This window comes from Nicotiana tomentosiformis, chromosome 8, assembly GCF_000390325.3.
Source record: "Nicotiana tomentosiformis chromosome 8, ASM39032v3, whole genome shotgun sequence".
In the NCBI taxonomy this organism is placed as follows: domain Eukaryota; kingdom Viridiplantae; phylum Streptophyta; class Magnoliopsida; order Solanales; family Solanaceae; genus Nicotiana; species Nicotiana tomentosiformis.
In genome coordinates this window covers 49,464,382-49,536,470 of record NC_090819.1, presented here as the reverse complement: position 1 = coordinate 49,536,470, position 72,089 = coordinate 49,464,382, and the positions used below count along the sequence as shown (strand labels likewise).

The 72,089-nt window shown below is 39.8% G+C and overlaps 5 protein-coding genes across 6 annotated transcripts in view; 3 read left to right on the top strand and 2 right to left on the bottom strand.

Moving 5' to 3' along the window:
• Positions 1-10,529: 10,529 nt before the first annotated feature.
• On the top strand, positions 10,530-11,069 carry LOC138897446 (uncharacterized). The gene has a single exon (XM_070183417.1). The coding sequence runs from the start codon at positions 10,530-10,532 to the stop codon at positions 11,067-11,069; it is 540 nt and encodes a 179-aa protein (XP_070039518.1).
• A 7,254-nt stretch (positions 11,070-18,323) lies between these two features.
• On the top strand, positions 18,324-20,348 carry LOC104101783 (GDP-fucose transporter 1). Of its 2 annotated transcripts, none has more exons than XM_070182335.1 (2): positions 18,324-18,500; positions 18,900-20,348. In XM_070182335.1, the coding sequence occupies exon 2, from the start codon at positions 19,037-19,039 to the stop codon at positions 20,084-20,086; it is 1,050 nt and encodes a 349-aa protein (XP_070038436.1). In that variant the 5' UTR covers positions 18,324-18,500; positions 18,900-19,036; the 3' UTR covers positions 20,087-20,348. The 2 variants fall into 2 exon arrangements, with proteins under 2 accessions (XP_070038436.1, XP_070038435.1); XM_070182334.1 differs by having other exon boundaries at positions 18,324-18,969; positions 19,005-20,348.
• Positions 20,349-26,476: 6,128 nt separating this feature from the next.
• On the top strand, positions 26,477-28,002 carry LOC104101784 (uncharacterized). Its single transcript, XM_009609300.4, has one exon. It carries the CDS (start codon positions 26,674-26,676, stop codon positions 27,859-27,861), a length of 1,188 nt encoding a protein of 395 aa, XP_009607595.1. The 5' UTR covers positions 26,477-26,673; the 3' UTR covers positions 27,862-28,002.
• A 13,819-nt stretch (positions 28,003-41,821) lies between these two features.
• LOC117278105 (uncharacterized) lies at positions 41,822-42,866 on the bottom strand. The gene is made up of 2 exons (XM_070183416.1): positions 42,686-42,866; positions 41,822-42,456 (listed from the first exon to the last, which is right to left on the bottom strand). The coding sequence occupies exons 1-2, from the start codon at positions 42,864-42,866 to the stop codon at positions 41,822-41,824; spliced, it is 816 nt and encodes a 271-aa protein (XP_070039517.1).
• A 27,670-nt stretch (positions 42,867-70,536) lies between these two features.
• The window catches only part of LOC138897445 (uncharacterized), a 5,021-nt gene continuing 3,468 nt past the window's right edge, over positions 70,537-72,089 (bottom strand). Inside the window, exon 2 of the mRNA XM_070183415.1 lies at positions 70,537-71,282. Within this exon, the coding sequence (XP_070039516.1) occupies positions 70,537-71,282 (746 nt within the window). The remainder of the gene's footprint in view (positions 71,283-72,089) is intronic.

Here is a 72,089-nt window from a genome sequence, read left to right as displayed (position 1 = left end):
CATTACCAGGGGTAGAGGCCGAGGGCGAGGCAGAGGTAGAGCTCAGCCTAGAGCATATGTAGCAGCACCTATTACATAGCCTCAGATCGAGTAGGAGGAGGAGGTCCCTGTTCAAACCATGCCAGTTGGACCAGCTCAAGTCCCGGAGGGGTATATTGCTACCCCTATACTTCAGGACACTCTAGTCCGCTTAGTGGGCCTTATGGAGAGCATGGCCCAGACCGGTGCATTTCCTGTAGCACCAGTTATCTCTCAGGCTAGGGGAGGAGCCTAGACTCCTTCTACTCACACACCAGAGCATATGGCTCACGTATATCAAACTCTGGCAGTTTCAGCAATAGAAGTCGTTTAGTTTATCATTGCTACACAGCCCAGGGAGGGACCTTCCATGTCGTCTGAGGGGATGAAGAGGTTGGATAAGTTCACCAAGCTATTTCCTATTTGATTTGGTGGTACACCTTTTGAGGACCCACGGGATTTCATAGACCGTTGCCACGAGGTACTATGCAACATGGGTATAGTGGAGTCCAATGGAGTCGACTTCGTGCTATTTGAGATGCATGGCTCCGCCAAGAGATGGTGGTAGGAGTATGTTCGGGGCAGACCAGCAGGTTCACCCACACTCACTTGGGATCAGTTCTCACAGCTATTCTTGGAGAAGTTCATCTCTTTTACCCTGAGAGAGGACTACCACAGCCAGTTTGAGTGCCTTCAGCAGGGTAGCATGACTGTTACCCAATATGAGACCAGATTTGTAGATCTATCACGCCATGAAGTTATTTTGATCCCTACTTGGAGAGAGAGGGTGCAGAGATTTATTGATGGCCTTAATTATAGTATCCGGCTCCAGATGGCCAGAGAGACTCATGATGATATTTCTTTTAATCGGGTTGTAGAGATCGCCAGGCAGATCGAGAGGATTTGTGGTCAGGGTAGAGAGGCGGCATCTGAGAAGAGGCCTCGTCATTTTAGTGGTTTTAGTGGTGCCTCGTCTGGAGGGAGGGGTTCATTTGGTAGAGGCCATCCCAACATGCTGATTTAATCAGCGCTTCAGGCATCTCACGGTGCTTCGAGTATTCATGGTTCTTTATGGGTCTAATCCTGAGCAGCTAGCCTACAACGCACCTCCAGCTCCAGTTAGTGCACCTCTAATTTAGAGTTATCAGGATGGTTATTCAGGTCGACAGGGTCAGTTCCATGGTCAGCAGTCACAACAGTCGAGGACTTGTTACACTTGTAGAGATTCGAGGCACGTCGCAAGGTTTTACCCTAGATCATAGAGTAGCATGCCACATCAGGGTACTCGTACCATTATTCCGAAATCGGTTACTCTACCACTCACTCAGCCAGCTAGAGGTAGGAGTCAGGCAGCCTGAAGTGGTGGTCAGGCCATTAGAGGTGGAGGCCAGCTAAGGAGAGGTCGTCCGAGAGGTGGAGGTCAGAGTGGTAGGGCTCAACCCCATTTTTATGCTTTTCCATTGAGACCCTAGGCAGAATCATCTGATGCGGTCATCATAGGTATTTTTCCAGTTTACCATAGAGATACATCAGTTATATTTGATTCTGGCTCTACTTATTCCTATGTGTCATCCTATTTTGCCTCATATCTCAATGTGTCTCGTGATTTTTTGAGTGCTCATGTTTATGTGTCTACGCATGTGGGAGATTCTATTATGGTAGACCGTGTCTATCATTCGTGTGTAGTCTATATTGGGAGTTATGAGACTAGGATAGATCTTCTTTTACTCAGCATGGTGGACTTTGATGTTATCTTGGGCATGGACTAGTTGTTAACATACCATGATATCTTGGATTGTCATTCCAAGACTGTGAAATTAGCTATGCCAGGTTTTCCTGAATTGGAGTGGAGAGACACTCCTGGTCATTCACTAGTAGGGTTATTTATTATGTGAAGGCTCGGTGTATGGTCAAGAATGTGTGTTTGGCATATTTGGCCTATATTCGTGATCCTAGTGGAGAAGTTCCTTCCATGTATTCGGTATCAGTTGTGCATAAGTTTCCAAAGATGTTTCTTATATAATTGTCTGGGATGCCACCCGACAAAGATATCGACTTCTGCATTGACTTGGCTCCGGACACTCAGCCCATTTCTACACCACCATACTCTATGGCCTCAGTTGGGTTGAAAGAATTGAAGAAGAAATTGCAAGATTTGCTTGACAAGGGATTCATTAGACCTAGAGTCTCACCTTGGGGTGCACCAGTGTTATTTGCGAAGAAGAATGAAGGAACGATGAGGATGTGTATAGATTATCGGAAGTTGAACAATGTCACTTTCAAGAAAAGGTATCTGTTACCGAGGATTGATGACTTATTTGATCAGCTTCAAGGTGCCAAGGTGTTTTCCAAGATTGACTTGAGATCTGACTACCATCGGTTGAAGATTAGGGCATCGGATGTCCTTAAGACAGCTTTTCCGTACGGTTACTATGTGTTTTTGGTGATTCATTTGGCTTACTAATGCCCCAACAACCTTCATGTATTTGATGAACAGGGTGTTAAAGCCCTATCTAGCTTCCTTTGTGATTGTCTTCATTGATGATATTTTGGTTTACTCCTACAGTAGAGAGGAGCATGAGCAGCATCTCCGGGTCGTACTTCAGACTTTGAGGGATCGTTAATTATATGTGTAGCACCCCAGAAAATTTTGAAGTACTTAAGCGCTATTAAGAAAGTTGATGTGTTAGGGGTGGCAGGCTTGGGCATTTCCAAAGGCCCACACAGCAAACCGGTACATAGATTGTTACTCTCGCCATGAAGGCCTGGAGGAAGGATAAGGGGGATGCTTATGATGTATGCAAAAAGGGTAAATATCAGGTTAGTGGGGCGAGTCAGGTTAGCGGACCCCATCCTCGTTGTGTGAAGTATATGAGATGTCATTCGGGGCTATGTCACTATGGTACTAATGTATGATTTGGATGTAGAGTGGAGGGGCATCAATTAAGGTACTGCCATGTCAATCTAAAATCGCCAATTAAGTCACTCCTTGATACATCATTATGAACACTGCATAATTTTCCTTGTTGTATATGCACATCTGCATTGAAGAGCCTGCATAAATATGGTCTTAATGAAATGTTGAATCACAAAACATTGCATGTACTTACTCTTTGAACGAGACACCTAATTCATGAAGCCACTTTATCACAAATTCTCTTATTTACAACCTCTTGAGGAATTGAGTTCTGTAATGATTTCCTTGAATTGAGTTATAACCCTAGGATAATATTTCCCACTTGCTTCCCTAAATTCTCAACAAGGGACAATACCTGATGAAATTTTTTCAGAACCTTTTGATTTAAATGTCTAACATCTGCTCACGTGTGCTTATGCATGCACCGTCCAAAATGTTTACCTATGTGGTATCAAATCCAATGTAAAGCAGCCTAGTGTTGAGATCCTTCTTGAGCCACTCTTTCTCTCTCCGATGTATGTGACTCCTATGGTTTGAACAATCACTTTACTTTTTTGTGAATATTATCATGAGACCTTTTCACGGTCTAGTAACATGAGAGCATATCTCAGCACCTATCATATATGTACATGTCAACTGAAAGGGGTCACTTGTCCGCATAATGTCCACTTAGATCATTCCGCAGTAAGTAACTCACTTTGTTGCTAATATTGTAGTTGCCCATGAAGTGGCCTGGTATTGCAGCTCGAGAGTCATTATGGAAAAACATGTCTAGCTCATAGCAAAGTATTTATTCTCTCTAACCAATACATGATTTCATCCCAACATTAATATGTCCTAGCTATATGGTTTCACTTGTGTGTGGTTGAAAGTTAAACAGACTTACCGTGACTTTTCCCTCCCCCACCTCAGGTGGATGTTTAACTTCTAGCACATACCATGAGCATATTGATTGGAAAGACAAGTTTGTTGTATCTCTAGTCCTCTCATATAGGATCAACTATTGTGAAGGGTTAAGCCGTTAGAATGATAATAATCTCATAAGTGTTCAACTTATTTTTCATCCTTATGGACTTGTGGCATGGATTCCTTGTGCGAGTTACCGTTAAGAGCATAATGCAATTTCATGTATTTAGAAACCCATATCACATTCAGTGTGCTTGAATATTCTCATTTCGTGTTAAACTGATTTTCCCTACATTCCAAGAGGCGACTGGTGTCATGTACTTGGCTATTTCTCTTTGAGCCTACTATTGCCAAACAAGGCACATATGGAATGAAACAATTGTTGCTGTCCTTTTCATGACTCATTTCTTTTAGATCTCAGAATCATGTACATGGTCCCTACATTATCAATGCCTACTAGGCAACTCTATGCCTCATTTGTCGAATCAATGATGTCATCACAATGATTAACCATGTCATCACTATTGGTAGTAACCTCGTGTCTCTTAGGATATAACCTCCTGAAACGCCCTTCTCAACACATTGATGGACTGTTGAAAAATGAATTCTAGCCCAATATCGAACCTCGTTGTTCCTATTTATAGCAACCTATGGGGGTTGAAGGTTCAAACATGTCAAAGAAGAAGCATCATTCCGTGATCAAATATATTGGGTAGGAAGTTTTATAGACATATTCAAGCTAGCACATCTTAGAGTAATTGTTGGAGGTCGCCAAAGGTTTAGTTTGGGTGTTCGGCGTAGGGATTTAGAGTTGAAGAAAGTGAACAGGTTATTCTCATGATTTTCTCTATGAATATATTGGGTGAATTGTTAAGGAAGGTAAAGTATGTATAGTCACATTAGGCCTTATGAAATCTTGAAGGAAATATGCCAAACTATGAGTATGATGTTTCCCCATCACTGTCCTCCATGTATTCGATGTTTCATGTGTCTATGTCTAAGAAGGTAGTTGGAAATCCTTTGTCTATCGTTCCGGTGGAAGCTAGCGAAGGTGAAGTTAATGGATAATCGACTTATGAGGGGTACCTATTTGTCATCCTTGTTAGATAAGTTTGGGAGTTGAGATTGCCTCCGTTAATGTGTTATGGCAAATTCTGTGAGTCAAAAAGGTCACCTTGAAGGCTGAAAGTGTTGTGGAAAGAAAATATTTTTGCTTGGTTGTATAGCAAGTGGTTGTAATTTGAAAGGTACTTTCTATGTGTTATGATTTAAATATGTGCAGCTTATGTCCAGATATCACTCTTGATAATATAATTCATGTAATGATGAGATTAGTATTGTTGATATACATTCTGATGCTTTGTCGAGTTGTGGATGTGTTGATAGGTTGATTTTGGTGATTCTCTGACAGGTGGATAGGCCCAGTTACAGGGGAAACTCTGTCAAAATTTTTAAGAATTTATAAAGATAGCCAAATTTTAAGGGCAATAAGTAAGTTGAAATTTTGGAAAGGAAGTATGAGACCGATGTAGTCATAAGTGCCTATGTATAATGGTTGGAGGTAAAAGGATGTTAACTCTATTCTTAGAGGTGACTTGTAAAACATTCGAGGACGAATGTTCTTAAGTGGGGGAGAATGTAGCACCCCGGAAAATTTCGAAGTACTTAAGCGCTATTAAGAAAGTTGATGTGCGCTAATTATATTATTTTGTGTGCAGACGAGAACTATTAATAGAATAGATATCAATTGGATATGATAATAAGTGTATGAGGAATATTAAAAGTGATGTGGTGTCTAAGGAGAGCCCTAAGTCTAAGTCAAGTTGGAAATTACATGATAGACTAAAGTTCCAAATGAGTACGCACAAGACCAAACTTTGGATGAGCATATCTACATATATATAAGGATTTATATGATGGAAAACCTATTAAATGAAAGATCTTCGAGTCTAGTTTCTAACGCTTTAAACCGTTTGTCATTTGGACACTCCTACAAGACGTTATGACCAAATTCCCAAAGGTTGGAAGAATGTGATTCTGCGGTCAATTCTGCGACCGCAGAATCATTCTGCGAACCCCAAAAATAGTCTGCGGACAGCAGAATGATCGCAGACCTAACCAATGCAGCCCAGTTCTGAGCATCAGTTTTATGGTCCATTGTGCGGACCGCATACCTGTTATGCGGTCCATTCTGAGACCGCAGACCTGAGTTCGGAGGGTCTATTTTCCTATTTTTATAACCCGACCCCATTTTGATAAATAGCCTTTGGGGCTCATTTTGAAGGCAAAAATATGATATTTTTAGAGAGAAGTGAGAGTGTTCTATAGAGAGGAAGAAGCCCAGGTTCTTTGTTCATCAAGATCTTGTCCAAGCTTTGAAATCCAACAAGGAAATCTCACAAGATCTTCACTCAAAATATGATATTTTTAGAGAGAAGTGAGAGTGTTCTATAGAGAGGAAGAAGCCCAAGTTCTTTGTTCATCAAGATCTTGTCCAAGCTTTGAAATCCAACAAGGAAATCTCACAAGATCTTCACTCAAAAGGTAAGATTCTAACCCTAGTCTTCAATTTCGAATTTGGGATAAAAATGGGTGATTAGGAGTATGATTCTTGGGTGTGAGAGTATTATGTATACATGCATGTACCAATAAGGTTTGTGGGAAGATTTTTGAACTCAAATAGGTAAAGATTGGGTTGTGGAGTAAAGGAAATCTTGTAGAAGAACCTTGTGGTCAAATTGCACACCTAGTGTTTGATAAAATGCTCAAATGAGCTGAAAGCATGAATATCTTCCTAATTTGTTTAATATTTTGTTATGTCTCAAAATAGATTGGGATTGCTAGGATTTTCGGAACGTTGTAGTAACTTAAGGAAAGCTCAAGCAAGGTATGTTGGCTAAAATACTCTTTTAGAAATGAATTCCATGATGTTCCCGTAAGTTTCCAGTATGGTTGGCTCAAGTTCCTAATTCCTATGTTCCGAGTTATTCCTTATAAACTTGACTATTCCAAATGAGCCTTATGTCGAAAGATATATGTTCAAAATATGGGTTGTGTATTAAAATGTTATGGCTTTGAGTCGTGTTCCAAATAAAAGCTAGTATGCCAAATTGTGTGAGAAAAACTCGATATGCTTATGACTCTAAATTGCTCATATGTGTTTTGAACCTAAAGTCTTTATTTGAAATGCCTTTTGTTGATAATATATAAAGATGCTTGAAAGTGTAAGAAGAGAGTTGGTGATATAAAGTGTGGCCATCGTGCCAAGAATGAAAGTTATACTTGTGGCTAATGGTGCCAATGAAATGAAATGACGTGAAAAGGTAAATAAATGAGTCTTGATTCAACTGTTCCAAATTGACTTCGAAAATAGATTTGCCTAAAAGCTTATGTACTCAAGCTGTGCCCAAATGTGGTTGTTTCAATTAATGCTATGCTTTGTAAGCATTTCCAACGTGTTTTGAACTCCTATAGATTCATGAGTTGAAATTGTGTATTGCCCTTTTTGGAGAAAAGTATTTCAAGAATAAATGATGTGCTACTAGTTTATGATTTTAACTTGTGCTTTGATTGCCAAACATTTTACTCCATTTCTTGGAAGAAATCCATTGTGTTTAAAGTCCTCATTACTAATGAATTTAAAGTTGTGATTTTCGAAATATTTTATATGTTGATATTTATGATGATGATCCATGAAAGGAAAGAAATAAAAGTGTGAAATATGATATACGGCCACCATGCCATGAATAATAAATCATATGCATGGCCAAGAGAGCCAATGAAATAATGATGTTGTAAGTAGCTGAAAGTACCAATGAAGCTATATATGGTATGAAAGGTTATGAGGTAAATTGCAATTTGTACTTCTGTTTCCTTAGTATGCAAATCACAAATATTTTTGGGAGTATCGATAGTCACCGAGGAAGGGTAGGTTGAAATAACCTAACCCTGAAACTACACATGCCGGTGTAGGAGTGAATTGTGATCATTCCCCTTATTTGGGATAAGATTGATGTGATAGAATTATTCCCCTTATTTGGAATGAGATTAATGTGATAAAATTATTCCCCTTAATTGGGATGAGATGATTGATAGAAAAGGATGATGTCGATCCACACAACATTATGGTGAGATGGCTTAACCGATCGGGTCGTATCGGACGCCATGTTGCACACATGGTGGTGATTGTGCTGGAAATTGTAATTGAAATTGTGATTGTGGTTGATGTCTCAGATAAGATGGCCTAGCCGATTGGGTCATGATCGAACTCCGTACTAAAAGTACGGTGGTATTGGTATTGTGAACGATGGTATTGGAACAGTGGTATATCGGTGTTAAAGATCTCCCAACCAAAAATAATATTATCATCATATTTTGATTATCACTTCACAGTGTTATCTTCATAATTTGGAAATTATTATGTTTTAACATGGCATTTGAATATCATTGATTGTTGATTGTTGTTTCCATGGTTTTCCCTTTCTTACATTAACATTCTATTTTGAAAGAGGACAGTTAGCTTTAGATACTAGTACTATTCCATATGTTCTAACGTCCATTTTGTCTGGAGCGCTGCATCTTTAATGGATGCAAGTGGTTCATCAGCGGGTAGCTTTGGTCCTCGTTAGCAATCACTCTCTATTCAGCAGGTTTTGGTGAGCCCTACTCTATTCTGGGCCTGATGTCATTCGAGTTGTACATTGTGTTTTGAGGTATAGCCAGGGCTCGGCACTTCCATACTACTCTTCTGTTGTACTTAAAGGCTTCGTAGACATGTTGTGGGTGATGTTTGATGTGGGGGATTGAACTAGAAATATTGGTATTTGGCAAACATATTTTTCATTATATCTATAAACTTGTAATATTTTGGAAATTATGAATAAAGCTACTAATGGAAATGAAATGGGAGTTGCTAATAAAATATTTTCAGTGTTTGATTAATGGAGTGCATCTCCTCTTTATTCATGAGTTTGGGTAGAAGAAAATCTAACAGGCTTGCTCGGTCGAGTTCACTCGATTGAGCGCCAGTTGCGCGTCCCGAGTTTGGGGCGTGACAATATACCAAGTTTTCAAAGTGTGAGTTTTGGTTGGACTCGGTTGCCTTCTTGGGCCATGTTGTATCTTTCAAGGGCATTAAGGCGGATCCTAAGAAGATTGAGGCAGTTTAGAACTGGACTAGACCTACTTCAGCTACAGAGAGAGCTTCTTGGGTTTGGTAGGTTATTATCGCTGATTCGCGGAGGGGTTTTCATCTATCTCAGCCCCATTGACTAAGTTGACCTAGAAGAGTGCTCTTTTCAGATGGTCCGACGAGTGTGAGGCGAGCTTTTAGAAGCTTAAGACTGCATTGACAACAACCCTAGTGTTGGTGTTGCCTACAAGTTTGGGATCTTATACCGTGTATTGTGATGCATCGCGTATTGGCTTGGTATGGTGTTGATGCAGGACAGTTGGGTGATTGCCTACGCGTCTCGGCAGTTGAAGGTTCATGAGAAGAATTACCTTGTGCATGATTTAGAGTTGGCAGCCATTATCCACGCATTGAAGATTTGGAGGAACTATCTATACAGCGTTCCATGTGAGATCTATATCGACCATCGGAGTCTCCAGCACTTATATAAGCAGGAAGACCTTAGTTTGCGGCAGCGAAGATGGTTAGAGTTTCTTGAAGACTACGATATCACCATATTATATCATCCGGGAAAGCCAATTTAGTGGTTGATGCATTGAGTAGGAAGGCTTAGAGCATGGGCAACTTGGAATATTTACCGGCAACGGGCAGGCCACTAGCTATGGATGTTCGGGATTTGGCTAATCGATTTGTGAGATTGGATTTTTCGGAGCCAAGTCGGGTTCATGCTTGGGTTGTGCCATAGTCATCATTTTTGGAGCATATCAAGGCTCGCCAGTTTGATGATCCTCACTTTTTGGTGTTGAAGGACACGGTGCAGCAGGGTGGTGCTAAGGAGGTTGTGATTAGTGATGATGGTGTTATGCGGCTTCAGGGCCGGATTTGTATTTCAAATGTTGATGGGTTGAGAGATTTGATCCTTGAGGAGGCTCACAGTTCGCGCTATTCCATTCACTAGATGTCACAAAGATGTACCGTAACTTGAAACAACACTATTGGTGGCGGAGAATAAAGAAATGTATTGTTGCTTATGTCTCTCGGTGTTTGAATTGTTAACAGGTGAAGTATGAGCATCAAAAATCGAGTGGGTTGATTCATAGATTGTAGATACCGGAGTGGAAGTGGGAGCACATTACTATAGATTTTGTGGTAGGCTTACCACAGACCTTGAGGAGATATGATAGAGTCTAGGTTATTGTGGATCGGTTGACTATGTCCGCACACTTCATTCCGATGATGACTTCCTATTCATCAGAGCGGTTGGATTAGATTTACATCCGGAAGATTATCCGCCTGCACGGCGTGCCCATTTCTATCATTTATGACTGAGGCACTCAGTTCATATTTCATTGGTGAAGAGTCGTGCAGCGTGAGTTGGGCACGTAAGTCGAGCTAAGTACTGCATTTCATCATTATACGGATGGACAACCTGATCACACTATTTAGATGTTGGAGGACATGTTACATGCCCGTGTTATTGATTTCAGAGGTTCATGGGATCAGTTTCTACCGCTCGTAGAGTTTGCCTACAACAATAGTTACTAGTCGAGTATTCAGATGGCTTCGTGCGAGGCCTTATATGGGAGGCGATGTCGTTTGCCGATTGGTTGGTTTGAGCCCGGAGAGGTTGGATTGTTGGGCACTGATTTGGTCCGTGATGCCTTGGAAAAGGTTAAGGTGATTCAGGAGCGACTTCATACAGCTCAGTCAAGGAAGAATAGTTATGCGAACCGAAAAGTTCGAGATGTGTCCTTCATGGTGGGTAATAATGTGCTTCCTAGAGTGTCGCCTATGAAGGGCGTGATGCGGTTTGGCATGAAGGGCAAGTTGAGCCCGAGGTTTATTGGCCTATTTAAGATCTTGGAGAGAGTTGGGGAGGTTGCTTATAGGCTTGCATTGCCTCCTAGCCTAGCAAGGGTACATAAGGTATTTAATGTTTTCATGGTTCAGAAGTACCTTGAGGACAAATCACATGTTTTGGACTTTAGCATGGTGCAGCTTGATGAAAATCTGACATATGAGGAAGAGCCGGTGGCTATTCTAGATCGGCAGGTTCGAAAGTTGAGATCCAAGAGTTTTCCTTGTGTAAAAATATAGTTGAGAGGTCAGGCAATCGAGGCGGCTACGTGGGATTCCGAGTTCAATATGTAGAGTAAATACCCCTACCTTTTTACTAGTCTAGGTACTTTTCTATGCTCATTTGAGAACGAACTTTCTTTTAGAGGTGGAGAATGTACCCGATAGGTCATTTTGAGTACTAACCTTTAATTATGTGTTCTGAGACCTCCCATAGCTTCATTTGATATTTCTTGATTTATGTACATGGTCTGTGTCACGTTTCATAAAGCATTTATGTAAATATTTGAAGAAAATATAATTTTTAAATTAAAATGAGGCTAGAGTTGACCACGGTCAATATTTTGGGTAAACGACCTCGGATCGATGTATTGATAATTCTGATAGGTTTGTATGATGTTTTTGGACTTGTACGAACATTTGTTTAGGATCCGGGGTGACCCGAACGCGTTTCGGCACATTATGTGTGAAATTGTGAAAAATTGAATTAAGTTGAAATATTTTGAGTTTTGATGATCGATTCTTATTATTTGATGTTATTTTGATGATTTAAGGTAGAGAGCAAGTTCGTAGCATGTTATTATACTAGTGTGCATGTTTGGTTTGGAGCCCGAGGGGCTCGGGTGAGTATCAAATGAGTTTAGGATGGTTTGCAACTGTTGGTGCTCAACAGTTGCTGGTGCACTACTGCAGATCTCGCATTTGCGAAACACTTGAGCGCATTTGTGATGGGGGCCTTTCGTATTTGCAAACAAAATGTTGCATTTGCGACTTCAGAAGTCCCGATGTACTGATCGTATTTGCGATCAGTGTGTCACATTTGCGGGCATCGTATTTGCAAACAAGTGTTCGCAAATGCAACACCTGCAGCTAGGTAAAAGAGGGGGGAAATGGGACTTAGCTCATTTTACACCATTTTTCAACCCCAAATACTCTAGAGGCGATTTTTGAAAAACTTTTTCTTCTCAAATTCATTAGTAAGCAACTCTGACTCATTTTCTATCAATTCCCCATTACTTTTCATGAATGTTTTTAACATCAAATCCATGAATTCCATGGTAGAAACTAGGTATTTTGGGTTGAATTTAGGGATTTTGTAAAACTGAGATTTAGACCTCAAATTGAGGTCGGATTTCGAAACAAATTACATAACCGGGCTCGGGGGTGAATGGGTAATCGGGTATTGGTGTGAATCTCAGATTTCGACCAAGCAAGCATGTGGTTGACTTTTGTTGACTTTTTCAAAAATTATCAAAAATAAAACTTTTTTCATTCGTGGGTAGTTTTTAAAGCTTATTTTGAATTATTTGATCGATGGTGAGTTTCGGTAGCGGCAGTGTTTAGATTTTTCCTTTTCTCTTTTGTTATTTTCCTTTGTACTTTTGTACTTTTGTACTTATGCCGTTTGGCATGTTGATAAATAAAGAAGGCTTTTGCTTAAGTATTGCGCAAAGTTTATTCATTTTGCGTCGAATTAGATAAGGCTTCGGGTGTATTTTCGTCCGATAGCTTTTGGATTCCGGGCAGAAACTCTTCCGGAACCAACCCTTTACTATGAGGGTTTCATAAGAGAGGTCCCTCTTATGTTTACGGTGCTCTTGAAGAAGACGTCTCTTGTTCATTCTGGCATAAGCATTTGAAGTTTTCTATTAACTTTCAAATGATAAAATTAACTCATCGTTTGGACAAGAAACGAGATAAAAATAAAAGGACTTTATTTTGTTCCTTCCATCTTTAAAAGTACATAAGCATTCTATTGCAAAAGAAAAGAAATTGCCAATACATGTGGGTGACTTGTAAAACTTGTTTCTATGGGGTTGGCCATGCAGTTCTCGATTTCGATGAGGCATCATTGTTCTCGGGTCTCGTAGTCTCGATTTTTGTGGCATCTTTGCTGCCGTATCCAATATTATTTTCCCCCAAGTGTTCGAATGCTAAGTATGCATATTGGAACACTGAAGGTGTTGCTTTGTTGGTTAAAAAACATGTGAACGGTTGAATAGCCTTTGGTTCGATGGTAAGCTTTACTTCCCATTAGGAACTTGTTGTCGAGCCAAGGACTATTTAACCATCCCGTAGTGGTCTATCATTTCAATGCCTTATCATTTGAAGGTCTTAACTTTGCCGATGATGCTTCCTTCGTAGTATGCTTTCCGTTGCTGCCTCGTTAAAAACCTTGCCAGAAAAATCTGATTAGGACAAAAATTGTCGAAGGGAAAAAGAGTGCAGCACATACTTTCAGTATAGACAGGATCTATCAGCAATAATACCGTTTGAGCTGAGTCATGTTCTAATTGTTGGGCAATTTGACTCCATTTTGATTCTCCAGCTCGTATGAGCCCTTACCAGTGACAACTAAAACCCGGTAGGGGCCTTCCCATGTTGGACCCAGGTTCCCAGCGTTGATCTCCTGAGTGTTTTGAGTCACTTTCCTCAAAACTAAGTCTCCTACTTTAAAGTACCGAAGATTGGCCCTCCGATTATAGTATCTTTCCATCCTTTGCTTCTGAGCCACCATCCTCACGTGTTCCAAGTCCCTGCGTTCATCGACCAATTGCAGCTTCACCAGCATGCCTCATTATTTGCTTCTTCATATGTTCGGGAGAACCGTAAAGTTGGTTCTCCTACTTCCACCGGGATCAGAGCTTCTACGTCGTATACGAGGAAGAAAGGTGTCTCTCCCGTGCTTGATTTTTCCGTTGTCTAGTATGCCCATAACACGCCTGGTAACTCTTCAGCCCACTTGCCTTTAGCGCTTCTAGCCTCTTTTTGAGGTTTTGGATAATCACATTATTGGTCGACTCCGCATGCCCATTGGCACTCGGATGGTATGGTGAGGATGTAATCCTTTTGATTTTCAGGTCTTCAAGAATTTTGTGACTTTGGAGCCTATGAACTGTGGTCCGTTATCACAGGCAATCTCCTTCGGTATTCCGAATCGGCAAATTATGTATTACCATAGGTAGTCGATCACTTCGTGCTCACCGATCTTTTGGTAAGGAACTGCTTTAACCTATTTAGTGAAGCAATCGATTAAAATTAAAAGGAATCTTACCTTTTCGGGATCCAGTGGCAGCGACCCAACTATATCCATACCCCATATCACGAATGTCCATGGGGATAGTACCGAATGCAAGAGTTTCGCAGATTGGTGCACCAAATGAGCATGGCGCTGACATTTGTCGCATTTCTGAATGAATGCCTTTGCATCTTGTTCCATCCGGGGCTAGTAGTATCCTGCCCTAACCAGCTTTAGCACCAACAAATCTGCACCGGAATGGTTCCCGCAAATTCCTTCATGGACTTCTCTCATCACATAGTCCGCCTCCGAGGCTCCTAAACATCGGGCCAACGGGCCTTGGAATGATCTCCTATATAATTGTCCACCCAAGAGGCTGTAGCGAGCCGCTTTGGTGCGTAGTGCCCGGGACGCCTTCGAGTCTTCGGTAGCTTGCCATGCTAAAGATAATCGATGAACTCATTCCTCCAGTCCTAGACTAGGTTGGTTGTATTTACTTCATAATAGCCGTCCACATCCAGTACCGAATGCATAAGTTGAACGACAGTATCAGAGTCAGATCCTTTTATTTCCGTGGACGACCCCATATTGGCCAATGCATCTGATTCTACGTTCTCTTCTCTCGGGATGTGCGTGATTGACCACTCCCTGAATCGTGCAAGCAAAGTTTGAACTTTAATCACGTACTGTTGCATGCATTCTTTCTTCGCGTCGAAAATCCCACACACTTGGTTTACTACCAGTTGGGAATCGTATTTGATTTCTATGATCTTGGAGCCAAGTCCCCGGGCCAGTTCGAGTCCTGCAACGAAAGCCTCACACTCGGCTTCATTAATAGTTAACGGAACAACTTTTATGGCATGCCTTAAGGTTTCCCCCAAAGGCGTGATGAGGACCACCCCGAGCCTAGACCCTTTCACATTGGAAGCTCCATCCTGAAAAAGGTCCAAACTTCTGATGTCGTTTCTGAAACCAACACTGCTTCTTTAGCAGCCATGGGCAATATCCCGGGACTGAAATCAGCCACAAAGTCGGCCAAAACTTGTGATTTGATCACAGTCCTAGGCTTATATTCAATATCAAACTCACTAATTTCGATTGCCCATTTGGCCAGCCGGCCTGTCAACTCAGGCTTGTGAAGAACATTCTGCTTGGGGAAAGTCGTCACAACGGCTATCAGGTGGTATTGAAAATAAGGCCTAAGCTTTTGAGAGGCGACTATGAGAGCTAAGGCCAGTTTTTCGAGGTGTGGATAATGAGTCTCCGCTCCTAACAAACTTTTGCTAACATAATAGACAGAAAATTGCGTACCTTCATCCTCCGAACTAGAACGACACTTACTGCTACCTCTGAGACCGCTAAGTATATTAGTAATTGTTCACCTTCCTCCGGTTTTGATAATAGCTGGGGGCTTAATATATAACGTTTCAGGTCTTTCAAGGCCTGCTGACATTTTGCAGTCCATTCAAAATTGTTATTCTTCTTCAAAAAAGAGAAGAAGTGATGACATTTTTCCGAGGATTGAGAGATGAACCTGCTTAATGTGGCCAATCTTCTGGTTAGACTCTGTACTTCTTTTACGTTGTCAGCTAGTCCGAGATGTTCTCGATGTCTTAGATCTTATCGGGACTTACCTCGATCCCCTTTGTGAAACCAAGAAACCCAAGAACTTACACGAGCCAACCCTGAACACGCATTTTTCCGAGTTGAGCTTCATGTTGTGCTTTCTCAAGACACCGAAGGTTTCTTGGAGGTTCTTTAAATGATCACCTTCATTCAAAGACTTGACCAAAATGTCATCTATATACACTTCCATCGTTTTACCTTTTTGCTTCTAGAACATCTTGTTCACGAGCCTCTAATAAGTGGCTCCGGTGCTTTTAAGACCAAAGGGTATCATATTATAATAATATGTGCCAAAGTTTGTTATGAATGAAGTTTTTACCTGCTCCTCCGGGTTCATCTTGATTTGATTGTACCCAGAATAGGCATAGAGGAAACTCATTAACTCATGCCTGGCCGTTGCATCAATTATTTGATCAATGTTTGGCAGTGGGAACTAGTCTTTAGGGCACGCCTTATTCAAGTCTTTATAATCTACGCACATTTGAAACTTGTTATTATTTTTTGGAACTACAACTACATTAGCTAACCATTCGGGATACTTTACCTCCCGGATTGAACCGATATCAAGTAATCGAGTTACCTCTTCCTTAACAAATCTGTTTCTGACTTCGGCTATCGGGCATTTATTTTGCCTTACCGGAGGGATGCTTGGGTCGTGGCTTAGCTTATGCATGACCACCTCTAGTGGGATACCTATCATATCCAAGTGCGACCATGCAAAATAATCAACGTTAGCTTTTTTTATGAAATTAATAAATCCAGACCTGAGTTCGGGATTGAGTCCTATTCCCAAGTGAAATTTTCTCTCCAATAATTCCTCAAACAAAGCCACTTGTTCGAGTTCTTTTGTTATGCATTTGGTCGCATCTGTCTCTTCCGGTACCTGAAAGTATCTTGGTACTTGGTGGGATTCAGACGACTCCTCTCTCTTATCATCTTCACTTGGCATGGGAGCAGGCGCAGGTTCCTGTAATTGCTATATACTAGGTTCCTTTCCTTTACTGCTGGAAATCAACATTGCGTTCATTTCTCTTACTGTTGGTTGATATCCTCTTATCTGTTTGATTCCCGCTGGGGTCGGGAATTTAAAAAATTGATGATATGTTGATGGTACAACTTCATCTCATGTAACCATGGTTTATCGAGAATTACGTCGTAGCCCATGTCACCGTCCACCACTTCAAATAAGGTGGTCTTTGTGATCCCTTCGGCGTTCGTGGGAGCAGGATCTCTCCTCGGTTGTCATACTCGCCAAGTTGAACCCGACGAGGAGCTTTGTTGCCGGAATGATACTTCTAGTTAATTTGGCTTGTTCTAGCACTCTCCATTGAATGATGTTGGCTGAGCTTCCTGGGTCAACCAAAACATGTTTAATCTTGAAACCTTAAACATTAAGAGAAATTACCAGGACGTCGTTATGCGGCAGAAGAAGTCCGTCGGCGTCTTCCATCATGAAAGTGATATTGTCTTCGGCGACTTCCTGGAGTCTCTTACTGTGGGTCATTGATACTTTTGTCTTGTTGTCCGCCGAGAAGGTTACACCATTGATTTCATTCCCTCCGAAAATCATGTTGATAGTCAACCGAGGAGGGTCTTCCCCTATCTTCGAGGGTTCCGCATTGTCCGGGCCCCGACCGTAATTGTTTTTAGCTCGGTCTCTTAAGAACTCCCTGAGATGGCTGTTCTTCAACAGCGTTGCCACCTCCTCGCGAAGATGCCGGCAGTCCCCAGTTTTGTGGTCGTAAGTCTCATGATATTTGCACCATAAGTTGGGATCCCTCTGGCTGGGATATGATCTGATTAGCTTTGGGAACCGTGCTTCTTTGATATTCCTCATCGCCGATACCAACTCCACTATGCTGATGTTGAAATTGTAATCTGACTACCTGGGATAAGTGGAATCCCGTGCCGCCGATACCTCTTTTTCTGTAACGATTTGTTGTTCCGGCCACATTCAGTTCTTCTTTCGGGAGCGAATCTATCCGAGGATCGAAACCCTTTACTGCCGCATCCCTCGGCTCTCTCGTAAGGCAAAAAGTGGCCTTTAGAAGATCTCTGATCTGCATCAAAATCATTCTTGAACTTATCTCGATTCTTGTCTCGGTTCCGCCCCTTGGTTGATGTCGGAAACCCCAGATGATCATCTTTTATCCTTATCTTCGATTCATAACAGTTATGGACATCCACCCATGCGGTCACTTAGAATTTGAGCATGCTTTCCTTTAACTTTCGGAAGGCGTCGGAGCTTCTCGGGTTCAAACCCTTAGTGAACTATTGTTATGTCAGTTAAGCCGAGAAGAATTATTGGTGGGCCCACATAATACATATAGAGCCTTTCAAAAAGATTTTATACATATAGCGCCTTTCAAAAATGTTTTATACATATAACACATTTTAAAAGGGTGCTATACTTAATTGGGCAAACGATCGTTAAGGTATAACGCCCTTTAAAAGAGCGTTATATTTAAAATGATCACCAAATTTTTTTTCCACACATTTTGATTCTTTGAGTCCAAAAGAACCACATTTTGGTTCCGGACTACCAAAATTTGTAGTGAAAGAAGCATAATAATTGTGTAAGTGGGTAAAAGGACTTAAAGCAATTTTGTTCTTTATTTTCCTCCAATAATCCCTCCTAACATCCGATTCAGATTGATACAGTACAGTACTACTCCAAAACCCACGCCTCTCTCCCCTATTCAGGGACCCGTTCTTCTCTTCTTGCCCTTCTCATTTTCAGCTTTATCCGTCTTTTCATTGAAAGTTCTGCTCGGTGTTTTTCAGATAATTCACGTGGAGCAAAACAGGTTCCTTTTTTTCCTTCTAATATTAGAGATCTCTATTCACATTTAGTTTCTGTCCCATTTTAGTTTATTGATTAGGTTCATTGTTCCATCTTGAATTGGGTTTCGGTTTTAGATCTTTTCTTTTCTGTCCCTTCTTATTCATATCTAACTTTATTAATCGATTTCATTTCAAGATTCATTGATTTCGGTCCCCAATTGTCCCACTAATTTGTACTTCCTTTTATGGTTTGTCCTTTCTGTTTTCTTCTTTCTTGAAATGTCATGTTTTAGTGCATAAAAATCTCATTTTTAGCAGAAATCCTTCATAAATACTGTCACTTCTGTTTAAGGCCTCACATTAATGTGTTATTGCTTGAATTCTTGAAACAAATTATCCCTCACAGTGATTTGCATTTCCAGCTCAACTTTTATCTCTTTGGGCGTTTATTCTATTGCTTATATGCAAGCACTGTATTGAGGTCCAGATATTGTTGAGAATTTCTAAATCAGGCAGGATTAAGAGAGAAAAAACCCCTTTAACAGCTCTTGTGAATACAATGTCTGCAATCAGATTTGATGCGTCAAAGCAATATTATGCTACCAGCAGTCTTGTGGTTGGATATGCCCTCTGTTCCAGCTTGCTTGCTGTGATTAACAAGTTTGCTATAACGAACTTCAACTACCCAGGTCTTCTTACTGCATTGCAATACCTAACTTCAGCTTTAGGGGTTTGGGTTTTAGGAAAATTTGGGCTGTTGCATCATGATCCGTTCACGTTGGAGAATGCCAAGAAATTCTTGCCTGCTGCCTTTATTTTTTACCTGGCAATATTCACCAACACCAATCTTTTGCGCCATGCCAACGTGGACACTTTCATTGTCTTTAGATCCTGTACGCCTCTGCTTGTTGCTGTTGCTGATACAGCTTTTAGAGAGCAACCATGCCCTTCAAAGTTGACGTTTCTATCTTTGGTGGTCATTTTGGGAGGTGCTGTTGGGTATGTTGCTACAGATTCAGGTTTTACTCTGACTGCTTATTCTTGGGCGTTTGCGTACTTGGTAACCATTACAACCGAGATGGTCTATATTAAGCATATGGTAACAAATCTCGGGCTGAATACTTGGGGCTTTGTGTTCTACAACAATTTGTTGTCGTTGATGATGGCTCCTTTATTTTGGATTATTACTGGGGAGTATGTTGAAGTGTTCATTGCTATGGGATCAAATGGAGGGACATTGTTTAACCCTGTCGCCTTCATTGCAGTCTCATTATCCTGTGTGTTTGGTCTGCTCATCAGTTTCTTTGGATTTGCTGCAAGGAAAGCAATCTCTGCTACTGCTTTTACAGTAACCGGGGTGGTGAATAAGTTCTTAACGGTTGCCATTAATGTTCTCATTTGGGATAAGCATGCTAGTCCATTTGGTTTGATGTGCTTGTTGTTTACTATTGCTGGAGGTGTTCTTTATCAGCAATCTGTAACTGGTGTTAGTACCACTCCACCACAATGGGATTCTGCTATGTCTAAGCAGGACAATAAGAATGACCACCACAACTATGGAGATAGTGATGAAGAGAAAGGAATATCTGGTAAGATTTCTGGTCTATAAGCATTTTGGCATTTGTGCCTATTGCTGATGAGGCTATTATTAGTCCTCCCACTGCGTTATTTACCTATACTTTGATCCTATTCTAGTCTTTACAGACTTTTGCTAGATGCTTTTTAGACTGGCCTTGTTATCATTAATGATTTGTAATCATTTGACTACAATTTGTGAGTTTTTGATCATGTTGATTTCATACATGACTTTTGCTAGATGCTTTTTAGACTGGCCTTGTTATCATTAATGATTAGTAATCATTTGACTACAATTTGTGACTTTTTGATTATGTTGATTTCATACATGTATCTCTTGTTTTACACTGGCGGTGTCCAGTTTAACAGAGCTCCTACATTAATGTATGTTTGTTTTTTCTCCACAATTAGATAACTTTTGCATCTTCTACTTTGTTCTGACACACCTTAAAGAAATGTCATGCTGTGATGGTTGAATTCGTTAACTAAGAATAAAAACTGATAACGAGCAGAGGCGGAGCTAGGATTTGAAGTGTGTGGGTTCTAAATTTCAAAATAAAATACTGCTTTCAGCAGGAATCGAACCCCCATCTTTCCCAACGAACCCACAACCCTTACTGTTGAACCCAGACCCCTTTTGTTACTGGGTTCGACAGTATATATTTATATAGATTTAGAAAATATTTCAATACAAATACAGGGTTCTGAAAAAAGTCATTGGATTCGCCCGAACCCGCACCCACTACTGTAGCTCCGCCCCTGATAATGAGTCAAACTACTTGATTCCTATAACAAGCAACAATCTAATCAGTCACAGGGAGAGGGAACTATATTACAACCACAATAACAAACCCAGTGATTTCCCACAAGTGGGGTTTGGGGAGGGTAGGATGTACGCAACCTTACTATTACCTACCCTAGAAGGACAGAGAGGCTGTTTCCGATAGACCCTCGGTTGAAAAAAAAACGTAGATAGGAAAAGGGAACAACAACAAGATAAAAAAAGACCGAAGCCGAAAAACAGGCCAATACTCTGCTCCATATAACATAGTCGGTCTAACTACAACCTTTAAGTTTCAACGGGAAATTCTTATCACACTAGACACCGGAAGCGAGTCTCGACTTCATCCAACCTGCTCCGATACGATGCGTGACATCCTCATCAATCTCCTCGTTACCTTGTATTATAGATCCAAGGTACTTAAAACTGTTTCTCCTGGGGATGACTTGTGTATCAAGCCTCACACCCATGTTCGCTTCCTGGGTAACTTCGCTGAATTTGCACTCCAAATACTCCGTCTTGGTCTTGCTCAGCTTGAAACCTTTAGACTCAAGAGTCTGTCTCCAAACCTCCAGTATGTCGTCAACACCTCCTCGTGTCTCGTCAATCAAAACTATATCATCTGCAAATAACATACACCACGGCACCTTCCCATGAATGTGTCGCGTTAATGCATCCATCGCCAAGGATAACAAAAACAGGCTAAGGGCTGATCCCTGATGTAACCCCGTCACAACCGGAAAGTGTTCTGAATCTCCTGCCGCTGTCCTCACCCGTGTCTTAGCTCCATCTAACATGTCCTTAATCACTATAATGTAGGCTACATGCACATCTTTTGCGTCTAAATATCTCCATAGAACCTCTCTTGGGACTTTGTCGTATGCTTTCTCTAGGTCAATTAACACCATATGCAAGCCTGCCTTACCCGCGCTCTTCTAGAATTCTATCAGGATCTCGTCTGGCCCGATCGCTCTACCCCTGGTCTATCCTATGCATTGCCCCCTCGACCTCCCCCACACTTATGCGCCTACAGTATCCAAAGTCCCTTTGACTCCCGGAGTGCCCTAGATCACCCAGCACAATATCCCTATCCCCTCATCATTCAAGAGTTTATGGAAGTATGACTGTCACCTCTGCCTAATATGTGCCTCATCCATCAACACTCAACCCTCCTCGTCTTTTATGCATTTCACTTGATTCAGATCACGGGCCTTCCTTTCTCTTACTTTGGCCAGCCTGTATAGTTTCTTATCTCCGCTCTCTCCCCAAGCTCTTCATACAAACGTCCAAACGCCGCAGTCTTGGCCACCGGAGAGGGAACTATATTAGATGGCTTATTATCTAGTCCAAGTTAACCACCTCCTCTAGAGCATGTGTTAATTATCAAATCTTTGCATTGTGTTGATACTTTCCATAGCTCTATTCCACGCCTCTAGTATCCTAATATATTCAGCTGAAGCATTGGTCTTCCAGTTGTTGCTTCCTTTAGGCTGACTGAGAAATTTTATCAAGTGTGAGATATAACTAGGAATACTTGTTTGAGGAACTTATTATGTGAAAGTGGACTCTGGGCCCATAATGCCCAAACAATTTCACCCACCAAAATCCCAGCACATCTGCGAAAGAGAAACCTCTATTATCCTCCGTTATTCTCTCTCTGTCCTTATACTTTCTCCCTAATTTTGTCAACTTGCTTTACCCGCCCTTTGGAATCTTAACCAGGCATCAAGTATTATTCAACAATTTTCTCCTCAGGAAGACCAAAACTGAAAGGAAATGAGCTAAAGTCTGCATAGAATGGTCTCTCTTTCTCAAGATTGGACTGCTAACTCTGTTGTTTGGAAAAAGATCAGCAAATAATCACATTTCATGTACTCTTATACTGAATGCATGAACCTTAGCTTATCTTGAGCATTTTTTAAGAATTTTGCATCTTTTAGAGCAGTTCCTCAATGAGCATAGCTTGAGCAGAAAAAAGAAAAGAAAAGTAGAACCCCTCAGCAAGGACAACGTTGGTGTTAATTTGAGAGCTGTGTTTCCGGAAGGGGGGGGGGGGGGGGCAAGCCTGTTGATGTTTCATTCTCACTGAGGGAGAGAGGTTTGTCTATATTGGTCTGCAGTGGTGAATATCTATGTCAGTGAAGGGTTGGTTTTGTGTTGGTGAATGGCTGGTGTTGCTTCTATAGAAGAGGTGGTTGGTATTTATTGTTTTTCCCTTTGAGCGAATGTTTGCTAAAGTTCTTCATTTTCAGAAGGAGATAAGGGGGAAAAGATAACAAAACAATAGAGAATGCCCCCCCCCCCCCCCCCCCCACCCCAATATGTGTCAGTATTGCGTGCTGCATTTGCGCCAGAAACGTTTCTGAAAAATGAACTGTAAGGTAGCGTTTTCAATTAGAGGGAGCTGGGGTATCTCGATGTGTTGTAGGGGGGAAAATATTAAGATGGAAGAGAGGAAATAGTTGCATAAGAGAGTTTGGAGAGAGTTACAGGAGTAAAAGAGAAGGGAGAGGAAAGAGTTGAAGTAAATTAGAGAATGGGGCAGAGACAAAAAGTTGGAGGATTTGTTGGAGACAAGTGATTGTTTAAGCAAATAAATAGCCTAATACATGTGGTAGTGTTTGTTGTGTAAGGCTTTTGTAAAATTTCTCGGGCTGACTGGCCTAAACTTTTCTTGAAAACGTTTAGCTCAGCTCAGATGTTTTGAAAAACTTGATTTGCTCATGCTAAACCTCTTTTGACAAATGTTTAACCGAAGGATAAAGAAACTTACTTCAACGGTACCAATTTACTGGACCTTAAGGTAGGGGTTGGAAATTTATTTTATTTGATGAAATAAAATGCAAAAGGTGAAAATTTAATCCGGGATAGAAGTACTACTTTTTAAGTTTAATCTTTTCTCTCCCCCTTAACGAAGTAAACCACTTAAAAAGGTGTAGTAAGTGGACAGGATGTACGTGTATTAGGTAATATGAACACTTAACATGAGTCTAATCCCTCATTTTACTTTCAAATTGGTGAAGAGGAAATAGAGAAACTGGTAAAACGACAAGTAAAGAAAAACAAAAGTATCAAACTGGGATGGGAAGGGCCCTCTTGGGCTATTTCTAATACGGCACTACGTGAGGCCTCATTTGTTTGCTATCGCTATCACCATCCACCCACCACTATCTTCAACCCTAATCGCTATCGCTATCAATCACCACTAGCTACTATCCAGAGCCACCACCATCAATCAAAATTACCACCAACCACCGCCTCTAGTCGGCACTCACAAGCACCTTCGTTAGCTATCACCACCATCAACTATATTTATATTATTCATAGAATATTAGATTAATTAGTTTTTTATTTGAATTTATGTTTATTAATTTTTAAATAAAAATAAATTCTATATATTATGTTTAAAGAACAAATAGTCTTGATTATTTAGTATTCAGATCTTAAAACTCATCTTAATATTCAGATTCAGATGTCTTAATTTTAATATACATCCTTATCGGAACCGCCAAGCCTGGGATACATTCCAAACTTAGGCCTTTGAGCAAAGGTCAAATAACCCTTATGCCTCTTAAAAGCCACCTTTAAGTCATCGAGATTGGGTTAGGAATTAGTGCTTGTTTCCTAAATGTGGAAATGACTCCAACGTGCCCTCATGCGTTAGCAATTACTTGTTTCAACAGTTCAACTTAACCATCTTTGTTTGCCAAAGCCATACTAATGAGAATGATATTTAGCTGTCAATGAAGTTCGAAGGAACCATGAGAGACCGTGGTTCAAATTATAGCAAAGATAAAAAGACTCTGATTTTCTTATTTGTCTAAACATTAGTGAACATAATTGGCTGATACATATGTTTGGTGAATGATAGCAAGTACCTAGTTAATTAGTTAAGGTGCGCGAGGGGCCTGGGCACCAAAATTATCTAGAAAAAAATAGTATAGGAATATGTTTATGGTATTTGTACACGATCAATGTATGCAAGTTTTAATAGCCTATATATACTACATTAGCTTGAAAAAGAATGAAAGAATTTGAATTACCAGGTTTGACCTTCAATATTTAGTCTATTTAGACATCAATTTCTGAATTTCTTTGAAATAAAGTTTATATAAATAAAAACTAGATAAAATGTAATAAAAAAAATTATATTGGTATAAAAAAAATTTGTTATCAAAGATATTAACTCTTCAAATTATAGCAACGTCGTACAATATAAAACTGAAACGAATAGAATAATAAAGGTTTAGTACTTGTGCATTAGCCATTCTGTGGAGGAATGATTCGTGTCTATCTTTCCTCATGAAAATTGCAGTTCTCTATAAGGCAACTAACTTACCTGTTGAATTTTCTTTTCTGATAACATTCAAATATACTTGATAAATAATACGCTAGAATTTTAAAGTCAAGGAATCAACCTGGAATTTTGGAAAAAAATAATAAAAAAAGATAAAGACAATGGCAATGATTACCAATAAAATAAGTAGGGGTGTACAAATCAAACCGACAAACTGCACCAACCCGATAATCCGAGTCAAACCGAGAAAAAACACTCGACTATCGTTTGGTTTGATTGGTTTGGTATTGGAAAAAAAAAAACCCGACGATATTTGGTTTGGTTTGGTTTTAACTAAAAAAAGTCAAACCGAAACCAAACCAATCCGACTTATATGTATAGATGTTTTAAATATATTTAATACATGAAAATATTTATTGATTGTAGTGTACTTTATAAATATTTCTTAAGCTTTGTCATAATTTTATCTTTTAACGTATTAATTCAAGCTTGGGCTTATAATTTTTGGATGCTCCAATAAGTTAACGTCAGTAACTCAAATAAATCCTAAACCAAAATCAAATCAATACTAATGATAATAAAATTCATTCAATTCACTTGTACTATGAATGGAAATAATGTTGGATATCTATTTTTTAGTTTTTTCATGGTTTAGATTAAATGCCTAACTTATTTTTCTTTTAGTGTTTAGTCATATAAATAATAGTACTTATTAGTCTTACTTATTTTAGCAACTTATTAGTAATTTTAAATTATGTTTGTTTTCATTATAGCTTATTAATAATATTTATTTTATGCGATTTTCTCATCTTTATTGTTGAATATTTTAGTACAATGCCACGAATCATCTCATATTTATATTATTTTATTAAAAATACCTTATATAGTTCTGTCTTACTAGGATTAAAGAAATATTTGGAGCACAAATTCTATGTTTTGTGCTATGAAGACTTTATGAAAAAAAACCCAAAACAATCCGAAAAAATCGAGATTTAAAAATTCGACCTTTATTGGTTTGTTCTTTAGATTTAATAACCTGATATAATTGGTTTGGTTTGGTAATTAGAAAATTCGAACCAACCCGACCTAGGTGCGCCCCTAAAAATAAGTTTGACCTATATCAGAATTCAGAGGGGATGATTCAGCTCCGAGGCTTTATTCTGTTGTGTATCTCTTCCTTCCACACAATAAAACGCTATAATACTTGTATGTATTGTTTATAGTTGGGTTTGTCCACATTAACCCTCCGTATGAATTATTTAACCCTCTTCAATAAAACTCAAGGCCAAACTTGACTTCAGAAAGAAAACTCATTAGAAATTAAATATACACATCATTAGTCTCTGTGTTACATAATCAAAAAATTATTAAATATTCTATGGCATTAATATCCACCATTCGTTTCTACCACTATGACGACAATTCCACATAGGTAAGCTTCCATTGTCTTCTCCACTAATGAATAAATTACATGATTAATTAATTTGACACTGTCACAATATAAACAAAGCCATTGCAACAATTAAATGCAACAATTAATTGTATGTTGATGGAAAGTCACCGGAATTTGCCCACAAATGTCATCAGTTTTTGCTTACTCCCCTCGGAGCTCATCCAATATATAATTCTTCAGCTTGCCTTGCCTGAGATTATCCGACTGAAATCTGTCAATAAGTCCATTTCCTCTATTATTTCTGATCGGGATTTCGTTCGCGACTACAATCTTCAATCGAGCTCCGCCACGTGGCTGTTCCTCTACATGAAACGGTGGCGCCGTGAGGCTGTGCTCTATGGCTTCGCCGATTCTTCCAACCGGTGGTTTAATATATTGATCGCCGATTTGTTGAAACAAGTGGTTCCGCCAGGTGAAGATGTCTACTTTTTGACTGCTTCTGGTAATATATTCCTCTTTGCTTTGAATAACAGGCAGGAAGTTATGTCAGTTGATATTATGACTAGGATGGTGAAAAAGATCCCTCCAAGCCCGTTAGGTCCACGTGGCACATCTTCGTGGCGAAGATCCGGTATGAAATTACTCTCTTGCCCTTCTAGTTCCAAGCATTTTCGATTTATGTTTGTTGAGTTACATCAAAGTCATCCAACTTTATTCGAGTATGATTCAAGAGTTGAGAGATGGCAATTTATGCAAGCAAGAGAGATTACCCAAGACTTACAAGGTGATTTTATTTTCCTAAGTGCATCTAATGGACGTAACGCAAGTGTCATCATAGCCGTGCGACCTCAATGCAACAGCACTCCAGTTGTCATCCGACCAACATTCAACACCCGAGGGAACGAAGAAGATCAATTAGCTGTTGGATTTAGTTGGGGAAACACCATCGATCTATTACACGTGTACGGTGATGGAAATATGATTACTATTAGATCAGGCAAAGTTGATGATGTGAATAAAACAGTTAGAAAGATAAAGGGAATAGAGTTATGGGGGTTGAGCACAAATGGGAGGTATTGGGAATTTGTATCAAGGGCACCAAATGATCTAATTTATAAAATAAGCAAGCCATATGGTGCTATGATGGGGTGTATGCAAAAAGGGAAAGGGATAACAAGGGCAATTTTGATGACCAATCTAAAGGGTGCATGGGACACAATTTGGTTAAGGTATGACAAAAAGGACGACCAGTGGACGTGGCTCCCGTTACCTGATTGCAAGATGAAGGGCTCAAACTTGGCTGGAGTCACATTCTCCTCTGGTTTAACCTTGTCCTAGGATTGTCACATTTTAATTAGATTTCGAATGTTTGGTTCAATGTGATGTGATTAAATTGTTAAACCATACTGAAACTGAAAAACAACAACCCTCCCAGAAAAAAAAGCAAGATTAATTTACTTTTGTATTTAACATTTCTCACTGATTTCTAAGGTCTTCATAAACCAAGTAAAACACTATGCCTACGTTGTAGCAAATTAGAAGCACTAGCGGACAACATGGGAGGATGTGGAGTAGTGGTATCGGGTTCATCTGAATTCATAAGTTTCGACGCAGAACATAAATTTATATGTATAAATTCATTAAAATTGCAAAGAATGGTAGGTCTGAACCCATAAGTTTAAAATTATAATGTCACGACCCAAATTCCATCTAATCGTGATGGCACCTAACCCCAACCCGCTAGGTAAGCCAAATAACATTTAACATAACTCAAATGATAATAATAAGAGTCAATGAGTAAAATAACTGAACTTCTATACAAAATCTCAAAGATTGGTAGTACAAGTCATGAGCCTCTTAGACTTAGAATTACAAAGCAGGTACAAAATAAATATATCATCTGTTCGAAATATACATAAAAAGATTGCAAATCTAAAGCTACCAAGAACAAGTAGCAACTATATATATTCGAAAAGCATGTATATCTTCAATGCCAGCTCCCGCCATACATAACAGCGTCACCTCCAAGATCTGCACGCAAGGTTACAGAAGTGCAGTATGAGTACAACAGACCCCATGTAATCAGTAAATAACAAACCTAACTTCAGGTTGAAAGCAGTGACGAGCTCGGAAGAAGGCCAGAGTCCAACACCAATAGCCAATAACCACTCGTAATAATATAATGAAGACAATAAAAGTGAATAACTTAAAAGGTATGGTGTTCAGCTCGTTCACAGTTACGGAAAAGTAGACATGCTTTTCAAGTATAATGATGAGCTAAAAATACAACACAAAATTATGCTCGCTAGTCGAATATAGTATAGAAAATATCGTATCCACATGGATTTGAGTTAAACAGTGTTTTCGTAGCTTCTAGTTTTAATTGCTATCCAAGATGATCAACAATTTAGAGTTGTGTGAATTAAAACTAAAATTTACTAAAAGTCTAAACTATTGGCTAATGACAATTGCAACAAGAGAAAGCAAGAAGATATCAAGGGAGGAAATATGGCTGATTGGATAGGTGTAAGATATTTGTTTGGGAATTAAATCTAGTTACTTCACTTCTATGGTTCAAGTGAGTCTCTCAAATTCACTCTATTATATTCAAACATTTAGTAGAAACTCCTCTCTCTATTAATCTCAACCTTACGATATGAACTAAGTTAAGCTTGGTGAAAATATGCAAGAATTCGTAGTGGATTTATCCTTAGGAGAACTTCTTTCGATTATCCTCCTAACTAGGTCATAACATTAATTCAACTAGCTTCTTTCGATTACTAACAAGAATCAATGAATTCAACCAATAAGATAATGCAAAACATCACAAATTATGCCTCTTTCGATTACATAAATAAGTGAATATATATGCAATAATAAAAATACCCAAAATGATTCAATACATAAAACTAGAGTTAATATCCCCAAATAATTCTCAAAATACCAAATCCATCAATCCCTAAGGAAAGATTACTCTATGGATATGGAAAAATTCATCTCAATTAAGTTTAAGTCAAAGGAAAACATAAAACATCCAAACCTTGTCTTGAGCGAGGATGAATGGTGAAATCCTTGTGCTCTTGCTTCTCCCTCTTCTCTCTAGCCTCCTTAGGTCTTAGATGTGTCAAAAATCCTCAAAATACCATTTTTCTATGTATATATACCTAGTAGGGTCGGGCCCAAACAAAAACACCTTCTCCTACACAAAAAAGGATACTTTTTCGGAGTTGGACGTGCGCGGCCGCGCACCTGGAAGTGTGCTCGCGCACTTGGCCGCGCACTTTTCACACTGTTCTGCCCCATATGCGCGGTTAGTGCGCGGCCGTGCATTTTCCGCGCCCTTCTGACCCTGCGTTGTTAGGAATTTGACATAACGTAAAATATGAAAGTTGTAGACCTTTGAATTAGCTTTCCAACAATATATTGTGGTGCCGAAATGGAGTTTCGAGCGAAAGGTTATGTGCATTTTACTAGACACTGCGCAATATGCCTGCTCGATTCTTCGTTCGTTCTTAACTATCATCCGTTGATCCCCGAACACAATCCCGGCTTAATTCTTTGGGATTTTACTCAGACTTCAAAGCTCCAAATCACTTGAATTCATTCCATAACATCTACATAGCTCGGAATCACTCCTACAAGGCATAAAACACACAATTAGTGCAAAACACTAGCGATTAAAGCTCAAACTCAACTAAAGTGCAGTAAATTGGAATGTAATAATCGACTAAAACATGAGATTATAACCTACCATCAACACCCCATGCTTAAACTATTGTTCGTCCTCGTTCAATCAAACCACACTTTATATAGACACAACCTTACTAAGTAACTCTCCTAACTCATTACACCAAGAATATTTAAAATAGACTAAGCACAATAGTGTAACATCTTCACCTCAAGATTTGACTCACAAATACCATGCATTATTCACAACTCACTCACTTACTCTAATATAGAGGTCAACGACATTACCTTTCTTTCATGAATCAAGTGCCCTCACTTAACAAAAGAGAGTAGTTCCACACACAATAAAAATTAAGAAGAATCATGTCACGACCCCAAATCCACTACTCGTGATGGCACATAACCCAACCCGCTAGGTAAGCCAACTAGTAACTATCCAATTCTAATGATATTAACAAGACAAATAAACGATAGTAATTTACTGAATTTTATACATTTTCCAGGACTGGTAGTACAAATCATGAGCTTCTAAGAATAGAGTTTACAAAGCTGAAATGAAATAAATACATCGTCTGTTTGAAAAGTACATAAATAGAGTTTTATAGATCTAAAGCTACCACGAACAAGGGGCAGCTATAACCGAGACGTAGGTACATCTTCAATCCAGCTCCCATCGAACACAACAACATCAACAACCAACATCTGCACGCAAGGTGCAGAAGTGTAGTATGAGTACAACCGACCCCATGTACTCAGTAAGTAACAAACCTAACCTTAGGTTGAAAGTAGCGACGAGCTAACACAAGGTCGGGTCCAATACCAATATCCCACAACAGTTCATAACAGCATAATACAAGTAGTAAAAAATGTATCTCAGAAGTAAAATGCTCAGCTCGTTCACAGTTCCAGAAAATGGTCATGCTTTTCAAGTATCTTAGTGAAAACCCAAATCTTTTACCGAAAATGCCAAAAATACGAGTAAGTTTGAACAGTGTAATTTTTCCAAATTTCCTTTCCACAATAAATATGATGTTTTATTTTCTTTCCTGATAGCAAGTGTGAAATACCGCTCTATGCCCACATATCAATGTGTGTAAAAAGTCATGAATGACGTGATACCGTACAACATGAGGAAAAATGCATCTCTATGCCTGTATGTAATGTGTGCATGCCAATGCCATGTATCTCAGAGATGAATCATGTACTCACACTCTCAGAGTACTCAATCTCATTGTCTCACACTTTTCACTCATCATGCTCAACCACTCGGTACTGTATATGGCCCATACGACCCAGGGAAGATCCATCTTGGAATATATACATCACTGGCCATCAGTCACTCAGTACCGAGGAATGCCAATCCGGCCCCATGGAGAAGATCCATCTCCAGGTATATAAATGCTTCGGACAAGATCCATGTCCAGGGACAACGCACATGCTATAATATCAATATCTGGATCAACACGAACAACTCACGTGCTGCACGGTCAACTCACGTGCTATAGTATCAATATCCTCACAAACAGGCCCTCGGCCTCATTCAGTCATCAATCTCTCCAGTCCCACTCACGGGCTCACAATATCATGAAACTAGCCCGACAACACTGATATGGTGTATCAATAAATAACAACTGGAACTGAGATATGATATGAATGCATGAATATGACTGAGTACAAAATATCAATGAAATCAGTGAAATGACAGCAAGAAACGACCACTATGGGTCCCAACAGTATCGGCATAAAGCCTAAACATGATATCTAGCATGATTGACAGCTCATTTACTTAATCGCATGGTGAAAACACGGATATTAACAAAATAAGACTACTATACAGTGCCATGAAAACAACAGAGTCCCAATTCACTTGGTGCACGCCCATACACCCGTCACCTAGCATGTGCGTCACCTCAATACCAATCACATAACACGTATTTCAGGATTTTATAGCCTCAACACTAAGTTTAAAAGAGTTACTTACCTCGAACAAGCCAATACCAATGTCGAGCAAGCCGAGCGATGCTCCAAAGATGCCATCACGCGCATAGTGACCTCGAACGGCTCAAAACTATCCAAAAGCAACTCAAATACATCAAATAAAGCCCAAGAAAATAATTTCAAATGAAAGAGGTCGAATCTTTAATCAACAGCCCAAAATCGGCCAAAACGTCCAACTCGGGCCCGCACCTCGGAACCCGACAAAACTCATAAAATTTGATAACCCATTCAATTACGAGTCCAACCATACCAGTTTCACTCAAATCAATTTCGAATCGATGTTCAAAATTCAAAAATTCACCTTATGAAACTTTAGGCCAAAACCCCAATTTCCTCTTTAAAATTCACAATCCAATTACCAAAAACGAAGATAGATTCATGAAATATTACCAAACCCGAGTAGAGAACAGTTACACAAATTCATATGGTAAAAATTGCTTCAAAAATTGCCTCAATCCGAGCTCCATAGCTCCCAAAATGTAAAAAAGGCCGAAACCCTCGAAATAGAGTACTTTATAATCTGCCTAGGCCCCCTCTTTCGCGAACGAGGGAAATTCATCACGTTCGCGATGAATAAAACTCACACAGCCACAAAAGACTTTACGCATTCGCGATACGCCCCACGCGAACGCGATGACCACTGCTGCCAAGGCTTCGCGAACGCGACTCACCTTCCGCCATCGCATAGAAGAATGCTCCAACTCCCAGCTGCCAACCTCATCACTACGCGAACGCGATACTCTATACGCAAACGCAAAGAAGACTTGCCCCAATTCTACGCGAACGCGGGACATACTTCGCGATGGCGAAGAATAATTTGCTACTGCCATCGGAATACCCTACACATTTGCGACAATTGCCATGCGAACGCGATGAATGACTGAGACACTAGAAACCAGCAGAACACAACAGTGAAAACATGAAGGAAAAATGATCCGAAATCAATCTGAAACATGCCCGAGCCCCTCGGGACCCCGTCCTAACATACCAACAAGTCCCATAACATAATATGAATCTACTCGATGCCTCAAATCACACATAACGACATCAAAATGATGAATCGCACCTCAAATCAAAATCTATGAATTTTGAAACTTTAAATTTCAACAACCGATGTCGAAACCTATCAAATCACGTTCGATTGACCTCAAATTTTGCACACAAGTCACTTTTGACATTACGGACCTGCTCCAACATCCGGAATTAGAATCCGACCCCGATATCAAAAAGTCAACTCTCGGCAAAGCTTTCCAAAATTTCAACTTTCGCCATTTCAAGCCAAATTCAACCACGGACCTCCAAATCACAATCCGGACGCACTCCTATGTCCAAAATTATCCAAAGGAGCTAACGGAACCATCAAAATTCCAATCCGAGATCAAATGCTAAAATGTTAAACTTGATAAACTCTTTCAAATTTAAAGCTCCCTAGTTGAGAATCATTCCTCCAAATCAGTCCCGAATAACCTGTAAACCAAAACCGACGATTCACATAAGTCATAATACATCATACGGAGCTACTCATGCCCATAAACTACCGAGCGAAGTGCAAATGCTCAAAAGGACCAGTTGGGTCGTTACAAATCAGGACTCAAGATAGAAATAATTCACTCACTCTCAGAAATAACATTCATATGCCACAAAAGATGAACCATAAGCTTGCATGTAGTGTACTACTCTACTAATTGAGCTCATTCAGTCAAGGATCAAGTAGGACTTTTAACTGGTTGTAATGTAGGCTGCAGGACGGGTAAGATACATTTAGATATAAGAGTGACTACACCTCCCTAAGCACTTTAATGCATACACTTTGACATTCAAAACCCCACACTTATGTCAAACCATACTCCACCTTGACATCAACATGCATTAACTCCCCAAATTATTTAAGCACCATTACATCAAGAGTTACCACTTATCAATGAATCTCGTTCACAATAATACAACTATTTTTTTTCTTTTCTTGTTCAATTCAAGTGGCTCTTACTTTTTCAAAAAAATTCACCTTTCTCCTTATTTCATTAGTTCTACTCAAAAGCCAAACCAACCACCCCACACTTCAACTTTTACAAAGCATAAGGTAAAGGAAACTTCCTTGAATTTTCTTCTTTTCCGAGAACTTATGAACTCCACCCCTAATTCTGAATTCATTCCTCATTTTCGCTCCTTGGGATTCTTTATGGAGCTCACTAAGCCCAATTCTTCTAAGGATACCCGAAGACCCTCTCTTTTCTTTCTTTCTTGTCCTCAAATTGAGCGGTGAATTGCTCGTTCATGATGATCCTTAACTTATTTCTGCATTCTTTCACAGGATTAATCCATACATATTTCTGTAAATCCCTAAAAATAAAATCTACATGATCAAGGTTAGAATAAGAAAACAAAGAAGAAAGGTCAAGTGAATATTTCTCTGGTATGTCCAAGACCATTCGTTTCTCATTCTCTTCTATTAAAGGTTGCAAATGTGGAAAGGTGGATGGAGGTTTGAACTCTTCTTCCGTTGCTTCACACTCAACCACAACCTTATTCTCGATCATCTCAGTTGAATCAGAGTCTTCTTGTACCGTGGAAATCTCCCTCTGTAGACACTCATCCTCTTGAGTAGGCTTATTCTCGCAAGGTATCTCCTCCATATATTCCCCATTACAATGCAATGAGCTTCTGAAAGTGTACTTATTATTTGACTCACTTGCGCTGTTAGGTTGTTAATGGCTTCATCATGTTGTGTAAATCTCTCTACCAGCTTATTTATGAACTTATACACAAGCTCTTCCAAACTACCATTCTCCCCTTGAGGTGGTTGTCTCACTTCGCTTCCATTCCAGTTATAATAAGGGTATTCATTCCAACCAGAGTCAAGATTGTGCCCATATGAATCCTCATACCTGTACGGACTAGAAACAGAGTGAAACTGTTCAAAATACGAACCATATGAGGAATACATACCTGCTTGACAGTCAACCCATAGATGATTTCCACCGCATTTAAAACACATAGCAGACAGCTGATAATATTTAGATGCTAACTCTTCAACCATTTTCTTAGGCTGGTTGCACTCCATCTTCACAGCATTTAGAGTTCAATATCTACAATATCTTCTCCAACTTATTAGGAACTACAAAACAAATCTTGAAAAGAAGTTAACTAACAAAGAAAATAAAATAGATTAGGAAAACGTAAAATAAAAAAACTAAAACCTAATTCCTGAATTAGCACCAAAAACTATTTCAAACACTGTTGATTGCCATACCCCGGCAATGACGCCAAAATTTGACGAGCTAAAAACATAACACAAAATTATGCTCGCTAGTCGAATATATTATAGAAAATATCGTATCCATAGGGATTGGAGTTAAACAGTGTTTTCGTAGCTTCTAGTTTTAATTGCTATCCAAGATGATCAACAATTTAGAGTTGTGTGAATTAAGACTAAAATTTACTAAAAGTCTAATCTATTGGCTAATGAAAATTGCATCAAGAGTAAGCAAGAAGATATCAAGGGAGAAAATAGGGGTTGATTGGATAAGTGTAAGATACTTGTTTGGGAATTAACTCTAGTTACTTCACTTCTATGGTTGAAGTGAGTCTCTCGAATTCACTCTATTATGTTCAAACATTCAGTAGAAACTCCTCTCTCGATTAAGTCTCAACCTTACGATATGAACTAAGTTAAGATCGGTGAAGATATGCAAGAATTCGTAGTGGATCTATCCTTAGGAGAACCTCTTACGATTATCCTCCTAACTAGGTCTAAACATTAATTCAACTAGCCTCTTTCGATTACTAACAAGAATCAATGAATTCAACCAATAAGATAATGCAAAACATCACAAATTATGCCTTTTTCGATTACATAAATAAGTGAATATATATGCAACAATAAAAACACCCAAAATGATTCAATACATAAAACTAGAGTTAATATCCACAAACAATTCTCAAAACACCAAATCCATCAATCCGTAAGGAAATATTACTCCATGGATATGGAGAAATTCATTACAACTAAGTTTAAGTCAAAAGAAAACATAAAACATCCAAACCCTTGTCTTGAGTGAGGATGAATGGTGAAATCCTTGTGCTCTTGCTTCTCCCACTTCTCTCTAGCCTCATTAGGTCTTAGATGTGTCAAAAGTCCTCAAAATACCATTTTTCTATGTATATATACCAAGTAGGGTCTGGCCCAAACAATTACACCTTCTCCTACGCGAACAAGGACACTTTTTTGGAGTTGGACGTGTGCGGCCGCGCACCTGGAAGTGTGCCCGCGCACTTTTCACACTGTTCTGCCCCATATGCGCGGTCAGTGCGAGGAGGCGCACTTGCCATGCACTCTTCACCTTGTTATGTTGGGAATTATAAAATATGTAAAACATTAAAATTGTAGCCATATGAATTAGCTTTCCAACAATATATTGTGGAAACCAAAAGGAGTTTCGAGCAAAAGGTTATGTGCATTTTACTAGACACTGTGCAATATGCCTGCTCGATTCTTCGTTCGTTCTTAACTATCATCCGTTGATCCACGAACACGATCCCGACTTTAATTACTTGGGCTTTTACTCAGCCTTCAAAGCTCCAAATCACTTGAATTTATTCCATAACATCTACATTGCTCGGAATCACTCCTACAAGGCATAAAACACACAATTAGTGCAAAACATTAGCGATTAAAACTCAAACTCAACTAAAGTGCAGTAAATTAGAATATAATAATCGACTAAAACATGAGATTATAACCTACCATCATATAACAGTCAAAGTCTAAATCTTACCGTTGAAATCAATTAAACATGATTATTTCAAAAAAAGAACTTGTTTTCCAATTCACATCAGATAAGACTTTTCGTTTACCAGTTAGTATGAGGAAATACATCTCTAAGCCTACATGTCAATATACATGTCGAGTCATCAACTGTAACATTACCATTTAGCATGAGGAAGATACATCTCTATGCCTACATGTTAAATATACATGTCGAGTCATCAAATGTCACATTACCGTTTAGTATGAGGAAGATACATCTCTATGCCTACATGTCAAATATACATGTCGAGTCATCAAATGTCACATTACCGTTTAGCATGAGGAAAATGCTTCTCTATGCCTACATGTCAAATATACATGTCAAGTAAATAATTTCACAGTGCTATCATCAAATACACTCACTCTCAGCACACTCAAGGTGCCTGGTTCGAATGCCCCCACTACATCACCCATACAATCACTCAATACTGTACAAGTGACTGGTTCAAAAGCCCCTCACCAAAGCACGTGTATATATATCACAGTTCCCGCGCCCACTGCTGGTATGTTAGACTCCAGAGGGCTGGATTCTGCCCAAGCGCTAGTCAAATCACATAGCCCAATAGTGGGGCCTGGTGCACGCGTAGCCTCAAAATCAGTACCTCTTAGCCCAATGTGGAGCCCGGCGTACGCGTCACTCAATATCAATATAATAGTTTCGACATGCAACCCGATCCAAATATCACTCACAACAGTGCTCTATGGCCCACATCAATCTTCAATCCGCTCAAGTCTCCATGTGCCAATATCTCATAGAAACATAATTCAATTATATAACATGGAATATCACAATGTGCCACAAATACAGCTCAAATGCGTGTCACGTACAAGGACAACAATAACATGTGAGGCAACATATCAAAAGTACGTAGAGACAGAGATATAACATGTAGATATCACCATCATGACTGAACAATATGATTACAACTAAGGAAAATAGCTCAACATGGAAAAGGATAGCCATATCATGTCTTAAACAATTAAGAAGATAATATAGACATGATTTCTAGCATGAATAATATCTCACGTAATCATATAAATGGAGAAATCATGATATCAAAGAAGCATGATTGCAAAACAAGGCCATAATAGCCTCATAACTATCCAAATCATGAGTACCTCGATGCATACACACATTCCCATCACCTAGCGCGTGCGTCACCCCCAACACATCCCAAATATCATAGTTTTCAGGGATAAATACCCTCAATTCCAAGTTTAGATATGTTACTTACCTCGAACAAGATAAATCAAATATCGAGCAAGCCAAACAATACTCTATAAATTCCATCCCGCACGAATCAACCTCTGAACGGCTTGAAACTGGCAAAAAGCAACTCAAAAACATCAAATAATGCCATAGAAAACCAACCCAAGCGATAAAGGTAGAATCTTTAATCAAATACTCAAAGTAAACCAAAATGTTAACCCAAGACCGCACATCGGAACCCAACAAAACTCATACATTCCGACAACTCATTTGAATACGAGTCCAACTATACTAATTTCACTCAAATCTGACTCCGAATCGATGTTCAAAATCCAATTCACTTTAGGAAAGTTTAGACAAAAACCCTCAATTTCTCTTTTAGAATCATTAATCAAATGCCAAAATCGAAGATAGAATCATGTAATATAATCAAAACCGAGTAAACAATACTTACCCCAATTCATGTGGTGAAATTTTCCTCTAAAATCGCCCAAAATTGAGCTCCAAATGTGATAAAATAAACAAACCTTCAAAATAAATAAGATCTGCTAGTGAATCGGCTTTTGCAGCCACTTTGTCGCATCTGCGATAAAATATCGCATCTACGAGAACCACTGAAACCCAGAACAATCTCATCTGCGTACAACACCTCGCATCTATGTACTCGCAGACACAGAATAACCATTGCATCTACGCACACGTCCAACCTCCGCTAACATCGCACATGCAGATCCCCCAGCGCATCTTCACTTCCGCTTCTGCGGTCAACCTCCGCATTTGCGGACTCTGCTCCCAGGCCACTACTTCAGCTTTTGTGCCTCCTGTGCCGCTTCTGCGGCTCCGCACCTGCGCCCATAGATCCGCAGGTTCGATCACACAAGGACTCAAAAATCTCAGCAATGTCAACATGATCCGCAATGGTCCAAAATCAATTTGAAACACACCCGGACCCATGGGGACCCCGTCCTAACATACCAACAAGTCCCAAAATACAACATGAACCTAATCGAGGTCAAATCACACATAATAATGTGAAAACCATGAATCGTCTATCATAATCAATCTCTTAAGTTCATAAACTTCAAACCAAGCGTCCGATTCAAGCCTAACCAATCTGGAATGAACTCAAATTTTGTATACAAGTTCCAAATCACATAACGAACCTATTTTAACTCCCGGAACAAAAAATCCAAATTTGATAACATCGAAATCAACTCCCGATCAAACCTATGAACTTTCCAATTTTTCAAATTGCAAACTTTCGCCAAATAGTGCTAAAACATTTTAGAAATATCCAAATACAAATTCGGGCATATGCCCAAGTCCATAATCACTACCCAGAACTAACAGAACCATAAAAACTCTGATTTGAGGTCAAATATACAAAAGTCAAACTCGATCAACCCTTCCAATATAAAGCTTTCAATTTGAGAATCATTCAACTAAATCGATCCCAAACTACTCAAGAACCTAAACCGACGATGCACACAAGTCAAAATACTTCATATGAAGTTACTCAATACTTCAAACCATCAAATTGAATGCAAATTTTCAAAACGACCGGTCGGGTCATTACATTCTCCCCCACTTAAACATACGCTCGTCCTCAAACGTGCCAAGAGTCATAACAAAGCCATCAAATCACTGAATCAACTCACCATACACATTCCCATGGGTGATCCCACATCATCCCAATCCATATAAACCTGACAACACCATCTAACTGAAGATCCTTACTACAACCTTAGTCCATAAACCTTAGAATCAAATCTCCAACATCCGGAATTCATTATAAGACCCGATTCTCGCATCTATACATTGTATAAGTATGAACAAGTTGTATCAATCCATTACCATAACCCATGATATAATCACATGATGTACCACATAACTCAGATACTCATAGCAATAACTGCTCAATAACAAACCCGGTACCGGTAACAAACCTCATATCGAATAAAACCTTGTTCTAAACCTTCGTACACTGCCAATGATAAAAGAAACACGCAAAAACTCATAACCACTCATCAGATCAACAAGTCGTGGAGCTCTCTCACCCAATGAGAACCATAGCCAAAGTCTAAGCCGACTAGTGACGTTATTCCTCCAAACATACCTTAATCAAATCCGATAACACTCATTCCAGGTCCAATAACCTCATCTCATCCAGTACAAACTACTCGACTGACATACCACACCAATACCACCTAGTTCCATATACCATGCAATCCGTGCACCAAACAAACAACACATCGAATGTACCCAATGATGGAAAGAGAATAAAATGAGAGAACTATCCCGCAAGCTCAACAGATACTACCACAAAGCGCAATGCTATGAGCCCATCATACAAAGGAGAAACAAAATACACGAAATAAGCAAAAGGATCATATCCGTTAACTCTGCTGCAATGCGTGACCCAATCCAAGCACCGGCCCACATGGAATACCTTGAGCCATGATGCTCAAAATCAATAACCAAATTCATATCGATAATAAACACGCAAAGTGCATGACCGTAACCATGGAGAAATGAATAGCACAATATACCACAGACAGGAATACCATAACCAAGGTGCAATCCAATTCAACACCCCAAGAACCATCTTGTTCGAATTCCGCCATAAGGTCCAAACAAAACCGCATCATGTGCATAAATAGTCAACAATCTCATAACCCATCGTAGCATATAAGAGTAACTCATGGAACATATCAGAACAAGAATAAGATAAAATCTAACCGATGGCACACCCCTCAACAATAGCTGTACTGAGTAAAACAATCCAACCCGATATAGAATGCACATCCTCATAAGGCCTACCAGTGGCCTCCAAATCAATTTTGATCCTCCCAAAATAGGTAGATAACCTCCGAAAAGTCCACAATAACCCATCCATAACACATTCACTCAACCGTCAATCTCTTAACCTATCTTCACCATCTGCAACCATGGAATAATCCGCCTCTAAGAACTCGCATGGTCATCAAACCCCTAGAATACAAGAATTTCCATGTCCGATCCTAACTCCACCATTCAAATGACTGACACATCTCTCATACACAATCATCTCAGGGGAAATGCTTCCATAATTCTTCCATGCCACATAGCAAAATCTGAACATCAGTAGTAGATCAACCAGGAGATTACCATAATACCAGTCAAGCATCCGCAAGTCAAAATAAAGTGCGCTCTCTAAAATGTCCACCCTTCCCACGCGATACTAGATACTGCCAACAACAACAACAACACCCCAGTAAAATCTCACAAGTGGGGTCTGGGGAGGGTAGAATATATGCAAACCTTACCCCTACCCCGGAGGGTTAGAAAGGCTGTTTCCGAGACACCCTCAGGTCAAGAAGATGAAAATAGATAATAGAATATGTGACAGCAACAAAAATCAGAAAAATAATATAAATATTGTAGGAAACAGAAAATAGACAAAAAGACAATAACAACAAGTAGTAATAATGCCACAGTACTATGAAAAAAAAGGTAAAATAGTGTGGACACAACATACACCACTAATAATCCAAGACAATACCCTAACAGACTAGCCCCACCCCTGGTATGAAGGAAGAAAAATGCTCGACCCCCTCCTAACATTCAACTCTAATGCTCGACCTCCACATCTTCCTATCAAGAGCCATGTTCTCGAAAATCTGAAGTCGCGCCATGTCCTGCCTGGTCACCTCACCCCAATACTTCTTAGCCCGCCCTCTACCTCTTCTAATACCCATCAAAGCCAACAGCTCACACCTCCTAACTGGGGCATCTTGACTTCTCCTCGGCATGTGCCTGAACCATCTAAGCCTCACTTCCCGCATCTTGTCGTCTATGGGAGCCGCGCCCACCTTCTTCTGAATATCTTCATTTCTAATCTTATCCAGCCTAGTGTGCCTACACATCCATCTTAGTTTCCTGATCTCTGCTACTTTCATATTCTTGATATGGGTATTCTTGACTGGCCAACACTCAGCCCCATATAACATCGCTAGTCTAACCATCGCTCTATAGAACTTGCCCTTAAGTTTCGCCGGCACATTCTTGTCACATAGCACTCCAGTCGCTAACCTCCATTTCATCCACCCTACCCCTATACGATGCATGACATCCTTGTCTATTTCCCTACCCCCCTGTATAATTGACCCAAGGAACTTGAAACTTCCTATCTTGGAGATGACTTGTGAGTCAAACCTCACGTCCAAATTGCTTCCCCATCCCGTCGCTGAAACTGCACTCCAGATATTCTGTCTTAGTCCTACTCAACTTGAAACCTTTAGACTCAAGGGCCTGTCTCTAAACCTCCAGCCTCTGGTTAACACCGCCTCGTGTCTTATCAATCAGAACTATATCATCAGTGAACAACATACACTATGGAACCTTCCCTTGAATATGGTATATGAGTGCATCCATCGCCAGGGCAAATAAAAACGGGCTGAGCGCAGATTCTTGGTGCAAACCCATCATAACCGAAAAATGCTCTGAGTCACCACCTACCATCCTAACCTGAGTCTTAGCTCCATCATACATGTCCTTTATTACCCTAATGAAAGCTACCAACACACCTTTCACCTCCAGGCATCTCCAAAGCACCTCCCTAGGAAGCTTGTCATACGCTTTCTCAAGGTCAATAAACACCATGTGAAAATCCTCTTCCTATCCCTGTAATGTTCCACCAACCTCCTGATAAGTTGGATAGCTTCCGTAGTTGAACGACCCGGCATGAACCCGAATTGATTGTCTGATATGGACACCGCCCTCCTCACCCTTCCTTCCACGACCCTCTCCCAAACCTTTATAGTTTAACTTAGTAACTTGATACCCCTATAGTTGTTACAGGTCTGGATATCACCTTTTTTTCTTGAACAGTGGTATCATCGCGCTCCACCTCCATTCATCTAGCATCCTCTTCGTCCTGAAAATAACATTAAACAACACAGTCAGCCATTCCAAGCCTGCTCTACCCACACACCTCCACAATTCTATCGGAATATCGTCTGGCATGGTAGCTCTTCCCCTACTCATCCTGCACATAGCACCCACGACCTCCTCAACCTTAATACGCCTATATTACCTAAAGTCTCAGTGACTCTCGGAGTACCCCAATTCCCCTAGCACAATGTCTTTGTGTCCATTGTTCATTAAGAAGTTTATAAAAGTATGTCTGCCATCTCTGTTTAATCTGGGCATCTTCCATTAGTACTCTGCCTTCCTCATCTTTAATGCACCTCACTTGGTCCAGGTCACGAGCCTTCCTCTTTTTCACTTTGGCTAACCGAACTAACTTCTTATCCCCTCCTCTGTTCCCTAGATCCTCGTACAAATGACCAAATGGATTAGTCTTAGCCTAAGTGACCGCTAACTTCGCCTCCTTCATAGCTTCTTTATATCTCCCTCTGTTCGCTCTCCTCTCATCCTCGTCCGTGCTCTCTACTAACTTAAGGTACGACACTTTCTTTGTTCCACTTTACTTTAGACCACGTCATTCCACCACCAGTCGCCTTGGTGCCTACCTGAGTAACCCTTCGAGACCCCTAACACCTCTCTCGCCATCCCTCTTATACAATCCACCATCGTCGACCATAGCTCGCTTACGTCCCTTCTTCTACTCCAGGCTCCTAAAGCCAGCAACCTCCCCTCCAGCTCCTGAGCTTTAACCTTCATCAAGGCTCCCCACTGGATCCTCTGTGTACCCTGAACAAACCTTCTCTTCCTTTTTATCATGATACCGACGTCCATCACCAAGAGCCTATGTTGTGACACGAGGGTCTCTCTCGGGATAACCTTGCAATCCTTGCATAACCCCCTATAGCTCCCCCTGAAGAAGAATGTAATTAATCTTGATCTTAGCCACCGTACATCGAAAAGTAACCAAATGCTCCTTCCTCTTCGGAAAACTAGAGTTCGTTATCACCAACTCAAAAGCTCTAGCGAATCAACCAGTGAAATACCTCCTTCGTTCCTATCCCCAAAGCCGAAGCCGCCATACACCTCGCCATACCCACCAGTAGACGACCCAATATGTCTATTGAAATCCCCTCCTATAAACAACTTCTTCGTAGGCAAAATATCATACACCACCTCATCTAACCCTCCCAAAAGCGCCTCTTAACCTCCTCATCCAAGCCCACTTACGGTGCGTAAGCGCTAATGACATTCATGGTGATCCCTCCAACTACTAGCTTAATAGCCATTAATATATCATTCATCCTCCTAACTTCTACCACTGACTCTCTGAGTTCCCTATCCACCAAAATACCCAATCCGTTCTTACCCTTCTTGACTCTCTAGTACCGTAGTTTAAACACGTCTGCATCCCTAGAACTCGACCCTACCTGCCTAATCTCCTGCACACAAGCTTTATTGACCTTCATCTTTTTGAGAATCTTCGCCAACCCTATAGACTTGCCCGTCAACGTCCCTATATTTCACGATCCAACTTTCAACCTATATGATCCATTGTTCGCCTTGACCTCTTTAGGCCCCGTCCAATTCCCTATACCCTCCCTTACCAAGGACATGACCTTACGCTACCATTACCGACCACAACCACTATACCTACGGTAGACCAGGGGAAAACGCTAACACAAAACAAATATTGGACCGAACTTGAAGAAAGCAAGTTGTAACTACAGGCATGCTACTAGAATGATTAAACTAGTACGAACTACTACGACAACAATTTTAGCTAAATCAAGAAAGAGAAGCAGGAGATGGGAGGTACCAACTCCCGATAGTAGAACCTATACTTATGACGTGATGTACCCCGAGGCTGCGGGACCTCTATCAACTTTCTAAACATTCAACCTTCCAACTTTTACCAATTTAAGCCAAAACAACCTAGGAGCCTCAAAATTCAAATCCAGACATATGCCTAAGTCCAAAATCACCATACAAAGCTATTGGAACCATCAAAACACCATTCCGGAGTCGTCTACACAAAAATCAAACTTCGATCAACTCTTACCACTTAAGCATCCAACCAAGGGACTAAGTGTCCCAATTCAATCCAAAACCTCCACGTGTAAGGCCCCATAAAATTTTGCTAAGGGATTCACATTTTGTGGTGTCGAGGTAGGGTGATGTGTACGGATGTAGAAGTTAATCATCGCAGCGAGCTTGCTTGCTGTGGTACAGACTTTTTGGGTTGAAGAATATACTGAGGAGTTGATGGAAATTTTTGGCAGAAAAAGGCGATTCTGCGGTCAGGTTTGCGACCGCAGAACCACTCTGTGGGCCTCATACCCATCGTAGAGTTGAGCAGAAAAATGGTTGAATTTTGAAGGTCATTTTGCGCTCCATTCTATGATCGCATATCCATTTCGTGGTCCACATTTTCCATCGCAGATTTGGCGTGAAGAATTTCATTTTGTGATTCTGCGGTCCACTTTGCGGCCACATAAGTGGTCTGCGGACCGTAGACCTATCGCAAACCGGTCCAGACCAGCCCAGTTCTTGGCATCATTTTTGCGGCCAATTTTGCGGGCCACATATTTGTTATACGGTCCATTCTGCGACCACAGACCTGCGTTCGGAGGGTCCATTTTCCCTATTTTATATCCCGACCCCATTTCAATAAATAGCCTTTGGGGCTTATTTTGGAACGATTGTCTGATGATTTTAGAGAGAGGTAAGAGAATTTTAGAGAGAGAAGGAGGAAACCTAGCATTCTAATCATCCAATCTTGCACCAACCTTCAAGAATCAAGGAAGTCAATCACTAGATTATCATCTATCCGGGTAAGTCCTACTCCTATGCTTTCATGCAAAAGGTTATGAGTTCTAATGTATTGTGAGTTGGAAATAGGCCATGCATGTGACAATATGTTATAGTATGTGGGGTTAATGAACCATTTTGGGTAGTTCTTGTTGAAATTGGTTAAGGGAGGAAGAGATTACTATTGTAAAGCTTTGTAGTCTATTTTGCATACTAGGTGTTTGACAAAATTACTAAGAGAGTTACACCATGAGAATCCTTCTAATTATTATCCGATATTTCGCTATCTTCCTATAGCTTGTTATTTCTAGAAGTGTTGGGATGTATTAGTAACTTAAGAAAAGCTCAAACAAGGTATGTTGGCTAAATTCCTCTTTTAGAGTCGGATTCTATAATGTCCCCGTAAGTTTCAAGTGTGGTTGGCCCAAGCTCCTAGTTCCCATGTTCCGAGTTATTCCTCATAAAATTTACTATTCCGAGTAAGCTTGTGTTGAAAGATATGTACTAGAAATGTGTATCGAATGCTCCTATCGTATTGTGCTCTCCTTCGGGAATGTATTCAAATGTGACCAATGTGTCGGAATATTATGATTTCAATCATGTTTTATTGCAAGTTATTATGCCAAGTTGTGGAAGAAAACTCAATGTGCCAAGATTCTTATTGTTCATATACATATCAAATCTCGATTTCCAAGTATCCTTATTGTTGATAAACTATGACTAAGTTCGGAAGTGGAAGAAGTAAGAGTGAGGTATAAAATTTGGCCATGGTTGTTGTAACTAGAGCACTTGAATTGAATTCGTGTTTAAATTGTAAATTACCGTGCTCTCCTTTATAAGCAATTCCAGTGTGACTCGAGTTCTTACCTACTCACAAGCAAAAATTGTGCATTGCCCTTTTGGGAAAAAGTATTTCAAAAACAAATAGTGTATTGCTCGTTTACGATTTTAACGTGTGTTTCTATTGCTGGTCAGTTTGCCCCATTCTTTGGGAAGATACCTATTGGGTCTAAAGTTTCCATTAGTAATGAACCTAAAGTTGTGATTTCCAAAATATTCTATTTGTTGATATTTATGATGATGATCCATGAAAGTAAAGAATGAAAATGTGGAATATGAAATATGGCCAACGTGCCATGAATGAAGAATCATAAGTATGGCCAAGGGAGCCAAGGAAAAAACAATGTTGTGAATGGTTGAAAATACTAATGAAGATATTTATAGTGTGAAATATAATGAGGTGAATATAACATATGTTTGTACTTTTGTTTCCCTTATGTGCAAAAAAAAATATTTCTGGGAGTATCATTAGCAAACCGAGGAAGAGTGGGTCGTAAGGCCCACACCCGAAACTACACGTGCCGGTGTAGAAGTGGATTGTGATTATTCTCCATATTTGGGATGAGATTGAAATATTGATGTGATTGTGATTATTCCTCTTAATTGGGATGATATTGTTGATAGCCCTAAATTTAATGTCAACTCAAACGGCATATATGGGGAGACGACCTAGCCGGTCGAGTGGTGTTGCACACATGGTGGTACTACTCTTGGTAACACCTTTTTTTTCTTATCACATGTCAAACCAAATTGTTCGTGGAGAGATCGCCTACCTGATCGGGTGTGATCGGACTCCGTGCTAAAAACATGGTGGCATATCGGTGCTAATGATCTCCCAACCAAAAAAATATATAATTTTCATATTTTAAAAATTGTTATGTTTTAACTGGGCATTTGGATATTGTTGATTGTGACTTGTTGTTTCTATGGTTTTCCCTTTCTTATATTGACATTCTATTTTGAAAGAGGACATTTAGTTTTACATACTAATACTATTCCATACGCACTAACGTCCCTTTTGCCAGGGGCGCTGCATCTTCAATGGATGCAAGTGGTTCGTCAGCGAGCAATTTTGATCCTCATTAGCAATTACTCTCTATTCAGCTGATTATGGTGAGCCGTACTATGTTCCGGGCTTCATGTCATTTGACGTTGTACTTTATGTTTTGAGGTATAGCCAGGGCCTTGTCGCCGGCACTTTCATACTACTTTTCTTTTGTACTTAGAGGCTCCGTAGACAGGTTGCGGGTGGTGAATGATGTTGGGAATTAGACTAGTAAGTGTTGGTATTTGGGCAAACATGCTTTTCATCATATCTATAAACTTGTAATATTTTAGAAATCATAAATGAATATCCTTTAGTAATGGAAAAGATTGTGGAACACTTGACTCTTCTCATGTCTCTCACTTGTAGTGGTTCTTATATTGTTAATGGGCAAGGTTGGATAGAAGGCATCTAGCAGGCTTGCTTAACCGGGGTATCTCAGTTGAGCGCCGGTCGCGCTCCTCGAGGTAGGAGTGTGACAGTACGAAACCAAAGCAACTACTCCCGCAAGTCACGTAACCACAATTGCACATATGTAGAACATCAAATAGGGGAAACGAGGCTAAAAATACTCAAAATGACCGATCGGGTCGTTACAAAAATATAACCTTTTGTGCTTTATTAATTAAAATGCACACCTTCCTCAAAGCTTCCACCTTTCTCACATATTTGTTTGTTTTCTTGTGCATACTCAATTACATATTTAACTTCAGGTTTCATGCTTTACTGTAAATAGCCATCGTTCTTTTGAATGATCCCTCATTTATTTGATTTCATCCTATCAGGAACCACATTTTTTGGATCTTGAGGGATGCCTAACCCCTTCCCCTCGGGATAATTGGAACCCTTACCTAGAATCTCAATAGTTTCACAAACCATAATCAAAGTGTATGTTACACAGTGTAGTATAGGTGTCCTAGTGTACCTTAAATACTAGGTGGCGACTCTAAACTCTAATTAACCTTGTAGAGTACCATAAGTTGTATTTTATTTTACCTCGTGTAAAATATGGTGAAACCATATGTAGTCTGCCGGGCATCTTTGCATTTGTGACCAAAAACCTCGCATATACGAACCCCGCTCCTGCAACCCCTAGCTCGCATATGCGAGCTCCACCACCTGACCAGTCATCACATTTACGCATGCATCCTCGCAAAAGTTAAATCTGCATCTTCGCACCATCATCGCATAAGCGACAACCGCATCTGCGCAAACTCATTGTAGGTGAGACCAGCCTCTAGGCCAACCAACCTCACAAATACGGACCCAATCATTGCAGGTGCGATCTTCGCATCTGCGCACCTACCCTGGCAGGTGTGGTGCACCAGATAATCAGGAAAACAAATCTTAAGCAACACAAACATGGTCGGAAATGGTCCGAAATCACCCCAAACCCCACCTGAGCCCCCCCGGACCCTGTCCAGTCATATCAACAAGTCCTAATACCTAATCCAAACTTATCCGAGGGCTCGAAACACAACAAATAACACCAAAACCAAGAATCAGAGATCAAAATTCTTATTTTAACTTTCAAACATTTCAACTTCGCCGAACGCGTCTGGATCATACTTAGACATCTTAGATTACAACCAAAATGCACATACAAGTTCCAATCCACTAACTTAACCGATCCAATATCTGAAAACCACAATAGGAGTCTAAGAACATCGAAGTCAACTTATGGTCAAACTTAAGAACTCTCTAATTCTTCAACTTGCCAGCTTTCGACAAATAGAGTCAAAACTTTCTAGGAACCTCTGAATTCAAATCCGAACACACGCCCAAGTCCAAATTCACCATATAAACCTATTGAAACTATCAAATCCTGATTCCGAGGCCGTTTACTCAAAAGTTAAACTTTGATGAACTTTTTCCAACTTAAGGCTTCCATTGAAAATTACTTTTTCAAATCAATTTCGAACCTCTAAAAAATCAAAATCAACCATACACGTAAGTCATAATGCATCACATGAAGCTACTCAAAATCGCAAATTACCGAACGGAATTCTAAATCTCAAAATGACCAATCGGGTCTTTACAATTTTAAACATCGATTTTAACTCGAATTTGGAAACTAGTCATATTTTGAACTCGTGAGGTTATGGGTCATAAGAATTAGACCTTATACTCTGGTTCGACCATATAGGCTTGGGTTGAATGTTTTGGCTTTCGAGATTTAATATAAAAAAATTGAAGCTTTATTATTTGGAATTATTTTTATGACTTTATTTGACCCTGTTAAGCATTGTTTGGATAGATTTGGGACATTTGAAGGAGAATTTTAAAGGAAATGTGGTATTTGAGGGTTGAAGATGTTCAGGAAGGTGGTAAGTCTCTTGTCTAACCTTGTTAAGAGAGAAGTTTTTATAAATTGGACTTGTTTGTTACATGCTACGTGATTTGGGGTGACATATATGCTAGGTGCCATGCGTGTATATGTACACTTGAGCTATACCATGCTTGGGTTAGTTTTAGACTTCTTTATGTTTTGTTTGACTGTGTGTTCGTCTTGGGTTATTCTTTAGTTGATTGTATGACTACGGGAGCCTATGTATTCATACTAAAAATTATATTTTAGTTTTATGACATCTTATTTGGTCAGGATGGGCTATTCTAGAGCTTGTTGATATACTTGATTTAGCTATAGTCATAATTTATATCATGAACACATATCTGCATCTTTATTTATTATATCTTTGTGCATATTACTAGTTAATTCTTGAGCATATGCATATATCCTTGGATTTGGAGATCTTGATACGAATTGATATAATTATGATATATTTAGATATTCTGAGCGGACTGATATTGTTGTGGCATGGTGCTTTATGTCGTGCGATTATTGTGATATTGATATGCTATGGCACAATGGAATTTTATGCGGTGCTTGGATATAGATCCGTCCATCCAGATTCAGATGAATACCATGCTACATTGGGCCCAGTGAGTGCAAGTGATCCATGTATCGTGTTTGAGCACGTTAGACGTGCTAAATCTTGTTGGAGCACATGGGATGTGCTGAATATTGGTTATCATTAAGTCTTGAGCATGGACGGTCATCCTAGACTCATTTAGAAGCATTTATATAGATGTTACATGGTCCATATCATACCTATATGCGAACATGGAAATTAAATTATGTTTCGATTATCATGTTTAAGATGAATATTTGTCTTATCTCCGGTCTGTACACCTTATTTTTATATTTATTGTTCGTGGTTACTTTTTGCAATTTCATGCCACTATAAACCATTCAAGTTGTGAAAGTGGGTATCATATTTATTGTCAAAATCTCGCCACTACTTATTTGAGAGTAGACTTGGTACTTATTGTGTACATGTTCTATTTTTCATTATACTACACTTCTTCACATTTTCATGCTGATCTTGGTATTAGACCTAGTGGTATTCAGGAGGACGTTTAGTAGTTGATTGAAGACTTTATAGTGAGCTGGTGTTCTTGATCTACAACTTATGCAGTCCCCTTCTTTTTCATTCTATTGTTGCTCGATTCTAACGAAATTTTTATGTTTGAGACCCAATTGTACCCTATTTAGTAACTCATGATATTTTGCGCAATTTGGGTCTTCTGGAGTTCAATGAAGTTGATTTCACTACGCTTCAGTTGAGAGGGCCAGCCATAAGGTGGTGGCAGACTTAAGAGAAATGTGGGCCAGCGGGGTCTTTTCCTCTCACATGGACTCAATTATTTACGCTCTTCCTGGAGAAGCTCATTCCTCTTACTAGGAGAGATGAGTTTGAGCATTTGTGCTAGGAGGGCATGTTATTTAGTGAGTATGATAGGTGATTTACTGAGTTGTCTTGTTATGCAGCTTTCTTAATTTCCACTGAGACTGAGAAGGTAGGAAGGTTCATTGAGGGGCATAATTTTGGAATTAAGCTCAGTATGGCTAGAGAGATAAAGACCGGGGCTACTTTTCAGCAAGTAGAGATAGCACAAAGGATTGAACGCATATGTGGTCAGGGAAGAGAGATTGTGAAAGATAAAATGCCTCGTCATTCAGGAGGACTTCAGTGGTGCCTCATCTAGAGGCTAGAGTAATTTAGGTAAAGGCGATTCTTGTAGGCTAGTTCCCTCAAAACTTCAAACTTTTTATGGTACTTTAGTTACTCGTTTAGGGAAGGCATCCTATAGCGTACCTCCAGCTTATGGTTTACACGGTTATTATTCTTGTTGTTAGGGGAAGACTTAGTCTCAGCAGTCATGCCAACAGAGTGGTTTCTTTGAGAGTGGAGAGTTGAGGCATATGGGGAGGGTTTATCCTAGACTTTAGATTGGTATATCTCAGCACATTACTCAGGCTACAATTCTAGCCCCAGTTGCTACACTACCTACCCAGCTAGCTAGGGATGGAGGCCAGCCAGCTAGAGGTGGAGGTTAGCCAGCTAGAGGTGAAGGTTAGCCAGTTAGAGGTTTTCCTAAAGGAGGAAGACAAATCGGTAGAGAAAAAATCATTGTTATGCTTTCCCTAGTAGACCCGAGGTAGTGGCGTCTGATGTAATCATTACATTTATTTTCTCAATATGTTATAAAGATGATTTGGTACTGTACATCTTACTTTGCATCATATTTGAATATGTCTCTTGATTCTTTGAATATTCATGTTTATGTGTTTACGCCTATTGGAGATTCTGTTGTGGTGGATTGGGTTTATCAGTCTTGTGCAGTTACTATTAATGGCTATGATAAGATGGTTGATCTTTTGTTATTGGACATGGTGGATTTTGAGGTGATTCTTGGTATGGATGGGTTATCTCTGTATCATACTATCTTGGATTGTCATGCTAAGACTGTGATTTTAACAAGACTAGGGTTGCTTAGATTAGAGTGGAGAGGGTCTCTTGCTCATTATATAAGTAGGTTGATTTTATTCCTGAAGGCTCAGCATATGTTTGAGAAAGGAGGTTTAGAATATTTGGCCTTAATTTGAGATTCCAATGAAAATGATCCTTCCATGAATTTTGTACCAATTGTGAGGGTGTTCCCGGAGGTATTTTCTACGGATCTACCAGGTATGCCATTGGATAGGGATATTGATTTTGGTATTGAATTAGTGTCAGGCACTCAACCCATATTTATTCCACCATATCGCATAGCTCCAGCTAAATTGAAGGAGTTGAAGGAGCAGTTGCAAGATTTGCTTGATAATGGATTCATTTGACAGAGTGTTTCTCCGTGGGATGCATTGATGTTATTTATAAGGAGGAAGGAAGGTACTATGAGGATGTGTATTGATTATAGGCAATTAAATAAGGTTACTATAAAGAACAAGTATCCATAATCTCGTATTGATGATTTGTTTGATTAGTTTCATAGTGCTAGGATGTTCTCTAAGACTGACTTGAGGTTGGGTTATCATCAGGTGAAGATTAGGGCTTCAGATATTCCTAAGATGGATTTTAGGACTTGTTATGGTCATTATGAGTTCTTAATGATATCATTTGATTTGACTAATGCTCCAGCGGAACTTATGGATTCGATGAATCGAGTTTTCAAGCCTTATTTGGAATCTTTTGTGATAGTGTTCATTGATGACATCTTGGTATACTCTCACAGTAGGGAAGAGAATGAGCAATATTTAAGGATGGTGCTAGTTTTCTAAGTGCAAGTTTTGGTTGGACTCAGTTACATTCTTGGGTCACGTAGTGTCGGGTGATGGTATTAAGGTTGATTCTAAAAATATTGAGGTTGTTCAGAATTTGTGTAGACATACTACAACTACATAGATCAGAAGTTTCTTGGGTTTGGCGGGATATTATCATCATTTTGTAGAGGGATATTCATTCATTGCAGTTCCATTGACTAAGTTGACCTAAAAGGGTGTTCCTTCTACATGGTCTGATGAATGAGAGGATAGTTATCGGAAGCTCAAGGTTTCTTTGACTATAGCCCCAATGTTAGTGTTTCCCCCATATACGATGTATTATGATACTTCATGCATCGGTCTTGGTGTTATGTTGATGCATGAGGGTAAAGTGATTGCTTACTCATCACGACAATTGAAGCCCTATGGAAGAATTATCTAGTGCATGTGCTCAAAATCTGGGGTCATTACTTATAAGGTGTGTCATATGTGGTTTATACTGATCATCATAGTCTTTCATACTTGTTCAAGAGAAAGAGCTGAATTTGAGGCAGCGGAGGTGGATTGAGTTGCTTTGGGATTATGATATCACTATCTTGTATCATCTGCATAAGGAAAATATGGTAGCTGATGCCTTGAGTAGGAAGGCAGAGAGTGTGGGTTGTTTGGAATTTATTCAAGCTGAAGAGAGGCCTTTGGCTATGGATATTCAGACCTTGGCCAATATATTTGTACGATTGAATATTTCTAAGCCTAGTAGAGTTCTTGTATGTTTGGTTGCGCAATCGTCCTTGTTTGAGTGCATTAAGGTTCACAAGTATGATAAACCCCATTTGTTAATATTTAAGGACAGGGTACAGTGAGGTGGTTCTAAGAAAGTGGTTATTGGATATGATGGTGTTATGTGACTTTAGGGCCAGCTTTGTGTTCCTAATGTTGATGGTTTGAGGGAGTTGATACTTGAGGAAGCTCACAATTTATAGTATTCTATTCATCTAGGTGCTACGAAGATGTATGATATTTAAAGCAACAATAATAGCGGCGGAGGATGAAGACGGACATTGTTGAACACGTTTTACGGTGATTGAATTGCCAGCAAGATAAGTATGAACATCAGAAACCTGGTGGTTTGACTTAGAAGATGGTTATACCAGAGTAGAAGTCGGAGCGTATCACTATGGACCCGGTGGTAGGTTTACCACATACCTTGAGTAATTTTGATGTTATTGGGCCATTGTGGATAGGTTGACCAAGTCTGTGCACTTCATACCGGTGTTGACTACTTATACTTCGGTGAAGTTAGCTTAGATTTACATTTGGAAGGTAGTTCGTTTGCATGATGTCCATATTTCAATCATTTCAGAATGCGAAACTCAGTTCATATCTCACTTTTGGAGAACAGTAAAGCGGGAGTTGGGTGGACAGGTGGATCTTAGCACAACTTTCACCCAAAGATGGATGGTGAGTCTGAGCGGACCATTCAGATTCTTGAGGAAATGGTAAGAGCTTTTGTGTTGATTTTGGAGGCCATTGGGATCAGTTATTGCCTTTGGCATACAGATGGCTTCGTATGAAGCTTTATGTGGTAGATAATGTTGTTGTCATATTGGGTGATTTGAGACTGGTGAGGCTAGGTTATTGGGTACAGATTTGGTACGTGATGCTCTAGAGAAGGTGAAGTTGATTTAAGAACGACTTCGGACAACATAGAGTAGGCAAAGGAGTTATGCGGACAAGAAGGTTTGTGATGTGACATTTATGGAGGGTGAGAAGGTAATTTTAAAAGTTTCACCCCATGAAAGGCGTGGTGAGGTTTTGGAAGAAGGACAACTTGAACCCAAGGTTTATTAGACCATTTAAGGTGTTGGAGAGAGTTGATGAGGTTGCTTATAGGCTTTCTTTGCCTCCTAGCCTATCAGGGGTAGATCTAGTATTTCATATTACTACGCTTCAGAGGTATAATGAAGAAAAGTCGCAAGTTTTGGACTTCATCATAGTGTATTTAGATGAGAATTTGGCCTATGAAGAATAGCCACTAGTTATTCTGGACAGGCAGGTTCAGAAGTTGAGGTCAAAGGAGATCTCTTCAGTGAAGGTACATTGAAAAGGACACCTGAGTAAGAAAGCTACTTGGGAGATTGAGGCAGATATGCGGAGCAGATATTCAAAGGTTTCCGGCTGTCTAGGTATATTTCTAAAATCGTTCGAGGATAAATATTTGTTTAAGAGGTGGAGAATGTTACTATCCGACTGATCTTTATGAGTTTTAGAATCTCATTCCTCTATTTCATGCTTCCCATAGGTTAGTTTGATGATTTGTGACTGTGGGAATGGGAGGTTCGGAAGTGATTTGGGATGCTTAGTTCCTAATTGAAGCTTAAGGTTAGAAGAATTGACCAAAGTCAATATTATGGGTAAACGATCCTGGATTGGTGATTTGAAGGTTCCAATAGGTACGTATGGTGATTTGGACTTGTACTTATGTTCAATTCGGGTCTTGAGTGGCTCGGGGTTGGTTCGACACTTCTAGTTGAAGCTTAAAATTTTAAACTTAAAAAAGTTTGAGATTTTCGTTTTGATGCTTGAATCTTATTTTTTATGTTGCTTTTGGTGTTCAAAGGCTTTAGACAAGTTTGTATGGAGTATACGAACTTGTTAGGATGATTGGATGGGGTCTTGAGGAATTCAGGGGGCTCGAGTGAATTTTGGGGTGGTTTCGAATTATTTTGAGCTAAGTTGGAAATGCTGGTTTGCTAGTGCACAACAGTGAATCACGACTGCATGGCCTAGGGTCTCGATCGCATAGGAGGATTTTGGGGGCCAGGGGTTTTGCTCTTCGCGATCGCGTGTAGATTGCCGTGATCACATAGTCTTGCGCATTGGCTTTTTTCGCATTGGGTGTTCTACAGTAGTAGTCGCATATGCATCGGCCTGGTTGCTCTTCACGATCGCGTGGACACTGGTTCGCGATCGCGAGGCACAATTTGGCCCAGGGGTATATTTTGTCCATATTTTGGGATTTAGCTCATTTTTACTATTTTTAATTTTTGAAGAATGGGAAGTGGAAATTTTGAAGAAGGATTTCACTTCAATCTTGAGGGTAAGTAATTTTTACTTGAATTTTATTATATATCTTGATTTTCCATAGATTTCTACACGTAAAACATAAAATCAAAAAGTAAAATTTGGTGTATTTTGAGGTTTTGAACACCGATTTGGACTCGAATTTTGAAATTGATCTCATATTTGAACTCGTGAGATTATGGGTCAACAACACTGAACTTAGACTCGGGTTTCGATCATGTGGGCCCATTGACTTTTTGTTAACTTTTGTGATTTAATTAAAGATTGAAGCTTTATTGTTTGGCATTAGTTTCTATGACTTTATTTGACCCCCTTAAGTATTCTTTGGATAAATTTTGGGTGTTTGGAGGAAAGTTTCCAAGGAAAAGCGATATTTGAGGGTTGATATTGTCCCGAGAGCAGGTAAGTCTCTTGTCTAACCTTGTTATGATGAAATTTTTTACAAATGGACTTTTGTGCTACATTCTACGTGATTTGGGGGTGACATAAATGCGAAGTGACGAGCGTATATATGTACACTAAGGCTATATTATGCTTGGATAGTTTTATGCTTTAATTGATTTTATAACTACGTGTACCTATGTATTCATTCTAGAAACTATGTTTTAGTTTATGATGTCTTATTTGGGCATGTTGGCTATTCCTGAGTCTGTTGATATACTTGGTTTAGCCAAACTCATACTTTATATCATTAACACTCATCCATATCTGTATTTATATGTCCTTGTGAATGTTATTAGTTATTTATCGAGCAAATTCATACATCCTTGGATATGGAGATCTTGATACAGATTGATATGATTATGGCATATAAGTGGATTGATATTGTTATGACACGATAGTATATGTCGTGCGGTTATTGTGATATTGATATGTTATGGCACAATGGATTTCTGTGTGGCACTTGGATATGAATCCCTCTCTCCAGAGTCAGGTGATGCTATAGTGGGCTATGTGAGCGTAGGTGATATGTGTATCATATTGGAGCATGTGAGACATGCAGGACCTTTATTGGAGCACATGGGATGTGATGGATTATTGTTATGATTGAGTCTTAGGCATGCATGATCATCCTAGACTCATTCAAAAGCATTCATATAGATGCTACTTGGTCAATATCATACCTATATGCGAACATAGAAATTGAATTATTTTTTGATTAACTTGTTTAAGAGGCATTTTTATCTTTATCTCTGGTCTGTACACCTTATTGTTATATTTGTTATTCTTGGTTATTTCAGTAATTTCATGTTATTATTAAATGTTCGGTTTGTGAAGGTGAGTATTATATTTTTGTCAAAATCTCGCCACTACTTCTTCGAGATTAGACTTGATACTTTTTGAGTATACGTTATATTTGTCATACCGCAATTCTGCATATTTTCATCCAGATCTTGGTATGGGATCTAGTGGCATTCAGGAGGGCACTTAGTAGCTGATTGGAGACTTCGTATTGAGTTGTTGTTCTTGATCCATAGTTTATGGAGTCTCCTTCTTATTCATTCTATTGTTGTTTGATTCAGACAGTATTTTTATGTTTGAGACCTAGTTATACTCTATTTAGTTGCTTATGACTTTGTACTATCGGGTTTTGGGAGATTGTTGTCGTGCTTTTTCGTATTTGATTGAAGGTTTAAGACTTATTTATGTTTTATATATAATTTGATAGCGGATTATTCTTTATTTATCTTGTTTTGATTGATATATGATTGTTGGCATGCCTAGCGGGTTGATGTTAGGTGTCATCACGATAATTGGTGGAATTTGGGTCGTGACACTTTTTGCCGTTTAAAATATCTGGAATTTCTTCAATAGCTTTAATTCGAATCAGATTGACTTTGGTTCCCCTGTTTGAAACAAGAAAACCTAAATGCTCACCGGATCTAATTCCAAATGTACATTTATCGAGGTTTAACTTTAAGTTGTATTTTCGGAGAGTCGTAAACATTTTTCATAAATGGTCTAGATGGTCTACTACTTAAATTGATTTCACTAATATGCCATCAACGCAAATCTCCATAGTCTTCCCGATATATTCTTTGAACATCCGAGTTATAAGATGTTGATATGTAGCTCTAATATTTATAAGTCTGAATTGGATCATATTGTAACAATAAATCCATTTGTCTATAATAAAGAAAAATTTTCTAATCCTTTGGGTCTATCTTAATTAGATTGTACCCGGAGTATGCATCTGATAAACTCAAAAGTTCATTAATTGATCAATATTTGGTAAAGGGAAACAATCATTGGAACATACTTTATTTAACTTAGTATAATCAAGACATAATATCCACTTAGCGTTCTTTTTTGGAACTACTAGGATATTAGCAAACCAATCTGGATGCTTTACCTTCCTTTTTGTTTGCTTGACCTGGACACACAATGGGTTTAGGTTGAGCTTATGTGCCATCACTTTCGGTGGAATACTTTTCATGTCAGCATGGGACCATGCAAAGCAGTTTGTATTAGGCTCTAAGAATTTAATTAATTTACCTTGGAGTTCGAAACCGAGTCTTGAACCAATATAAACCTTTCTATTGAGGAAGTTTATGAAGAGTGTAATAGTTTCAAATTCCTCGGTGGTGGACTTAGTAGCATCCATTTTCTCTGGCTCAATGACTGTATCAGGAATTTTTGTATCCGAGATGTCCGGATCTAACTGTCCAACTGCATTTAGATCTGCCTAAATTGAAGAAGCTTTGACATCCTATGATCCCGAGTACTTTAGTTGCTATTCGGCGTCCCATCATTGGCTAAACCTTTAGCAATAGCCACCAAGTTTATCTCCCAAGCATCTCATTGATATGCCTGGTTAAGAACTTGATAACTTGGTACAATGTTGATAGTACTGCATTTATATCGTGGATCTATGGTCTCTCGAGAGTGATATGATAGGCCATATTTGTGGCCACTACCTCAAATGGAGTATCTTTGAATTCTCCTTCTGCAAAAGATATTAAGAAAATCTCACCTTGTATTGTTAGACTTGAATTGTCAAACCTGGAGAGTGATTGAGATTTCGAAATAATTCGTTATGTTAGCTAATCTCCTCGATAGCTCATAGTTGGATAACGTTGATTGAACTACCTAGGTCAATCAAAATTTATTTTACTTCAGTATCTAAAACACGTAATGTAATTACCATGGCATCGTATGTGTCATTGTCAAGCCATATGTATCTTCCTCGTCAAAGGTTATGCTTTCTCCTATCAACATTTCACAGGAATATTTTTTCATGCTGAATTAACATCTTAGAAAATATTTTCGCGGCTATGAATGTTACCCCGTTGACTTCTTCACCTCCAAATATAACATTTATTGTCCTTCTAGAGAAGGGTCTCTCGGATGTCCATCCTCACTTTGATTCTTAATGTAGGATTGCTTGCCTTTTCTGTTGAATAGTTCCGTGAGATATCTCTCCTTCCAAAGAGAAGCTACCTCACTTTTTAAGATTCTGCAGTCCACAGTTTTACGATCGTGATCATTGTGGAATTCATACTAGAATTTTGGGCTTATTTTGCATTGGTCTGACCTCATTTCTCTGGGTGATCTTACCTTGTCTCTCATTTTGCCTAATATAGACAATAGTTTAGAGATATTTACATGAAGTTATAATCTTCGATTTTAGGTGTATCTGATTCTTTTCTTTACCGTGAAGACCCGACGCTGGTATTCTAAGAGGGTCCTCGGCTATCCCAATTTGGTTCACATCTCCTTTCATTGTCGCATCGTGAGGGTCCGAAATAGATTCATATTAGTTCCTCAAAATTCTGCGTCCAGATTTTATTCATCTTGATGAACTGTCCGGTTGCTCGATGTATTTGCTTTCGGGCTTGTTATCATTGTTAGAACGACTTATCATATCTTTATATATTTGGAGTTTTGTGTTGTATTGGTTGAACATATCATTCCAAGCTGTCAGTGGGAATTTGGTAGACTCCCATTTAACCTCATGGTGGCTTCAGAACATCTGCTATTGAGGTTCTTAGCAAAAACTATTGTTTCCCAATTGTCAGGAATCGGTGGTAGCAACATCCTTTCTCTCCAAAACCGATCAACAAATTCTTAGAGTAGCTCAGTGTTTCCTTATTGGATCTTGAAGATGTCTTCCGTTTGCTTTTTGAATTTTTATGCTTCGATGTGTGCCTTGAAGAAGTCTTCGTCTCTGCAAAAGACTTAATTGAATTTTTGGATAGTAGAGAATACTAGGTTAATGTTTCTTTGGTGAGTGTTACTCCAAATTTCTTCAGAAGCATTGATTTAATCACTGGTTTCATCAAGTCGTTTCCTTTGATTCTTGTTGTATATGCTATAACATTATCTCGGGGATTTGACGTTCCATCCTACTTTGGAATGTCTGACATCTTGAACTTTTTTGGAATTGATAACGGAACCACACTTACTTTCCAAGGTTATTACGAGTATTTGTCCATGTCAATCCCTTTGATTACCGGAGAAATTCCAGGATTTTGCTTTATACGTTCACCTTTCTCCTTGATTTATTTCTGCAAGGTTTTAACTAGGTTTTGCTAATATGAATAAACCTCCCATTCCAGCGTCATTAGGGAGTCTCCAGTATCAGATTTTGGGGTGCAGTAGCAAGATCAACCCTTAGCGATACTGGTGACCTGGCACTCACAATTGTCATTAAGCTTCTTATAGTATCATTAATTTGTTGACTCCAGGCTCTTTGTGTGTTTATGAATTCCGCCAACTACAAAGTTCCGGACACTTCCCCGGCGTCATGTTATGGTGACAGTGACCTAGATTGGTGCAGAGGAGAATTCCTCAGAGAAATTTAAGGTAATGACATTCCATCGTTATCATTACGCACAGTAGATCCATTTCTCGCTTGGTTGTTCTCATTTGTGTTAATTGGAAAATCTCTGGCCATGTTGAAGACTTAAACTGACAATAAGCACAAATCAATAGTGACGGTTAATAGTTTTGGATGAATAGTGAAATTGCTTAGGCCCCACCATGGGCGCGTTTAACCTAAAATTTAATTATTAATGATAAATCATTTAAATTTATAAAAATAGACCACAAGCAATTATTTAATCAAAAATAACAAAACAATTGAGATAAATAGGAAATAGAACGATGAACTCATAAAGAAAAGGAAAAGATACGTTTATTGTTAATCTGCGAACAAGATGATGATAGGAGCATGATTGATCAAAGCTTTGATTATACTGTCATAGGAGAGATAGAGAGCAAGAAACTAAGAAGTAAGAACAATATGTTTTTCTTAAGTTGATAATAAATCGAATGCCTGCCTAAGTGACCAAAAATATGAATTTGTAGTGCCTTGTCTAAGTAGTCGTTTCCTCAAATCACACTTTTGTTATGCTCATTTATATATTCTGGCTACTTAAATGATTGGTAACTGTTTGCAACAAATATCTTTGCGTACGAAAAATAAATTACAACAAATTATTTGTGATACAAAAATAATTTGCAACAACAATATAATTATGAAAAAACATAATTTTATTGATAAATTATGTGGGTACAATTCTGTTTATTCCTTGATTCTTCCCTCTGATTTGTTATTTGTAATTCGATGGTTGGATCAGCATATTCTCGAATGTAGGATGATGCGGACCTCTCTGAATGTATTTGACCTCCATGAAAGTCGAGCATTGTATGTATCTTCTTCTTGAAGTATTTGATTATCAAGAAGAAAATCTATTGAACACGACAGTATTTTATGTCTTGATCTCTTTGTGAATATCCCGAGATTTATGGGATTTTTTTAGATGATCTCCATTTTCGAGATCTCCTTTCTAAGAAAATTATTTACCCGTAAAACGGTACAGTTAAATTTATACGTGGTTTCTAGATAAGTAAATTAATTTGATCCTGAAATAATATAATAATTGAAAAATGTATAATACTTAGCCTTGAAATATTGATGAAAACAACAAAGATAACAATTCCTGGAGTAGTGTTTCCGGGCACAGTGATGATGAGATCAAAAGGCAAGAAAGTAGAATTGTATAAAGCTTTGCATAGAATAGAGTGCAGGTTTTGCCAGATAATTCGTCCCCTGTACAATGATAACTGAGCTCACTATTTATATCTATATTTAGGGAAGGAAGTTCTAGGATCATGTCCTCCTTTAATGTCAATTATGAGGGTCATAGATGAAGACGTAACGGTGAGCATAAATGCCAAATTCTCTGTAACGGACTGTCGCTCTTAATGCTGCAGAATATTCCTTATTAAATGTTACCGGGTGCAGAGTATTTAACACACCTTTATGAACGTTATCCTTTCCGGTGACAAACGGAATGGCTGTGTTCGGTCTTCGATCATTCCTATCTTGGGTTCCATGTGTCATATCATATTTCACCCTATACAGATAGTCTCCCTGCTTTCCGGTAACATAACTTTGTGTTACTGGAAAGTGAGTAGAAACACCGTTTTGGCGGGAATTACTATAACTCCCTCTGAAAGTTCCTCACAGTTGATTAGACGCACGTCTCTCCATATTTAATGCCCCGAACACGCGTCATCCCATGATTCAGCACAACTTTTACCGATTATCGAGGTAATGATTGCCATGAATTTAGCCGCCAAAATTTTACTTATACGCCACATTCTTTTCCTTTGCGTTTCATAATTTCTCGAGCTTCTAACTTGCATCTTTGTTTTCCATTCTTTCTTTTAGTTCTCTTCAAACACAAAACCTTTTCCTTCTTCTTTTTCAATGGCTTCTTCCTCTAACCTGTTCCTCCAACGGTGGGTTCCATCATCCTGAGAAAACTCAGTACCACAAAGGACCTTGATGAGAAATTCTCAACTGCTAATCCATGTACATGGGCCGTTAGTAATTATCCTTCTTCCATTCGTCCTTCAAGTATTACTGCTGTGAAGGAAGATTGTCGCTGCCATGAGTTGGATATCATCGCTGCTGATCTATCAGAGCGAGTGACCCTTCCCAAGGAAGGTTTTACATACTTTTACACGTATCCCTTTACTTTGGGTGCGTTTTCTTTTAGTGGAGAGCCCGATTCCGTGATTGCAGAGTTTTGCCTTCGCTACCAAGTGTGTTTGGCACAGGTAAGTCCTTCAGTGTGGAGGGAGGTCACTTGCCATTGATGCTTGTGCCAGGAGACTGGAGAGGAGCTAACCTTAGCTCATATGATGAATTTCTATTCCCCCAAAATCTTCCGTGGGGGAATGATAAACCTTTGCAAGCGTGGCCACCATGCTTTGCCATCTAGCATGGATGATGACAACGAACGTGAATGGATGGAACGGTTCGTTGTTTTTTCCACCAACGACATCATTCTGACAACGGCTACCTTTCCGGCCGCTTGGAACCGCACTCATAAGTTCTTTGTTTTGTATTTCGTTTTACTAGATATTCCTTTGTGGTCGTATCAACTCTTCACCCTTCGCATGTTTTAGTAATTCGATGGATCCCACCGGTGGTGGAAGGTTTGGACCTGTAGGTTCAGAAGATCTTGGACGTCACAACGCCCGAAATTCGTTTGTGGAAAGAATTGGCCCTTAAATGCGGGTGGAAGGCCAAAATTCATGGTAATTTTAATTTACCTTGCTTCCATTTTTTGTATATAGAAAACGTGATAGAACCCTTATGACTTGTTCACAAAATTAGGTCTACCTGCGGGCTCTGTTTCGGTCCCCGAGGAGGACGTTTTGGCTGATCCTGCTGACACAGCGAGGCTGCTTCAGGAAGCACTTACTCGAACAGGTATCTCCGGGCCTATTTCGGGCGCAAACACTTCTTTACGGAGTCCCTGGTCGGAGAATAAGAAACCAAAGAGAAGACATTCCTCCGCGGCCGGGGAAAAGAATAAGAGGGCAAAGCATGATCCCCCCGAGTCATCTCCGGTGGCGATGACGACTGGTCCTCCTTCTGGGTAGGTCATAGACACCGTGATGATTGAAGATGATGAAAAAGTTGTTGAAGAGGGAGCTTCTTTACATAAAAGGCGGCGATCCTCATCATCTCAATAGGATGCTCGACCTGTTGAGATAATTACACAAACCGAAGAAGATGTCTCGGCACTTTGGGGAGAATCTGATTTGGTAGAATATACCAACTTCCATTTTCTGGCCCCAATTGATGTAACCGATGCTGCGGGGCTAAGTAACGGGTCCTTTTCATCTTTGGTTGGCGAGAATCCAACAACCGACACTGCATTTGATGCAGCTGCTTCTCATTCTTCAACTCCATCAGCTTTATCTCCACCTTCACCAACACCAGCAACTGCTACATCACTTCCATCTTCATCCACTCTTCCACCAGCAGTTGCTACATCACCTCCATCGGCCGCACCTGACCATGAAGAAGGTGTTCCTCTTCCACAGTCCCCAGTTCATGGGAATTTGGGGCAAAATTATGCTGTCCCTTCTGAAGATCTACAAAGGAGAAGGAACGTTACTCTTTCGGTCTCTACCAGATGCAACTTGCTATCCCGACCGGTAGAGCTTGATAACTATCTGGAGCCTTTGGCTTCAGAAAAAGATTGGGAAAAGATTCAGGCAATCTCGGGAGAATGCTTGTTGAACAATGCAATGCACAATGTCGCAGCGGTACATTCTTTTCTTCCTTCAGTACTTCTCCTACTTTTGTATGAATGTATTCTATGTTCTACTTCCTCTTGTCTTGTAGGCTAATTTTCTTACTTCCGAGGGCCTTCAAAGGTTGATTCATGAAAAGGAAGAACTTGCTTCTAAATGGAATCAACTTTTGCTTGAACGGGAGCAAACTATTCTCCGCCTCTCGGATTCTGCTGAGACCGTTCTTTTGGAGGCTCGTTTGCAGCAGAGCAGCAAGGAGTGGTAACCCTTAGCCAAGATATTTCCCCGCTGAGGGTTAGATTTGATGAAGCCAAGGCCAAATGGGCTGAAGTCTAGGATGTCGTTCTTGCTGCAACCGATCGTGAGGCTGCCTCCGCTGAAAGAGTGATTAACTTGGAGGCAGCCTTGAACTCCAAAATCGAAAAGCTTGCTGTTATGGGGGAGAAATATGCCTGGCTATAAGAGAAGTATAGGAAAACTATCAAGCATAATAGGCTCTTTAGCTCAACTGTCCGTGACCTCGACGTCAGCCTCAAATTTGCTAGGTCCGCCTGGGAAAGCCTTTCTGCCGAGGTTATCCAACTCAAAGAAGAACTTAAGCATCGAGCGGCTTCCCTCGTTGTTGAAAAAACTTATTCCATGTACAGCATGAGGATAAAAACCTTGGAAGAGGCCAAAGCCGGTATCATTGATTTTGATACTGAAATTACTAAGGCCCGAGAGCTTGAGTTGGTTGCTAAAAATGGACTCCTGGCGCAGTCTGATGCTCCTGGTTCTTCTGGTTCCGATTCTGAATTTTCGGGAACTAAAGAGGGATTGGAAGCCGATGATGCTGAAGACAAAACTGGGGAAAATGTCGAGCCATCGGTGGACCCACTTACATTTCCCGGGAATGCGGACACTTCTCTGCCTCATGGTTCCGGAGGCACTGCAGTTTAGCTTTTATTTTCTTTTTCCTATTTTGTATTTTTACCATTTTGGCACATTCTTGTAAATAAAGATGTATTTTTTTTCTCAAGTATCGTTTGAGTCTTACTTTCGTTTGAATATCCATGAAAGTCTTTAACCTTTGCAGTTGCTTAAGAATTCTACGCACGTTTTTTTGTTTGCGCTTTACTATGTGTAGTGTCAGATTCATTCTCCTCGAAGCATTTTGTTATCCCTTTTACGTGAGGGTTTCTATAAGTATTTGTGCAAGTTTACTTTTTGCGTCCTTTTCATATGCAACTTTGGGTGTATTTTTTCCTGATGGCATTTTAGATTCCAGGCATAGATTCTTCCGGAACCAACCCTTTAACGTTAGGGTTTTTATAAGAGAGGGCCCTCTTATGTTTACGGTGCTATTGAAGAGGACGTCTCATGTTCATTACGGTACTAACATTTGAAATACTTGTTTAACTTTCAAATGACAATGTTTATTCATTGTTCAGACAAGAAACAAGATAAAAACAAAAGGATTTTATTTTATTCCTTCTATTTTCAAAAAATACATAAACATGTGCTATGCTGAAAAGAAATTGCCATTACTTGTGGCTATCTTGTACAACATGTTTCTACGGGGCTGGCTGCGCATGCCTCGGTCCCGATGATGCATTTAGTTTCCGGATTTTCAGTCCCCGTTTGACGTGACAGTCATTGTTGTCGTATCCTTATATCATCCCTCCAGTGTTCGAATGCGAAGAGTGTGAATTGGAACACTGGAAGTCTTGTATCTTCGAAGATTCCACTAATGAATTGTTAATTAATCCTCAACTTGGTAACACAACTTTACTTCCTCTCAAGAATTTATGCTATCGAGCAAAGGAATATCTAACAGCCCTCTAGTGGTTTGTGCCCGTGAACGATTGGGTAACCTTTGTTCTGTAGAAAACTTAACTTCCTAGTGGGAATTTTCTATCGAACCAAATCTAATCGTCCCCGAGTGGAAGCTTGTTTGCTTGCCTTGCTATCAAAGGTCTTATTGTCGCTGTCTTTGTAGTATGCTTTCTGTTGCTACCTCGTTAAAAATCTTGCCAGAAAAATCCAATTGGGAAAAAAACTGAACGAAGGAAAAAAGAGTACAACACATACTTTCCGCTTGAATAATGTTCATCAGCAAAAATATCTTTTGAGGTGTGCCACGTTCCAGTTGCTCGGCAACTTGTCTCTATTCTGGTTCTCCAACTCGTATGAACCTTTCCCTGTGATAGCTGAAACCCAGTAGGAACCTTCCCACGTTGGACCTAGCTTCCCCGCGTTGAGCTCCCGGGTATTTTGGGTTACTTTCCTCAAAACCAAGTCTCCAACTTTGAAATAATGAAAGTTGGCTCTTCGATTATAATATCGCTCCATTCTCTGCTTCTGAGCTACCATTCGTACATGCGCCAAGTCCCCGTGTTCCTCGAGAAACTCCAAATTGACTAACATTGCTTTATTGTTCGATTCTTTATCTGTATGAAAATATCTCATAGTGGGTTTACCTACTTCCACTAGGATTAGGGCTTCAGCACCGTACACAAGGGGAAAAGGAGTTTCTCCTGTACTCGATTTGGCCATTGTTCGGTAGGCCCATCGAATTTCGTGTAATTCTTCGAGCCATTTTCCTTTTGCCTCTTCCAACCTTTTCTTGAGGTTTTGAATAATCACTTTGTTTGTTGACTCCTCTTTACCATTTGCGCTCGGATGATAAGGGAAAGATGTGATCCTTTTTATCTTCAAATTTTCGAGGAACTTTGTAACTTTTGCACCGATAAACTGTGGCCCATTGTCGCATGATATTTCATTCGATATTCTGAACCTATAAATTATATTTTCCCATAGGAAATTGACCACTTCACGTTCTCCGATATTCTGATAAGGACCTGCCTCTACCCATTTAGAAAAATAGTCAGTCAAAATCAAAAGAAATCTTATCTTACCGGGAGCCGGTCGCAGCGGTCCGACGATGTCTATTCTCCATTTCATGAATGGCCAGGGAGACAGAACCGAATGTAAGGGTTCTGCCGATTGATGTACTAGTGGTGCGTAGCATTGGCACTTATCACATTTTCGTGAAAAGTCTTTGGCGTCTTGTTCCATGCGAGGCCAGTAATATCCTGCTCGTACCAACTTTAGCAGCAAAGAATCTGCGCCTGAGTGATTGCCGCATTTCCCTTCGTGGACTTCTCTCATGACATAATTAGCTTCTGACACTCCTAAGCACCGGGCCAGCGGGCCTTGGAAGGATTTTCTATACAACTGGCCTCTCTTGAAGCAATATCGTGCATCTTTGGCGCGTAATGCCTGTGATGCTTCGGGGTCTTCAGGCAACTTCCCGTGCTCGAGATAGTTGATTATTTCATTTCTCCAGTCCTAGACCAGACTAGTCGAATTTACCTCATAGTAACCATCTGTATCTAGGACCGAGCTCATCAATTGTACTACCGTTCTGGATTTCGATCCCTTTAATTCTGTCGATGATCCTAGGTTTGCTAATCCATCCGCTTCTGCGTTATCCTCTCTCGGGATATGAGTAATGGACCACTCCCGGAACTGTGCCAAAAGAGCCTGGACCTTTACAACGTATTGTTGCATACGTTCTTCTTTGGTATCAATGATCCCATAAACCTAATTCACCACTAGCTACGAGTCACATTTAATTTTGATAACCTTGGAATCAAGCCCCGGGCCAATTCGAGCCCTGCAATCAAAGCTTCATACTCTGCTTCATTGTTAGTTAAAGTGATCGTTCTGATGGCTTGCCTTAGGGTTTCCCCTAAAGGCATGATTAAGACTATTCTGAGTCCAGACCCCCTTACATTGGAAGCTCCATCCTTAAATAAGGTCCAGACCTCCGATATCGATTCTGACACTATTACTGCCTCTTTGGTTGCCAGAGGCAGTAGTCCCGGACTGAAATCGGCCACGAAGTCAGCCAAGATATCCGACTTAATTGTAGTTCTTGGTTTATATTCTATGTCGAATTCACTCATTTTGACGACCCATTTGTCCAATCTTCCCGAGAGCTCAGGTTTATGGAGGATGTTCCGCAAAGGAAAAGTAGTCACCACAGCTATCAAGTGACATTGAAAGTAGGGCCTTAGCTTCCGAGCGGCGACTACGAGAGCTAAGGCCAGTTTTTCCAAATGTGGGTAGCGAGTTTCTGCTCCAGTTAAAATTTTGCTAACGTAATAAATGGGGAATTGCGTACCTTCGTCCTCCCGAACTAAAACTGCACCTACCGCAACTTCTGAATCCGCGAAGTAGACTAGCAGTGTTTTACCTTCTTTTGGTTTTGAGAGCAATGGAGGGCTTGATAAGTATTTTTTCAGATCCCTTAGAGCCTACTGGCACTCCGGCATCCATTCGAAATTCTTCTTCTTTTTGAGCAGTGTGAAGAAGCAATGACATTTTTCCAATGACCAGGAAATAAACCTGCTCAAAGCTGCTAATCTTCCTGTGAGCTTTTGGACTTCCTTTATGTTCGATAATTGATCCGGGATATCCTCTATGGCCTTGATTTTATCAGGGTTTACCTCAATTCCCCTTTGTGAGACCAAAAATCCCAAAAACTTACCAGAACTGACCCCGAACGGGCACTTCTCGGGATTAAGTATCATGTTATGCTTCCTCAGGATGTCGAACGTTTCTTGAAAATGTTTAAGATTGTTACCTGCATTCAAAGACTTAACGAGTATATCGTCTATAAAAACTTCCATTGTCTTTCCTATTTGCTTTTCAAACATCTTATTTACGAGCCATTGATAAGTGGCTCCGGCGTTTTTCAATCCACATGGCATTACATTGTAATAATATGTACCGAAATTCGTTATGAACAAAGTATTTTTCTGATTTTCTGAGTTCATCTTGATTTGGTTGTACCAGGAATAAGCATCGAGAAAACTCATCAACTCGTGCCCGGCCATGGCATCAATCATTTGATCGATATTTGGCAGTGGGAACGAGTCTTTCGGGCACGCCTTATTAAGGTCTTTATAGTCTACACACATGCAAAATTTATTGTTCTTCTTAGGAACTACTACTACATTGGCTAGCCAGTTCGGATATCTTACCTCTCGGACCGAACCGATTTTAAGCAAACGGGTTACCTCTTCTTTGACGAATTTATTCCTGGCCTCGGCAATGGGGCATTTCTTCTGCCTTACCGGATGTATGTTGGGATCCAAACTCAGCCTGTGCATGGCTATTTCTGTCGGGATGCCTGTCATATCCTCGTGCAACCATGCAAAACAATCAGCATTAAATTTAAGGAATTCAATAAAACCAGACCTGAGCTCCGGGTGCAGTCTTGTCCTCAAATGGAATTTTCATTCTAGGAATTCCTCGAACAATGCAAATTGCTCCAGTTCCTCCGCCGTGGACTTTGTTGCGTCCGTCTCTTCTGGAACTTGGAAATATCTTGGCACCTGATATTTTTCTGATAACTATGTTTCCGATATAACTCCTTCTAGTTCTGGAATAGGTGACGGTTCTTGTAATTGCTATGCCATGCGTTCCTTCCCTTTGCTACTGGAAACGAATATTGTATTCATCTCTCTTGTTGCCGGTTGATCACCTCTTATCTGCTTGATTCCTTCAAGCATTGGAAACTTCAGCAATTGGTGATATGTTGATGGTACAACTTTCATCTCGTGTAACCATGGTCTTCCCAGGATAATATTGTATCCCATATCACCATCCACTACTTCGAAGAGAGTTGTTTTCATTACTCCTTCAGCGTTCGTGAGTAGCAAGATCACTCCCCTGGTCGTCATGTTCGCAAGGTTGAATCTAGCGAGGAGCTTTGTTGCCGGAATAATGCTTCCGGTAAGTTTAGTTTGTTCCAATACTCTCCATTGTATGACATTGGCCGAACTCCCTGGATCCACTAGAACACGTTTAATCTTAAAATCTAACACATTCAAAAATATTACCAATGTGTCGTTATGTGGTAATAGCAATCCGTCTGCATCCTCCTCTGTGAAAGTGATATCATCTTCCTGGAGTCTTTTACTATTAGTTATCGATACTTTCGTCTTCTTTGCTGCCGAAAAGGTGACTCCATTAATCTCATTCCCCCCGAATATCATATTGATCGTTTGGCGTGGGAGTTCTTCTCTTGCTTTTGGAAGTTCCGCGTTATCGCTATTACGACCATAACTGTTCTTAGCTCGGTCACTCAAGAATTCTCTGAGATGACCATTCTTCAATAGTGTTGCCACCTCCTCTCGGAGGTGTCGGCAGTCCCCTGTCCGGTGACCGTTTGTCCCATGGTACTCGCACTATAAGTTGGGATCCCTCTGGCTGGAATCGGATCTCATAGGTCTCGAGAATCGCACCTCTTTAATGTGTCTCATGGCTGATACCATTTCAACTATGTTGATGTTAAAGTTGTATTCCGATAACTTGGGGTAAGAAGGATCCAGAGACCCCGACGTCTCTTTATCCTGGAGTGATCTGTTGTTTCAACCACGATCGATTCCTTTATCAACGATGAACTTGTTTGCTGCCCGGAAGTTCCTGCCACGGCCTTCAGTCCGCTCGTAAGGCAAAAATCGGCCCCGCGAAGTCTGTCTGTTCGCGTCGTAGTCATCCTTTGATTTTTCTCTGCTCTTCTCCCGTCCTTTGGCTGATGATGTAGAACCGACCTAGTCATCCTCGATCCTTATCTTTGAATAGTACCAGTTGTGTACATCTGCCCAAGTTATTGCTAAAAACTCAAGCAGGCTCTCCTTCAGCTTTCAGGAAGCGTCTGAACTTCTTGGATTCAATCCTTTGGTGAATGATTTAGCTGCCCATTCATCCCGGACGACCGGGAGCAACATTCTTTCTTTCTGGAAATGAGTAACAAACTCTCGTAATAATTGGGATTCTCCCTGTGCGATCCTGAATATATCGGGCTTCCGGAATTGCACTTTTCTAGCCCCAGCATGAGCCTTGATGAAAGAATCCGCGAGCATCTCAAAGGAATCTATGGAATGCTCGGGTAATAATGAATACCATGTTAGGGCTCCCCTCATGAGAGTTTCTCCAAATTTCTTTAGCAGCACGGATT

Bases quoted from the DNA above. Each gene is read 5' to 3' on its own strand.
- LOC138897446 (XM_070183417.1), top strand. From the start codon at position 10,530: ATGGCTTCGTGCGAGGCCTTATATGGGAGGCGATGTCGTTTGCCGATT.
- LOC104101783 (XM_070182335.1), top strand. From the start codon at position 19,037: ATGTCTGCAATCAGATTTGATGCGTCAAAGCAATATTATGCTACCAGC.
- LOC104101784 (XM_009609300.4), top strand. From the start codon at position 26,674: ATGTTGATGGAAAGTCACCGGAATTTGCCCACAAATGTCATCAGTTTT.
- LOC117278105 (XM_070183416.1), bottom strand. From the start codon at position 42,866: ATGGTGTTTATTGACCTTGAGAAAGCGTATGACAAGCTTCCTAGGGAG. The intron at 42,457-42,685 runs GTTTGCACCAAG...TCTGGAGTGCAG, and splicing joins GCATTTTTCGGTTATGATGG to TTTCAGCGACGGGATGGGGA.